Source organism: Hemiscyllium ocellatum (genome assembly GCF_020745735.1).
Source record: "Hemiscyllium ocellatum isolate sHemOce1 chromosome 27 unlocalized genomic scaffold, sHemOce1.pat.X.cur. SUPER_27_unloc_1, whole genome shotgun sequence".
Lineage (NCBI taxonomy): Eukaryota > Metazoa > Chordata > Chondrichthyes > Orectolobiformes > Hemiscylliidae > Hemiscyllium > Hemiscyllium ocellatum.
The window spans coordinates 2,707,063-2,778,499 of NW_026867476.1; the positions used below are offsets into that span (position 1 = coordinate 2,707,063).

General features: G+C 48.2%; 3 protein-coding genes across 4 annotated transcripts in view; all 3 read right to left on the bottom strand.

Moving 5' to 3' along the window:
• Positions 1-28,933: 28,933 nt before the first annotated feature.
• LOC132807127 (zinc finger protein 239-like) lies at positions 28,934-47,061 on the bottom strand. 2 transcript variants are annotated; one of them, XM_060821437.1, is made up of 2 exons: positions 46,766-47,061; positions 28,934-29,931 (listed from the first exon to the last, which is right to left on the bottom strand). In XM_060821437.1, the coding sequence occupies exons 1-2, from the start codon at positions 47,059-47,061 to the stop codon at positions 29,136-29,138; spliced, it is 1,092 nt and encodes a 363-aa protein (XP_060677420.1). In that variant the 3' UTR covers positions 28,934-29,135. The 2 variants fall into 2 exon arrangements, with proteins under 2 accessions (XP_060677420.1, XP_060677419.1); XM_060821436.1 differs by lacking the exon at positions 46,766-47,061 and adding an exon at positions 39,875-39,973 and having other exon boundaries at positions 28,934-30,315.
• Positions 47,062-52,319: 5,258 nt separating this feature from the next.
• Positions 52,320-53,795, bottom strand: LOC132807064 (oocyte zinc finger protein XlCOF6.1-like). Its single transcript, XM_060821367.1, has 3 exons — positions 53,400-53,795; positions 53,052-53,258; positions 52,320-52,976 (listed from the first exon to the last, which is right to left on the bottom strand). The coding sequence occupies exons 1-3, from the start codon at positions 53,793-53,795 to the stop codon at positions 52,320-52,322; spliced, it is 1,260 nt and encodes a 419-aa protein (XP_060677350.1).
• Positions 53,796-62,958: 9,163 nt separating this feature from the next.
• LOC132807066 (zinc finger protein 850-like) overlaps positions 62,959-71,437 on the bottom strand; it is a 10,496-nt gene continuing 2,017 nt past the window's right edge. The window contains exons 2-3 of the mRNA XM_060821368.1: positions 71,341-71,437; positions 62,959-65,683 (exon numbers count right to left, since the gene is read on the bottom strand). The exon at positions 71,341-71,437 is cut by the window's right edge and continues 465 nt beyond it. Of these exons, the coding sequence (XP_060677351.1) occupies positions 64,183-65,683; positions 71,341-71,437 (1,598 nt within the window). The 3' untranslated portion in view covers positions 62,959-64,182. The remainder of the gene's footprint in view (positions 65,684-71,340) is intronic.

Sequence of the window (71,437 nt, forward strand, 5' to 3'; positions counted from 1 at the left end):
TCTCCCTCTCCTTCTCTCTCTCTGTCTGTCTCTGTCTGTCCCTATCCCTGTCTGTCTCTCTCTCTGTCCCTCTCCCTCCCTCTCTCTGTCTCTCCCTGTCTGTCTCCCTCTCCCTCTCCTCTCTCCCTCTCCTCTCTCTCCCTCTCTCTGTGTGTGTCTGTCTCTCTCTCTCTCTCTCCCTGTCCCTGCCCCCCTCTCCCTCTCCCTCTCCCTCTCCCTGCCCCCCCTCTCCCTCTCCCTGTCCCCCTCTCTCTCTCCCTGTCCCCCTCTCTCTCTCCCTCTCCCTGTCCCTGTCTCTGTCTCTGTCTGTGTCTGTCTCTCTCTCCCTGTCCCTCTCCCCCTGTCTGTCTCTCTCTCCCTGTCCCTCTCCCCCTGTCTGTCTCTCTCTCCCTGTCTCTCTCCCCCTGTCTGTCTCTCTCTCCCTGTCCCTCTCCCCCTGTCTGTCTGTCTCTCTCTCCCCCTGTCTGTCTCTCTCTCCCTGTCCCTCTCCCCCTGTCTGTCTCTCTCTCCCTGTCCCTCTCCCCTGTCTGTCTGTCTCTCTCTCCCTGTCTCCCCCTGTCTGTCTGTCTGTCTCTCTCTCCCTGTCTGTCTCCCCCTGTCTGTCTCTCTCTCCCTGTCCCTCTCCCCCTGTCTGTCTGTCTCCCTCTCCCTCTCCCTCTCTCAGGAATCCCCTGGAACGGGGCATTTTCACGATGTTCTCCCGCGGCCGGCAGCTCCCGCCAATCAGCTGCGAGCTGTCAGAGACCCAGCCGCTGATTGGACAGACAGACAATGGGAATCGGGGGGAAGGGCCAAAGCACGAGTGGCCAATTAGGACGCGGCGCTCGGCAGCGCGGGCCAATCGAGGGGCGGCCACGCCCTCCGCGCAGGCGGTTACATCAGGCAGCCAATAGGGAGCGGGCTCCCGCACAATCACCGGGCCCGGCAACTGCGGGCTCCACCAATCAGGCTTCGAGGCTCCACTCGGAAACACAGCTGGAGAGGAGCTTCCCGCCAAAACAGTCAGGGTCAGGGTCAGTGTCAGTGCCAGGGGGATAAATCTCCAGACAAACAGGGTCAGGGTGTTAACTGACCAGAGAAACAGGGTCAGTGTCAGTGCCAGGGGGATAAATCTCCAGACAAACAGGGTCAGGGGGTTAACTGACCAGAGAAACAGGGTCAGTGTCAGTGCCTGGGGGATAAATCTCCAGACAAACAGGGTCAGGGGGTTAACTGACCAGAGAAACAGGGTCAGTGTCAGTGCCAGGGGGATAAATCTCCAGACAAACAGGGTCAGGGGGTTAACTGACCAGAGAAACAGGGTCAGTGTCAGTGCCTGGGGGATAAATCTCCAGACAAACAGGGTCAGGGGGTTAACTGACCAGAGAAACAGGGTCAGTGTCAGTGCCAGGGGGATAAATCTCCAGACAAACAGGGTCAGGGGGTTAACTGACCAGAGAAACAGGGTCAGTGTCAGTGCCTGGGGGATAAATCTCCAGACAAACAGGGTCAGGGGGTTAACTGACCAGAGAAACAGGGTCAGTGTCAGTGCCAGGGGGATAAATCTCCAGACAAACAGGGTCAGGGGGTTAACTGACCAGAGAAACAGGGTCAGTGTCAGTGCCTGGGGGATAAATCTCCAGACAAACAGGGTCAGGGGGTTAACTGACCAGAGAAACAGGGTCAGTGTCAGTGCCTGGGGGATAAATCTCCAGACAAACAGGGTCAGTGTCAGTGCTTGAGGGATAAATCTCCAGAGAAACAGGGTCAGGGGGTTAACTGACCAAAGAAACAGGGTCAGTGTCAGTGCTGGGGGATAAATCTCCAGAGAAACAGGGTCAGGGGGTTAACTGACCAGAGAAACAGGGTCAGTGTCAGTGCTGGGGGATAAATCTCCAGAGAAACAGGGTCAGGGGGTTAACTGACCAGAGAAATAGGGGTCAGTGTCAGTGCCTGAGGGATAAATCTCCAGAGAAACAGGGTCAGGGGGTTAACTGACCAGAGAAATAGGGTCAGTGTCAGTGCTGGGGGATAAATCTCCAGAGAAACAGGGTCAGTGTCAGTGCTTGAGGGATAAATCTCCAGAGAAACAGGGTCAGGGGGTTAACTGACCAAAGAAACAGGGTCAGTGTCAGTGCTGGGGGATAAATCTCCAGAGAAACAGGGTCAGGGGGTTAACTGACCAGAGAAACAGGGTCAGTGTCAGTGCTGGGGGATAAATCTCCAGAGAAACAGGGTCAGGGGGTTAACTGACCAGAGAAATAGGGGTCAGTGTCAGTGCCTGAGGGATAAATCTCCAGAGAAACAGGGTCAGGGGGTTAACTGACCAGAGAAATAGGGTCAGTGTCAGTGCTGGGGGATAAATCTCCAGAGAAACAGGGTCAGGGGGTTAACTGACCAGAGAAATAGGGTCAGTGTCAGTGCTGGGGGATAAATCTCCAGAGAAACATGGTCAGTGTCAGTGCTGGGGGATAAATCTCCAGAGAAACAGGGTCAGGGGGTTAACTGACCAGAGAAACAGGGTCAGTGTCAGTGCTGGGGGATAAATCTCCAGAGAAACAGGGTCAGGGGGTTAACTGACCAAAGAAACAGGGTCAGTGTCAGTGCTGGAGGATAAATCTCCAGAGAAACAGGGTCAGTGTCAGTGCTGGGGGATAAATCTCCAGAGAAACAGGGTCAGGGTGTTAACTGACCAGAGAAATAGGGTCAGTGTCAGTGCCTGAGGGATAAATCTCCAGAGAAAAAGGGTCAGGGTGTTAACTGACCAGAGAAACAGGGTCAGTGTCAGTGCTTGAGGGATAAATCTCCAGAGAAACAGGGTCAGGGGGTTAACTGACCAAAGAAACAGGGTCAGTGTCAGTGCTGGGGATAAATCTCCAGAGAAACAGGGTCAGTGTCAGTGCTGGGGGATAAATCTCCAGAGAAACAGGGTCAGTGTCAGTGCTGGGGGATAAATCTCTAGAGAAACAGGGTCAGGGGGTTAACTGACCAGAGAAATAGGGTCAGTGTCAGTGCCTGAGGGATAAATCTCCAGAGAAAAAGGGTCAGGGTGTTAACTGACTAGAGAAATAGGGTCAGTGTCAGTGCTTGAGGGATATATCTCCAGAGAAAAAGGGTCAGGGTGTTAACTGACCAGAGAAATAGGGTCAGTGTCAGTGCTTGAGGGATAAATCTCCAGAGAAACAGGGTCAGTGTCAGTGCCTGAGCGATAAATCTCCAGAGGAACAGGGTCAGGGGGTTAACTGACCAGAGAAACAAGGTCAGTGTCAGTGCTGGGGGATAAATCTCCAGAGAAACAGGGTCAGTGTCAGTGCTGGGGGATAAATCTCCAGAGAAACAGGGTCAGGGGGTTAACTGACCAGAGAAATAGGGTCAGTGTCAGTGCCTGAGGGATAAATCTCCAGAGAAACAGGGTCAGTGTCAGTGCCTGAGGGATACATCTTCAGAGAAACAGGGTCAGGGCGATGAATATCTGGTGACCAGGTTTCAATCCTGCCAGGGCAGATGGCAGAATCTGAATTCAAAAAGGACCTGGAATTAAAAATCTAACCATGGCCAGTAAACCGTTGTGGATTTATGGAAAAAAGGACATCCATTTTGGTCACGTCCTATAGGCAAGGAAACTGCAGTCATTCCCTGGTCTGGGGTACATGTGACTCCAGACCCATGGGAACATGGTTGAGTTTTAACTCTTGGGAATGGGCAATAAATACCGGCCCCAGGCAGCAAGGCCTCAGTCCTATGAATAAAACAGCTGACTGATGGAATTAAGACTGCCAGCTTTTTTAACGGTGCTCTTTTTAAACTCACTGCAGACCCCAATCGAACCCTGAAACGGAAATTAGGAAGGGGACACCAGCTGATTTTCTACCCTGAACCGAATTTCCAATCGCATATTCGCTCGGTCTCAGCTCACTGTGTGAAAGCATCGAGCACACGTCACAGAAAATCTGGTGGTTGTGGGTACAAATAGGAGCAGCAAGTGACTTGCGTTGGTGAGTGATTTTTTTATTTTTTAAAAATGATTAGATTCCCCACAGTGTGGGAACAGGCCCTTCGGCCCAACAAGTCCACACCGACCCTTTTTGAAGAGCAACCCACCCGGACCCATTCCCCTGCATTTACCTCTGACTAATGCACCTAACACCATGGGCCGTTCACCTGACCTGCACATCTTTGGGTTGTGGGAGGAAACCGGAGCACCTGGAGGAAACCCACGCAGACCCCAGGGGGGAGAATGTGCAAACTCCGCACAAACACTCGCCCCAGGCTGGAATCAAACCCAGGTCCTTGGCGGTGTGAGGCAGCAGTGCTAACCACCGAGCCGCCCATTCTTTATCCATTAAGTTTGCAATCCAGTTTGTGTTGGATACTCATAGAATCCCTACAGCGTGGAAGCAGGCTGTTCAGACTGTATCGACACTCCCACCCAGACCCACCCCATCGCCCATTCCCTGTAGCCCTGCATTTCCCCCACGGCTAACTCACTTTGCCTGCACATCCCTGGACACTATAGGCATCAGGTGCTCCTGACGTGGTCTTCTCTACATTGGGGAGACTGAACGTAAACCTGGGGAAACGGTTCGCCGAGCTTATCAGCTGGAGACAACCAGTAATCCCCCATTTTAATTTCCCATCCCACTCTCTTTCCGACATGACCATCCTTGGCTTCCTCCACTGCCACAAACCACATCACAAGTTGGGGGAACAACACCTCATCTTCTGCCTGGGGCAGCCTGGAGGACTCAGCGTTGAGTTCTCCAATTTCAAATAGTCTCCCTTGCCAGCCCCAGCCCCCTCCCTTCCACCAACTGGATTCATTCCTCCCGTTGACCAACCAGATTGTACCCTCTACCTGTCTTCACCTATCCCCACCCTGCCCTGCCCCTGTCACCCCATTTTTTTCTGCAGCTCTCTCTCTACACCCACCCCCAGTGCTGAAGAAGGGTTACACCCAAAACATCGACTTCTCCACCTCCTGATGCTGCCTGGTTTGTTGTGATTTGGAGATGCCGGTGTTGCACTGGGGTGTACAAAGTTAAAAATCACACACAGGGTTATAGTCCAACAGGTTTGATTGGAAGCACTAGCTTTCAGAGCGTCGCTCCTTCATCAGGTGATTGTGGAGAATAAAACTGTAAGACACAGAATTTATAGCAGAAGTTTACAGTGTGGATATAACTGGAATTATATATTGAAAAAGACCTGGATTGCTTGTTAAGTCTCTCATCTTTTAGAATATTAAAAATCACACAACACCAGGTTATAGTCCTTTAGATTTTTTTTAAGATTCCCTACAATGTGGAAACAGGCCCTTCAGCTCAACTAGTCCACACCAACCCTCCGAAGTGTAACCCACCCAGATCCATTTCCCTCTGACTAATGTACCTAACACTACGGGCAATTTAGCATGGCCAATTCACCCTAACCTGCACATCTTTGGACTGCACATCCAGAGCACCCGGAGGATGCCCATGCAGACACAGGGAGAATGTGCAAACTCCACACAGACAGTTACCCAAGGCTGGAATCAAACCTGGGACCCTGGTGCTGTGAGGCAGCAATGCTAACCACTGAGCCACCATGCTGCCCCTTATTTGGAAGCACTACCTTTCGGAGCGCCGCTCCTTCATCAGGTGGTTAGCAGCAGCGTCCCGAAAGCTAGTGTGCTTCCAAATAAACCTGTTGGACTATAACCTGGTGTTGTGTGATTTTTAACTTTGTACACCCCAGTCCAACACCGGCGTCCCCAAATCTTTTAGAATGACCTACTGGTTTCACTTCTTTCATATGTAAATCGCAAAATGTTTTTTATAAGTTACATTCTCAAGTGAACTTTAACAATTGGTGTCATGTCGGTCCAGATAAGGTATCGAAGGTGTGAGACTGTCTGTGCCACAATGGTCAGACTGATTCTAATTTAAAAAAACGGATTTACATGGATTTATGCAGTTTTTGAGCCAAGTAAAATGTAATTCTGCAAGTACAAATTCAGCCCACAAACTTATATGTGTATGTGTGCACGTGTTGTGTTCTTCCAGCCTCCTGCTTCTGTACTTTGGATTCCAGCATCTGCAGTTTTTTTTGGCCACTGTAGGCAATTTAGCACTTAACCCACACAACTTTGGACTGCGGGAGGAAACCCACGCAGAGACAGGGGGAGAACATGCAAACGCCACACAGACAGTCGCCTGAGGGTGGAATCGAACCTGGGTCCCTGGCACTGTGAGGCAGCAGTGCTAACCACTGAGCCACCGCGCCACCCACGAATTGAATCTGACTTCAAAAATACGTTCGTGCAAACATGGGACAAAAGTTCAGCCATTCAGCCCCTCAAGCCTGTGACTGTTACAGTCGTGATCGTACCCAATGGTGAGGCAGGCTCCAGGGGCTAAATGGCCTCTTCCTGCCCCGAGTTCTTAAACAGGCAACCCCTTAATTTGAAACTAATGTTCCCGATTCAACAGGAAACATCCTCTCCACATCCACCCGGTCAAGTCTCCTCAGGATCCTATTTGCTTCAATTCAGTCACCTCTGATTCTTTTAAACTCCAGGCCTAGCCCTGTCCAGCCTTTCCTCTCAAAGGCTAACCCGCTCAGTCCGGGCATTAGTGCAGTAAAACCTCACTCTCTCTGAGCTACCTTCAACCCATTAATGTTCTTCCTCGAGTCCAGTGACTAATATTGCAGCAGTCCAGCTGATGTCTCACCCAATGCCCCGTGTGAAGCACAGCCTCTTGCACTCACTTCCCCTGAGGACAAGCCATGACATTCTCTCAGCTGCACTGAACGGACGGAGAGAGAGCAAGTAAATGTGAAACCCAAGACCAAAATCGATGGCGGTGTCTGACAGGAGGTGCAGCGAGATTGTTGACATTGGAATCAAAAGGATTGGTGCCTTGGCCTTTGGTTGGGGGGAGGGGGTCAACCTCCTCCCTCAGTTACAATTTCCGAAGTTTCATCACTGTAGTAAGAAGGAGCCAATACAGCTCGGCAATCTTCCTCAAGCATCCCCTTCCACAGAGACGCGGAGCCATCCAGCCCTTTGAGTTTGCCCTGCCCTTCGATACGTTCGCGCTGGTCGTCCAACCAAAAGCACTCAAATATTTCGACCTCCACTGATTTCAGTGGCAGGAGGTTGCACTGGCTCCCTGGGCGAGCTCCTGACCCCAATCCAAGATGGCCTGCCGTGTACCTTTTTAGACAGTGAACCCTTGTTTCTGGATCATAAGATGCGGAATCCACAAGGGCGGAGGCAAGAAGCGAAGAGGGAGGAGCACACGGGTGGGAATGGTGGATAGATCCTCTCTACAAGTAGCTACACATTGAAAGAGGGAACAGAACAGGAGACAATGAGGGCATGTAACAAAGGCACTACGTTAATCAGAACTGACTTAGTCTTCACATAGATTGGAAACAACAGATAGATGTAGCTGGAAGGAAGAACTTGGACGGTCTTTGGGATGGTTTGCAGTTGTGGATCCAAATACGCTATTTTGAATCTCATCATGTGTAATAGAGATGTACAGCACGGAAACAGACCCTTTGGTCCAACCCGTCCATGCCGACCAGATATTCCAACCCAATCTAGTCCCACCTGGCAGCACCCAGTCCATATCCCTCCAAACCCTTCCTATTCATATACCCATCCAAATGCCTTTTAAATTTGCAATTGTACCAGCCTCCACCACTTCCTCTGGCAGCTCATTTCATACACGTACCATCCTCTGCATGAAACAGTTGCCCTTAGGTCACTTTTATTATGTTTCCCCTCTCACCCTCTAGTTCTGGACTTCCTCCCACCCCAGGGAAAAGACTTTGTCTATTTATCCTATCCATGCCCCTCATAATTTTGTAAACCTCTATAAGGTCACCCCTCAGCCTCCGACGCTCCAGGGAAAACAGCCCCACCCTGTTCAGCCTCTCCCTACAGCTCAAACCCTCCAACCCTGGCAACATCCTTGTAAATCTTTTCTGAGCCCTTTCAAGTTTCACAACATCTTTCTGATAGGAAGAAGACCAGAATTGCATGCAATATTCCAACAGTGGCCCTAACCAATGTCCTGTACAGCCGCAACATGACCTCCCAACTCCTGTACTCAATAGTCTGGCTGATAAAGGAAAATATACCAAACGCCTTCTTCACTATCCTATCTACCTGCGACTTCACTTTCAAGGAGTTATGAACCTGCACTCCAAGGTATCTATGTTCAGCAACACTCCCTAGGACTTTTCCATTAAATGTATAAGTTCTGCTAAGATTTGCTTTCCCAAAATGCAGCACCTCGCATTTATCTGAATTAAACTCCATCTGCCACTTCTCAACCCATTGGCCCATCTGATCAAGATCCTGTTGTAATGTGAGGTAACCTTCTTCGTTGTCCACTACACCTCCAATTTTGGTGTCATCTGCAAACTTACTAACTGTACCTCTTATGCTCACATTCAAATCATTTATACAAATGACGAAAAGTACTGGACCCAGCACCGATCCTTGTGGCACTCCACTGGTCACAGGCCTCCAGTCTGGAAAACAACCCTCCAACACCACCCTTTGTCTTCTACCTTTGAGCCAGTTCTGTATCCAAATGGCTAGTTCTCCCTGTATTCTGTGAGATCTAACCTTACTAATCAGTCTCCCATGGGGAACCTTGCCAAATGCCTTACTGAAGTCCATATAGATCATATCTACCACTCTTCCCATATCAATTCGGTTTGTTACTTCTTCAAAAAACTCAATCCAGTTTGTGAGACATGATTTCCCACATGTTGACTATCCCTACCCAAACACATGTACATCCTGACCCTCAGGATTCCCTCCAACCACTTGCCGACCACCGAGGTCAGGCTCACTAGTCTGTAGTACCCTGGTTTGTCCTTACCACCCTTCTTAAACAGTGGCACTACGTTTGCCGACCTCCAGTCTTCCGGCACCTCACCTGTGACTATCAATGATACAAATATCTCAGCAAGAGGCCCAGCAATCACTTCCCTAGCTTTCCACAGAGATCAGGTTCTGGGGATTTATCCACTTTTATGCGTTTCAAGACATCCAGCACTTCCTCATCTGTAATATGGACATTTTTCAAGATGTCACCATCTATTTCCCAACATTCTATATCTTCCATGTCCTTTTCCACAGTAAATACTGATCCAAAATACTCCTTTAATGTCTCTCCCATTTTCTGCGGCTCCACACAAAGGCCACCTTGCTGATCTTTGTGGGGCCCTATTCTTTCCATAGTTACCCTTTTGTGCTTAATATATTTGTAAAAAACCTTTGGATTCTCCTTAATTCTATTTGCCAAAGCTATCTCATGTCCCCTTTTTGCCCTCCTGATTTCCCTCTTAAGTATACTCCTACTTCCTTTATACTCTTCTCAGGATTCACTCAATCTATCCTGTCCCTGCATGCCCTGACTCGCTTCTGTCCTCAATTGTACCAGTCCCAGATTGACCTCTTTCCTCACTATCTCCCTGGGTCCCACACCCCCCACCTTACTAGTTTAAATCCTCCCGAACAGCTCCAGCAAATCTCCCTGCCAGTATATTAGTCCCCTTCCAATTTAGGTGCAACCTGTCCTTCTTGTACAGGTCACCTCTACCCCAAAAGAGATTCCAATGATCCAAAATTGAGGAAGTTTTAATAAATAATGTCAGAGCAAACAATAAAAGGAATACCATAGTCTCTGAATACCATAAGGCTGCTCTCTCGCAGAGACAGACTAAAATCATGAGGGGAGATGATGGCCGAGTGGTATTTTCGCTCGACTGTTAATCCAAACACCCAGAATACTGTTCTGGGGACCTGGATTCAAATCCCGCCTTGGCACGTGGTGGAATTTGAGTTCAACAAAAAAGCGTGAATTAAGAGTCGACTGCTGACCATGAGACCATTGTCAATTGTCGGAAAAAACCCATCTGGTTCCATCATGCCCTATAGGGATGGAAATCGGCCAACCTGACCTGGTCTGACTTACATGTGACTCCAGAGCCACAGCAATGTGGTTGACTCTGAACTGCCCTCTGACATGGCCTGGCAAACCACCCAGATCGTATCAATCACTAGAAAGTCACAACCAAGAAAAGAAACCGGACGAACTCCCACCCGACTTCGAGCTCAGACCTGGAAAAGACAACGGCAGAAGCTCAAACAGCCCTGTCGACCGTGCACAGTCCTCCTTACCAACGAGTTGTGAGTTCATGGAATGCCCTGCCAGTAGCAGTGGTGGACTTTCCCTCTTTATGGGCATTTAAACGGGCATTAGATAGACATATGGAGGATAGTGGGCTTGGATCGGCGCAACATCGAGGGCTGAAGGGCCTGTACTGCGCTGTATTTTTCTATGTTCTATCTGGGGCCGAGTGCCAAAATTGGGAGAGCTGTCTCACAGACTAAAGCAATAGCCTGAGATAGTCATTCCTATGGAATCATACCTTACAGACCCCACCACTACCACCCCCATCTCTGGATATGTCCTGTCCCACCGGCACGGTGGTATACAATCAGGAGGGAGTTGCCCTGGAAGTCCTTGACATCGACTCCAGTCCCCATGAAGTCTCGTGGTTTCGGGTTCAACGGGGGCAAGGTAACGTCTCACTGGTTACCATGTACCATCCTCCTTCACCTGTTGAGCAACACGTGGAGGAAGCACTGAGGTGGCAAGGGTGCAAAATGTACCCTGGCTGGCGGATTCCAATGCCAGCAGCATTACTGATCGAGCTGGTCGCATCCTAAAGGATTTAAGGCTATCATGCAGTACCTGCTCAGTGACGCCCAGATTGAGTTTCGCCAGGGACACCCAGCTCCTGATCTCATTAGAGCCTTGGTTCAAACATGGACAAAAGAGCTGAATTCCAGGGGAGAGTGACAGCCCTTGACATCAAGGCTGCATTTGACCGAGTATGGCACCAAGGAGCCCTGGCAAAACTGGAGTCAACGGGTATCGGGGGGAAACACTCCCGGAAACGGAAAGAACATCCATCAACAGACACATCGACCTGGACCCCACATACAAATCACTGCAGCTGAAACTGACACCCGGAAGCGGCAAGAACAAACCAATACAAATACCGGAAGAAACATCAAAGCAGCGCTGCACACGAGGCTCCAACAGCACTGATGATGTTCCCTAGCCAGGGAACGAAACGTTTGCAGCAAAAACTTCCAGCTCGGCGAGCAGAACCACAACAACGGATACCCGAGCTACAAATCTTCAATCAGATTTTAAACAACGGGAAACACTCCGCTGGTTAGAGTCATACCTGGGTCTGTGGCAGGCGGTGAAGGAACCAATAAGAGGGGAAAAAAAACCACATGACCTCATCCTTACTAACCTGCCGGCTGCAGTAGCATCTGCCCACAACAGCATTGGTAAAAGAGCCCACCACATTTGTACTTGTGGGGACGAAGTCCCACCTTCACATTGAGAATAGCGACTGTCATGTTGTGTGGCACTATCACCGTGCTAAATGGGACAGACTTCGAACTGATCTCGCAGCTCATGACTGGGCATCCTTGTGGCCATCAACAGCAGCAGAACTGTACTCCCGCCCAATCTGCAACCTCATGGCCTGGCATATCCCCCACTCAGCCATTACCAGCAAGCCAGGGGATCAACCCTGGTTCAATGGAGAGTGTAGGAGGACATGCCAGGATCAGCATCAGGCATACCTAAAAATGGGGTGCCAACTAGTGAAGCTACCAGACAGGACTACTTGCTGCCAATTGGCATAAACTGCAAGTGATAGACAGAGCTAAGCAATCCCACAACCAACAAATCAGATCTAAACTCTGCAGTCCTTCCATGTCCAGTCGTGAATGGTGGTGGTGAATTAAACAACTCACTGGAGGAGGAGATTCCACAGATATCCCCACCCTCAATGATGGAGGAGCACAACACATCAGTGCAAAAGATCAGGCTGATGCATTCGCAACAATCTTCGGTCAGAAGTGCCGAGTTGATGATCCATCTTGGGCTCCTCCAGTGGTCCCCAGCATCACAGATACCAGTCTCCAGCAAATTCGATTCACTCCACGTGATATCAAGAAACGGCTGGAGGCACTGGATACAGCAAAGGCACTGGACCCTGATAACAGTCCAACAATAGTACTGACGATGTGTGCTCCAGAACTGGCTGCTCCGAGCCAAGCTCTTCCAGTACAGGTACAACACTGGCATCTACTCAACAATGTGGAAAATTGCCCAAGTATGTCCTGTACACAAAAATCAGGACAAATCCAACCCAGCCAATTACCGCCTAATCTGTCTGCTCTCCACCATCAGTAAAGTGATGGAAGGAGTCACCAACACTGCTATCAAGCAGCACCTACTCAGCAACAACTTGCTCGGTGATGCCCAGTTTAGGTTTCTCCAGGGTCATTCAGCTCCTGACCTCATTACAGCATTGGTTCAAATGTGGACAAAACAGCCAAATTCCAGGGGAGAGTGACATCAAGGCTGCATTTGACCATGTATGGCATCAAGGAGCCCTGGCAAAACTGGCATCAATGGGTATCGGGGGAAAACACTCCGCTGGTTAGAGTTATACCTGGCGCAATGGAAGATGGTTTGTGGTTGTGGAGGGTCAGTCATCTCAGCTCTAGGACATTTCAGCAGGAGTCCCTCAGGGAAGTGTGCTCGACCCATCAATCTTCAGCTGCTCCATCAATGACCTTCCCTCTGTCATAAGGTCAGAAGTGGGGATGTTTGCCGATGATTGCAGTGTTCAGCACCTCAGATACTGAAGCAGTCCATGCTCAAGTGCAACAAGATCTGGACAATATCCAGGCTTGGGCAGACAAATGGCCAGTAACATTCGCGCCACACAAATGCCAGACAATGACAGTCACCAATAAGAGACATTCTAACCACCATTCCTTGACATTCAATGGTATTACCATCACTGAATCCCCCACTGTCAACATCCTTGGGGTTACCATTGACCTGAAACTCAACTGGACTCACCACATAAACACAGTGGCTACAACAGCAGGTCAGAGACTAGGGATACTGCGGTGAGTAACTCACATCCTGACACCCCAAAGTCTATCCACCATCTACAAGGCACAAGTCAGGAGTGTGATGGAATGCTCCCCACTTGCCTGGATGGGTGCAGCTCCAACACTCAAGAAGCTTGACACCATCCAGGACAAAGTAACCCACTTGATTGGCACCACATCTACAAACATTCAATCCCTCCACCACTGGCGCTCAGGAGCAGCAGTGTGTACTATCTACAAGATGCACTGCAGAAATCCACCAAAGATCCTTAGATAGCATCTTCCAAACCCATGACCACTTCCATCTGGAAGGACAAGGGCAGCAGGTAATTTTGGAACACCGCCACCTGCAAGTTCCCCTCCAAGCCACTCACCACCCTGACTTGGAAATATACTATGGTTCCTTCACAGTCATTGGATCAAAATCCTAGAATTCCCTCCCTATCTGCATTGTCGGATTACCCACGGCAAGTGGACTGGTGTGGTTCAAGAAAGCAGCTCACCCCCACCTTCTCTGGGGCAAATAGGGATGGGCTACCAATGCTGGCCAGCCAGCCATGCCCAAGTCCCACAAATTAATTAAAAAAGGGGGAATAGATAGTTGAATAACTAGTGGGCGAGAGTAGTCAGTCCAGCAGAAAGGAACCCTCCGCCCTGTCCTACGGCCAGAAGAAACAGGATTCAGTCCTGGATGTGACTCTCATGCTGACCGGACAAACATTTCTCTGTCTGGATTCAAAACTCCAATGATCATCAGATCCCCACGAGCGAAGCAACCTCAAGAGATCTGGGCCTTATTCTCGATTTGAGATTCCTGTCTGGAAATCCACCTCTTCGAACGGTCTGCAAAATAGGTTAGCGACAACGTTCATCACCGAGAATGCAAGTTAGGAACTCAGAATAGATAATCAGAATAGGAACATTCTTTCCTCGCTCATTCCCCAAACGCTGTGAATCTCCATCATGCACACTCTTGCTCCATTCTCACCATGCTGCACATCCAAACATACAAACAAGAACAACATCCTCCTGGCACATCTTCGGATCGTGGGAAGAAACCAGAGTGCCCGGAGGAAATCCACGCGGAGACAGGGAGAACGTGCAAACTCCAAATACACAGTCGCCCAAGGGTGGAATTGAACCCCAAGGATTAGTGGGCGGCACGGTGGCACAGTGGTTAGCACTGCTGCCTCACAGCGCCTGTAGACCCGGGTTCAATTCCCGACTCAGGCGACTGACTGTGTGGAGTTTGCACGTTCTCCCCGTGTCTGCGTGGGTTTCCTCCGGGTGCTCCGGTTTCCTCCCACAGTCCAAAGATGTGCGGGTCAGGTGAATTGGCCAAGCTAAATTGCCCGTAGTGTTAGGTAAGGGATAAATGTAAAGGTATGGGTGGGTTGCGCTTCGGCGGGTCGGTGTGGACTTGTTGGGCCGAAGGGCCTGTTTCCACACTGTAAGTCTAATCTAAAAAAAAAACTCAACCCTCACAGCCTGCACTGCCATTTGGTAAAATCATGGCTCATCTGATTTTAACTTCAACTCTACATTCCTGCCTCCCTCTGATTACCGCTCACCCTTGCGCCCATCGACACCTACCTAAAATAATACTCTGCTTCCGTCACCTTTTATGGGAGATCAGTCTGAGGACTCTTGATCCTCAGAAATTCTCCTCATGCCTGTCTTAAATGGACCCCTTATTTTTAAACAGCGATCCTTCATTCTAGATTTGCGCAAACACCTTCCGGACAGGATACCTCAGGATCTTGAATGCGTCAGTCAAGTCACCCCTCAATCTTCTAAACCCCAGTGAATACTGTCTAACCTCCCCTCATAATACAACACACCCTTTCCAGCTATTAGTCTGATAATCTCTCTGAACTTTTTCCAATGCATTTACATCATTCTTACATAACGAGACCTACATGGCAGTAACTCAGCGGTTTAGCACCGCTGCCTCACAGCACAAGGGACCCGGGTTCAATTCCACCCTTGGGCGACTGTGTATTTGGAGTTTGCACGTTCTCCCTGTCTCCGCGTGGATTTCCTCCGGGCACTCTGGTTTCTTCCCACGATCCGAAGATGTGCCAGGAGGATGTTGTGAAACTTGAAAGTGTTCAGAAAAGATTTACAAGGACGTAGCCAGGGTTGGAGGGTTTGAGCAGCAGGGAGAGGCCGAACAGGCTGGGCTGTTTTCCCTGGAGCATCGGAGGCTGAGGGGTGACCTAAAAGAGGTTTATAAATGGATTCAATAAGGTTTTCGACTGGTTAGCAAGGTTAGATTACATGGAATAGAGAGAGAACTAACCATTTGGATACAGAACTGGCTTGAAGGTAGAAGACAGAAAGTGGTGGTGGAGGGTTGTTTTTCAGACTGGAGGCCTGTGACCAATGGTGTACCACAAGGATTGGTGCTGGGTCCAGAGCTAGAGGGCGTAGGTTTGAGGTAGGGGAAAGGATTAAAAATGACCAAGAGGCGACTTTTTCATGCAGAAGGTGGTGTGAGAATGGAATGAGCTGCCAGAGGACATGGTAGAGTCTGCTACAATTACAACATTTAAAAGGCATCAGGATGGATACATGAATAGGAAGGGTTTTCTGGAATATGAGCCAACTAATGCCAACTGGAACTAGATTATTTTAAGATATCTGGTCGGCATGGACAAATTGGACCAAAGGGCCTGTTTCTATTCTGTATATCTCTATGACTGTAAGCCAATTTTTGTATCCAATTGGCTAGCTGTCCCTGAATCCTGTGTGATTGAATCTTCCTGACACATCTACCATGTGGGTACCTTGTCAAAGCCTTCCTAAAATCCAAGTAGACAATGTCTACCACAGAGACGTCATCTATTTTCTTGATCACCTCTTCAAAAAACTATCAAATTTGTGAAATATGATTCCCATTGCACATAGCCAATCAGTCCTTGTCTTTCCAAATGCACGCAAATCCTGTCTCTCCACTCCCTTCCAACAACTTATCTACCACTGATGTTAGGCTCATCAGTCTGTGGGTCACTAGCCTTTCTTAAATAATGGTACAACATTAGCCATCCTCCAGTTTTCTGGCACCCCACCCACACTTAGAGTCATAGAGATGCACAACACAGAAACAGACCCTTCAATCCAACTCATCCATACTGACCAGAAATCCTAAATTAATCTAGTCCAGGACTTGGTCCATATCCCTCTAAACCCTTCCCATTTATATTTTCATCCAGATGCCTATTAAATGTAGTAATTGTATCAGCCTCCACCATTTCCTCTGGCAGCTCATTGAATACACGCATTACCCTCTACATGAGCAAGTTGCCTTTTCGTCTCTTTTAAATCTAAACCTCTCACCCTAAACCAATGCTCTCTAGTTCTGGATTCCCTCACCCCAGGGAAAACACATTGTCTGTTTACCCTATCCATGCCCCTCATGATTTTAAAAACCTCTATATGGTCACCGCTCAGCCTCCATCCCTCCAGGAAAAATTGATTTGCTAAATTGACTCCTCTGGTGCAGTAAGGACTGAAAATATATAGCATAGCTACAGTACTATAATACAATATTAGAAATAATAAATGTACAAGAGAGAACCACAAATAATAAATAAGTAAAGTACCATTATGACAAATCTTGACATATCTTTGTCCTATGTTAAATTTAAGTTCCCTTAAATGCAGGATATTTCCTGAAGATCCCACTCCTTCATTGTGAACATTGTAGATAGGCACATGAGGGAAATAAATTTGCAAGACTTCAGGGATATAGCGGGGTTCGGGACTAACGAGTTTATTGCACGGAGAAGGGCTTATTCCTGAAGAAGGGCTAATGCCCGAAACGTTGATTTTCCTGCTCCTTGAATGCTGCCTGACTTGCTGCGTCTTTCCAGCAACACATTTTTCAGCTCTGATCTCCAGCATCTGCAGAACTCACTTTCTCCTAACGGGTTTATTGGACGGTGAGTCAGCATGCAGTCCAGTTAGCAACTCTATTGTTGGAAATACATAAAACTAGCTATAGCACAATATTACGTGGCTAGCAATAATAACAATCCACTTTTCTCAAGGAAATAAAGATAATGTAAGTCTTATGTACCACAGAACAGCACAAGATTCTCTCTTATATTCATTTGTTATCCCCCTAAATGTCGGCCATTTCCTGGAAAGGCCAACCCTTTAATCGAAAATCTTTGGAGAGAGGCCATCCTTTGAGCCAGGTAGATAAATCTGTCCAGCTTGGAGGAGAGACACCTGGATCAACCTTTCCAGAATCTGCCCCTCCCCGAAGCTTCACTTCCCCTGCCTTCTGTTTCTGCAAGTCCACACTTTAACCCCAGAATAAAAAAAGAGAGAGTGCTGTGCTCACAAATGTCTGGACAGAGGAAGGAAGTTGCAATCTGGGGTGAAGTTCAATCTTCATTCAAAGAGAGAGAAACAGCAACTTCAGGTGCTAATGGTCCAACTTCCACATTCAGCCAACAGAGGGGCTTTGATTGGTAGGAGGACCAGGCTCCTTCCGGTCCTCCAGGGTCTATCATTGGTCAGTCACCGGTGAGGAGAACAATGTGGGGAGAGTTTGACCAATGGGAATGACACTTGGTCCGTGCACGAGCGCAGACCGCTCACCTAGAAGGTCAATAGAGCGGTGTACCCACCGCGGGGTCTTTTGGGAAGTCAAGCTGCCATGAAAAGTGATTGTAGCAAGGGGAGGGGGCGTGGCGACCAAACTGAGCAACAAAACATGTGGGCACTCATCGCATTTGGTTGGGACAGCCCTTTATCAACCTGAGCATTGCCTTCTGACCTTAGAACCATTTTGAAATTAAAGCAGGAATGTTAGAGAGTCTCAGATGTTCTGGCATCGTTCGTGGAGGAAGCGACAATTAACATTTCGCGTCCAACGTGAACCTACTTTAGCCAAGGACTTAGACGTTTGGGTGACACATTTGGGAAGGACCGCTGTGAAACCTGAACCCAACAGCCAACATCTTCAGGGGCGCAGAATTAAGGGAAAAGCAGGCGGTGGGTAAATTAGGTTGCAATCAATAGGGAGGACGTAGGAGGCAGGGAATTGTAGTTTGGGGAGGAGGAGAACAAGTTGAACTCTGGATTTCTGGCCTTGACCTTTTAGGGGATTAGAAGGGGAGGATTTGCAGACAGGAAACGCAAACTGAACATTCTAAGAAGAACTGAGAATGTAAGATAGGAGGGGCTCAACAGTAAGCAGTTATCCAAAATAGGGAGTTGAGAATTCATCAATGATTTTAAGATCCTGCATTAAGTTTATGAAGAAGCTACAGTTTACTTTTTAGCTAAATAGGCGGAGAAATCACCTGACCCATAACAGGTGAGCGCAGCTCACTGTCCAGAATCACTATTGCCCTGGGGGAGGGGGGAGGGCTTGGGTGGTTTAATGGTAATGGCCTACCTATGACCCATGGGACTCACATTTCAAGTTCCATTTGCTCCAGAAGTGTGTGATGATATCTCTGAACAGATTGGTTAGGAACATATCAAGGAGAAAGTGAGGACTGCAGATGCTGGAAATCAGAGTCGAGAGTGTGGTGCCGGAAAAGCGCAGCAAGTCAGGCAGCATCCGAGGAGCAGGAAGATTGACGTGTCGGGCATAAGCCCCTCATCAGGAAGGAGCCTCACTCACGGGAAACATTAAGAAAACAACTCATACTAACATAAAAACTGGAAAATTATCAGGCCCTGATGGGCTTTGATATGCTTTTCGTGTTTCAGTGCCAGCATTCTGTGGTCTGAGTAATTCTCTGCGTGTTAAATGATATGCCGCAAAGATTGGATTTTTATTGTGATTACTGTCTTGAAGTTTATTAACTACTGTTACAAGACCTGCTATTTTCACAAAGTCTGTGTTTTGCGTTTATTGATTTTGCAGCTACACGACGTGACGGTAACAGGAGACTTGACTGAATCCGTAACAGGGTCCGAAGATCTTCCCTCATTCTATGACAGTGACGAATAAAGGTCACATTGACAGGAAATGGAAGGAACTGTGAGGAGTCAACCCATTCGGAAATCGTACCCTCTATATATATATATATATAAAATGGGTGTTGTTCCTTCCTTTCCCGCTCAAGAACCACGGAATCACTGCAGAGCCACGCTGTCTTGCCCCTGTTGTCAGACGTTCCCACTGGAATAAGACTTGGTATCCTGTAACAAGACACACACACACACACGTGTCTGCATCCAAGGTGGCAAGTTTGGAACCTTCAAAGTATTGAAGGACATCGATACACTTGCTGGATGATGAACTATGTGCTGGTACCCGTGGTGTGTCCACGGAGAGCAGATCCTGAAGAGGAGACGCCTTTGATCACAAAATTTAGAACACGTGGGCATTTAAAAAGTGGAGAAACCGAGACTGCTTTGTAATTCATCTTTGTCACTTGGAGGAGGCATCTTCTGTACGTTTGTTTTTGAGTCAGATCAGGTCGAAAACCAAACAGACTAACCAAAGAACTGCTCTATTCCTGATGAAGGGCTTTTGCCCGAACCGTCGATTTTCCTGCTCCTCGGATGCTGCCTGACCTGCTGTGCTTTTCCAGCACCACTCTGATCCAGACTCTGGTTTCCAGCATCTGCAGTCCTTGTTTTTACCTCGTTGATTTTAACCCAACTGCGAATCCTCTTGCAAGGATATCTGCCTTGAAGAATGTTTCCTCCTCTCTCTACAAGAATCTCAGTGAGTCTCTCTCTCTCTCTCTACAACCCCCAGGTCATCTCCTCCGCCCCCCTCTATTCCTGATGAAGGACTTTTGCCCGAAACTTCGATTTTCCTGCTCCTCGGATGCTGCCTGACCTGCTGTGCTTTTCCAGCACCACTCTGATCCAGACTTTAATCAAAGAAACGGGTCTAGTTTGAGTTTGAGCACAAGACAGTGTTCCCTCTCCACTGCCGTGGGCTGACCAGAAGTAAGTGTCATTCTCATGTCCGGCCCCTCCAAAGATTACCCTTGACGGCGAGACAAGCTGGTGGGACCCGTCCACAACATCGTTGGATTGCACCCCGGCTTTAATGGTTGAGCCGGACGTGGTCCTTCGGAGACATGACCGACGGAAAGGCGATCCAAAACGGGCCGGCTCCTTGTCGGTTCTGGGGAAGAGCAGACCACGTTGCAGCGTGGTGTGGAAGCCAGTTCCAGGAGCAGCCTGACCTGAAGGTGAATGCCACGTTAACGAGAAGCATCAACACCCGGAAGGCCACCGGTTTTCAGCCTTTGATGTTGCCATCAAACCTGCCTGGGCCAAGGTCAGTCAACTCATCATGAACAAATTCTGGGATCTTTGATGTTCCAATCGGCGTGTTTGCCACCTCGCGGATCATAATAATATGTAGATCGCTGCCTGCTAGTATGTGTACAAGGTTTGGGGAAAGGGGGGGGGGGAGGTGTACTTCTGTGATTTACTGGTAGTGTTCATTCCTCTGGACCAGTGGGCCCGGGTTCAAGTCTCATCTACTCCAGAGGTGTGTTGTGACATCTCTGAACAGGTTGTCACCTGATTCAGGAAAGGTCCTGGTGGTCCAGTCCAGCTGTTTCAGCAAGGTGAAAGGATTCAGGCCAAGAGCCCATACTGAGATTGGCGATGGTGGCTCAGTGGTCTGCACCGCTGCCTCACGCTGCCAGGGACCCGGGTTTGATTCCACCCTCTCAGGTGACTGTCTACCTGGAGTTTGCACATTCTCCCTGTATCTGCATGGGTTTTCTCCGGGTGCGCAGTTTCCTCCCACAGTCCAAAGGTGTGCAGGTTAGGGTGGATTGGCCGTGCTAAATTACCCATAGTGTCCAGTGATGTGCAGATTAGGGTGGATTGGCCGTGCTAAATTACCCATAGTGCCCAGTGATGTGCAGATTAGGGTGGATTGGCCATGCTAAATTACCCATAGTGTCCAGTGATGTGCAGATTAGGGTGGATTGGTCATACTAAATAACCCATAGTGCCCAGGGATGTGCAGGGTAGGGTGGATTGGCCATGGGAAATGTGATGCAACAGGAATAGGACGGGGGAGTGGGTCTGGGTGGGATATTCTTTGGAGGGACTGCATGGCCTCAATAGGCCAAATGGCCTCTCTCTGCACTGTAGGGATTCTATAGATAGTACCAAGGCCTGTTTTAAGCAGCCTGGTTACCTATTGTGTGGAGATTACACCACATTCTGCCAGTTTCCTTACTACTTGACGTGTACTATGCATGAAAGGATGAAATCTGCAGATGCACCACTGTCAGCTTTGGAATACGTTGCACGTTGGCCATTCCATTTGGGTACATGACATGGATGGAGGAAAAGGATTCAGCTTTTCTGACGGTACGCGAGTGTGGTGTATTAAAACAATTCCGCCGTCAATTCTGCTTTCAAAACCTCTCAGGGTCAAGAGAGATTTGCATTTACCTAGCACCATGCACAACCTCAGGGCACCCCAAACTGCATTTTAGCCACGAAATTACTTCTTGGAAGCGTGGTCAGTCAGGATTTTTAACCTATTCACTCGCGGGGTGATTTGGCATCACCGGCTTGGCCCAGCATTTGCTGAACATTGCGGGGTGGGGGGAGTAAGCTATGAGGAGAGATTACAGATTGTTCTGCAATAACTAGACAGCTACGTTCCTCTGCGACCACGCACAATAGAAAATATTGCTGTGGAAGATCGCTATAGAAAAATCACTTCACCCATTCAGTAAAAGTTGGTGTTATCCAAACATTTCGTCAACCAGGCGATCGCCAATTCGTGTTGGCGAAAGGCACGTTATACCAGAGTGACCTGTACACAAATTCTCTCTTGGAATTTACGAGGGTAAGGAGTGATCTGATCAAAGTCTTCAAGGTTTCGGAATATCGCATGCAATTCTGGTCACCTTCCTATCGGAAGGATGCCGTGAAACTTGAAAAGGTCCAGAAAAGATTTACAAGGACATTGCCAGGATTGGAGGATTTGAATGCGGAGAGGCTGAATAGGCTGGGACAGTTTTCCCTGGAGCGGAGGCAGAGGAGTGACCTTACAGAGGTTTATAAAATCATGAGGGGCATGGATAGGATAAATAGACAAGGTCTTGTCCCTGGGGTGGGGGAGTCCAGAACTAGAGGGACATAGATTTAGGGTGAGACCGGAAAGATATAAAAGAGACCTCAGGGGCAACTTTTTCACAGAGAGGGTGATATGTGTATGGAATGAGCTGCCAGAGGAAGTGGTGGTGACTGGTACAATTGCAACATTTAAAAGGCATCTGGATGGGTATATGAATAGAAAGGTTTTAGAGGGATATGGGCCTCGTGCTGGCAAATGGGACTAGATTGGGTTGGGATATCTGGTTGGCATGGACAGGTTGGACCAAAGTGTCTGGTTCCCTGCTGTATATTTCTATGACTCTGTAACTCTATGTCAACAGGAAAAGACAGGCTAGATAAAGATCAACTATTTATGCAGTTAGAGATTGTAGAATTAGGGGCATAGTCTGAGAATTCAGGAGAGTATAGCACTTCTATACTCGAAGGGTGGTGGAGGTGTGGAACTCTCTTCCACAAATGACAGTGGATACTGGATCAGTTGTTAGTTTTCAATCTGAGAGAGAGATAGATTTTTGCTAAGTAAAGGTGTAAAGGCCACAGGTCCGCCACGATCTCATTGAGTGACAGAACAGGTTCGAGGGGCTAAATGGCTTACTCCTGTTCCTGTTGCCCCGTCCCTAGTTATGGTGCTGGCGAGCTGCCTGGGTGTGTAAAATTGTGCGCTCTTTGGTCTTGTTGAGATGCTTGCAAGCCTCCACAGTGTGGTTTCTTGGGTCAAACCTCACAGAGCGTATGACGGTCCCTCTGTATTAGCTCTTGTCACACATATATGCGAAATTTCCTCTTGGCGAGAACAGACGTATTGAGGTTTAGTCACACAAGCTGTTTATACAGTTTTAACACCTCAGACTTGCACATAGTCTGGGTTCCACGCTTACTGATAGTACAGGGAAAGTACATGTCTGTAACATGACAAGCAGCTGCACTGACCCTCCATTGCACTGACAGTACTGGACGCGAGGTAAAAGTCTTTGTAGTGGAATGTGATGAGATCTATCTTGGACCTACGCGATAATCCAACATATTCATCCGAGTGTCTGCATGAGTTTTCACTTTCCAAACATGTCTGGGCTTGGCAACAGACCCATCAGATTGCAGAACAGTGAACGTGACTCCTCTGTTCAAAGAAGTTAAAAATCACACAACACCAGGTTATGGTCCAACAAGTTTATTTGGAGGCACTGACTTTGGGAGCGCTGCTCCTTCATCGGGTGGTTGTGGAGCAGAATCATAAGACACAGACTTTATAGCAACAGGATTGCAGTGTCATTAACGTCACACCTTCAATGCACTTTCTGAGCTGAGATGGCATCTCTTGTTAAAAGCTATCTTGAGAATGTAACTTTAAAAAAGTTCTGGGATTAACATATGAAGGAACCAAAACTAACATGATCATTCTAAAAGGTGAAAGACGTAAGCTAAATTTGTTTAATATTACAGTCCATGACACTGCAACCCTGCTGCTGTAATTCTGTGTCTTATGATCCTGCTCCACAACTACCCGCTGAAGGAGCAGCGCTCCGAAAGCTAGTGCTTCCGAATAAACCTGTCGCAACTATAAACTGGTGATGTGGCACCTCCACATCATGACTGTTCAAGGAATTGCAGAGACAGGAAGCTAGCAATCTACAAACTGGCTATCTTCACATCTATTGTAGTGAAAATGCACGTGCTCATTTATCAAGGGAGATCTATTTGGATATTTAGAAAACTTTAATGCAAACAGGTAGAGTCAGCATGGTTTTGTTTAACCAACTTACTAGAGATTTTTTAAACAATAAAGTAAGCAGTGTGGTTCAAGGGGCACCCAAAAATGTACTGTACTGAGATTCCAAAATAATGGGTGGCACGGCGGCGCAGTGGTTAGCACTGCTGCCTCACAGCGCCAGAGACCCGGGTTCAATTCCTGCCTCAGGCAACAGACTGTTCGGTATTAGGTGAAGGGGTAAATGTAGGGGAATGGGTCGGGTGGGTTACGCTTTGGCGGGTCGGTGTGGACTTGTTGGGCCGAAGGGCCTGTTTCCACACTGCAAGTAATGTAATGTAATAATGACCTTGGATGTGCACAATGCAAAAAAAAACACAGCTCAAACTCATATAACATAGAAACCGACCCTTCGGTCCGACCAGTCCATGCCAACCATAATCCCAAACTAAACTAGTCCCACCTGCCTGCTCCTGACCCCTTTCCCTCCAAATCTTTCCTGTTCACGCATTTATCCAAGTATCTCTTAAATGTTGTAACTGTACCCACATCCACTGGAAGTTCATTCCACATGTGAACCACTCTGTATGTAAAACAAAACTGCCTTTTTTAAACGCTTTCTCCTCTCACCTTACAAATATGCCCCCTTGTCTCGAAATCCCCCACCCTAAGGCAAAGACACCCGCCGTTCACATTATCTATACTCACTATTTTATAAACCTTAGCGAGTTCTGAGATTTGTAGCTCAGGTTGAGGTTCGGGGTGTAGGTTTGCTCGCTGAGCTGGGAGTTCATTTACAGACGTTTCATCACCCTACTAGGTAACATTCTCAGTGGGCCTCAGGCAAAGCACTGTACATGATTCCTGCTTTCTATTTATATATTTGGGTTGGTGATGCCATTTCCTGTGGTGATGTAATTTCATGTTCTTCTCAGGGTTGGTAGATGGGGTCTAACTCGATGTGTTAGGAAATGATAGTGTGACAGTGCCACACCTGGAGCATGGCGTATGCTATTTTTGTTCCTCATTTAGGAAGGGAAATAACTGCATTAGAAAGATTCACAAGGTACACGGCCCCTGCTTACGGTCCGACAGGTTTGTTTGAAACACAAGCTCCCGGAACGACGCTGCTTCGTCAGGTGAAGTGGGACAGAGAAGGAGCAGTGCTCCCAGAGCTCGTGGTTTCAAATGAACCTGTCCGACTGTAACCCGGTGTCATGTGACTTCTGACTTCGTCCACCTCAGCCCGACACTGGCACCTCCACCTCGGGACAAGGATTAGATTCCCTAAAGTTTGGAAACAGGCCATTTGGCCCAACAAGTCCACACTGACCCTCCAAAGAGTAACCCACCCAGATCCCATTTCCCGCTGTCTAATCTACCTAACACTATGGGGTAATTTAGCAGCCAATCCACCTCAACCTGCACATCTTTGGATTGTGGGAGGAAACCAGAGCACCTGGAGTAAACCCACCCAGACATGGTGGTGGGGTGGTGGTGAATGTGCAAACTCCACACAGACAGTCACCCGAGGGTGGAATCGAACCCAATTCCCAGCCGTTGTGAGGGCAGCGGTGCTAACCACTGAGCCAGCGTGCATTAGGAAGTGTCAACAGAAGGGCCACTCAACTGGGATTAGGGGAGGTTTTCCTTTTCGTTCACTTACCAAGTCATAGTCACACAGCATGGTAACAGACCCTTCGGTCCAACCAGTCCATGCCGAACATAACCCCCAAACTAAACTAGTCCCAACTGCCTGCTCCTGGCTGCAAATGTGTTGCTGGTCAAAGCACAGCAGGTTAGGCAGCATCTCAGGAATAGAGAATTCGACGTTTCGAGCATAAGCCCTTCATCAGGAATAAGAGAGAGAGAGCCAAGCCGGCTAAGATAAAAGGTAGGGAGGAGGGACTAGGGGGAGGGGCGATGGAGGTGGGATAGGTGGAAGGAGGTCAAGGTGAGGGTGATAGGCCGGAGTGGGGTGGGGGCGGAGAGGTCAGGAAGAGGATTGCAGGTTAGGAGGGCGGTGCTGAGTTGAGGGAACCGACTGAGACAAGGTGGGGGGAGGGGAAATGAGGAAGCTGGAGAAATCTGAATTCATACCTTGTGGTTGGAGGGTTCCCAGGCGGAAGATGAGGCGCTCCTCCTCCAGCCGTCGTGTAGTTGTGTTCTGCCGGTGGAGGAGTCCAAGGACCTGCATGTCCTCGGTGGAGTGGGAGGGGGAGTTAAAGTGTTGAGCCACGGGGTGATTGGGTTGGTTGGTTCGGGCGGCCCAGAGGTGTTCTCTGAAGCGTTCCGCAAGTAAGCGGCCTGTCTCACCAATATAGAGGAGGCCACATCGGGTGCAGCGGATGCAATAGATGATGTGTGTGGAGGTACAGGTGAACTTGTGGCGGATATGGAAGGATCCCTTGGGGCCTTGGAGGGAAGTGAGTGTGGAGGTGTGGGCGCAAGTTTTACATTTCCTGCGGTTGCAGGGGAAGGTGCCGGGGGTGGAGGTTGGGTTGGTGGGGGGTGTGGATCTGACAAGGGAGTCACGAAGGGAGTGGTCCTTGCGGAACGCTGATAGGGGAGGGGAGGGAAATATATCCTTGGTGGTGGGGTCCGTTTGGAGGTGGCGGAAATGGCGGCGGATAATACGTTGTATGCGCAGGTTGGTGGGGTGGTAGGTGAGAACCAGTGGGGTTCTGTCTTGGTGGCGGTTGGAGGAGCGGGGCTCAAGGGCGGAGGAGCGGGAAGTGGAGGAGATGCGGTGGAGGGCATCGTCGATCACGTCTGGGGGGAATCTGCGGTCCTTGAAGAAGGAGGCCATCTGGGTTGTGCGGTGTTGGAATTGGTCCTCCTGGGAGCAGATGCGGCGGAGACGAAGGAATTGGGAATATGGCCCCCATCTCTCCAAACCTTTACTATTCATGTATCCACCCAAATGTCTTTCAAACATTGTAATTTTATTCAGAAGTTGAATAATAACAAATAGGTTACCAAGAGGCTTCTGTTTCGGTCCTGGACTTCTGCTACTGGGAATATTCTCATGGAGTCCTGCATGAGTCTCTCGCTCAAGCAGGGTTCAGATTTGGGCCCTGCACAAACGCAGCGGCTGTGGTACTAGATCACCGACTGAAGAATGTGATTCACTTGCGGGATCTTACGAGGAAAGGTCGGTCAGGCTGGGCCGGTATCCACTGGAGACTAGGCGTGTAAAAGGTGATCTCCTTGAGGCATACAAGGGTCGGATGAGGCAGCACGGTGGCTCAGTGGTTAGCGCCACTGCCTCACGGCACCAGGGACATGGGTTCGATTCCAGACTCAGGGTGAATGTCTGTGTGGGGTTTACACATTCTCCCCGCCCCCCCAACATCTGCGTGGGTGTCCTCCCACAGTCCAAAGATGTGCAAGTTAGGGTGGATTGGCGGTGTTAAATTACCCATAGTGCCCAGGGATGTGCAGGTTAGGTGCATTGGTCAGGGGTGAATGTGGAGTAGTGGGCTGGGATGCTCTTCAGGAAGGTGAGTGTGCACCTGTTGGGCCGAAGGGCCAGTTTCCACACTGTAGGCGTTCTTTTTATTTTCAAATCAGAATGGAACTCAATAGTGAAAGAACGTTTCCTTTTCTGAGAACAAGGAGACAGGGGTGAGGCGACCTCTTATCCCTCAGAGGACCATGTGACCTTGAGAAGTGCAGACGTCGGGTATTTTTAAGGCCGATGAGGATGGATTCTCGACGAACGCGGGCATCAAACCTGTGTTAGCAGCAGTGGGCGAGGGTGTGGACACGTGCACAATCAGAGCTCTCATCGGATGGCAGAATGGGCTCATGGGACTGATTGTCACACTCCTCCAACTCAGAGTCACAGAGACGTACAGCACGGAAACAGACCCTTTGGTCCAACCCGTCCATGCCGACCCAGATATCACTAACCTAATCTAGTCCCATTTGCCAGCACGTGGCCCATATCCCTCTAAATCCTTCCTATCCCTGTCCCCATCCAGATGCCTTTTAAATGCTGTCACTGCACCAGCCTCCACCACCTCCTCTGGCAGCTCATTCCATACACGTACCACCCTCTGTGTGAAAAAGTTGCCCCATAGGTCTCTTTTATATTTTCCCCCTCTCACCCTAAACATATGCTCCTCTAGTTCTGGACTCCCTGACCCCAGGGAAAAGACCTGGTCTATTTACCTTATCCAAGCCCCTCATGATTTTGTAAACCTCTATCAGGTCACCCCTCAGCCTCCGACGCTCCAGGGAAAACAGCCCCAGCCTGTTCAGCCTCTCCCCACAGCTTAAATCTTCCAACACTGTAAATCTTTTCTGAACCCTTTCTAGTTTCACAACATCTTTCTGATAGGAAGGAGACCAGAATTGCACGCGATATTCCAAAAAAGTGGCCTTACCAACGTCCTGTCCAGCCGCAACACAGCCTCCCAATTCATTATTTATCCTGACCAATAAAGGAAAGCATACCAAACACCTTCTTCACTATCCTATCTACCTTGACTCCACTTTCAAGGAGCTATGAACCTGCACGCCAAGGTCTCTTTGTTCAGCAACACTCCCCAGGACCTTACCATTAAGTGTATAAGCCCTGCTCTGATTTGCTTTCCCAAAATGCAGCACCTCGTGGACTCGCTCCCACAGCGGGTGGTTGAGGGGAACTGTGGGGGTACATTTCAGGGGAAGCCGGACACAGATACGAGGGAGAAAGGGAATGGAAGGACATGCAGTTGGGGAGGGGAGGGGGTGTGGGGGGCGGTAAGATGAAGAGGGGTGGGAGGAGGGTCAGGTGGAGCGTAAATACTGACAAGAGACCGATTGTGAAACTTGAAAGAGTTCAGGAAAGATTTACAAAGGATGTTGCCAGGGTTGGAGGGTTTGAGCTACAGGGAGAGGCTGAACAGGCTGGGGCTGTTTTCCCTGGAGCGTCGGAGGCTGAGGGGTGACCTTATAGAGGTTTATAAAATCATGAGGGACATGGATAGGGTGAACAGACAAGGTCTTTTCCCTGGGGTGGGGGAGTCCAGAACTAGAGGACATGGGTTTAGGGTGAGAGGGGAAAGATCTGAGAGACCCAAGGGGCAACTTTTTCACGCAGAGGGTGGTACGTGTATGGAATGAGCTGCCAGAGGAAGTGGTGGAGGCTGGTACAATTACAACATTTAAAGAGCATCTGGATGGGGACATGAATAGGAAGGGTTTAGACGAATATGGGCCATCTGCGAGCAAACGGGACTAGATTGGGTTCGGATATCTGATCAGCATGCATGATTTGGACTGAAGGGTCTGTTTCCATGCTGTACATCTCTATGACCCACTGTCAGGATGTACACAGTCCAGGTCCTGGATGTAACTCCTGCAGAACCGAGCTCCGGTTCACTTGTGAAGACGCTGGTGCCTCAGTAGGTTGGATATCTGAGTGAATCCCTTCCCACACTCAAGGCAGTTGAACGGCTTCTCCCTGGTGTGCACTCGCTGGTGCGTGCGCAGGCTGGACGAGTGGGTGAAACGCTTCCCGCACTCGGAGCAGGTGAACGGCCTCTCCCCGGTGTGGACCCGCTGGTGTCTCAGCAGGTTGGACGAGTCACCGAACCCCTTCCCGCACACCGAGCAAGTGAACTGCCTCTCCCCGGTGTGGACCCGCTGGTGGGTCAGCAGGTTGGACGACTGAGTGAACCCCTTCCCGCACACGGAGCAGGTGAATGGCCTCTCCCCGGTGTGGACCCGCTTGTGGGTCAGCAGAGCCGACGAGTCGCTGAAGCCCTTCCCGCACACCGGGCAGCTGAAGGGCCTCTCCCCGGTGTGGACCCGCTGGTGGGTCAGCAGGGCGGACGAATGAGTGAACCCCTTGCCGCACTCGGAGCAGACGAACGGCCTCTCCCTGGTGTGGACCCGCCGGTGCATCTGCAGGTTGGAGGACTGACTGAAGCCCTTGCCGCACACGGAGCAGGTGAACGGCCTCTCGCCGGTGTGAATGCGCTGGTGCGTCAGCAGGGCGGAGGAATCAGTGAATCCCTTCCCACAATCCCGGCAGGCGTACGGCTTCTCCCTGGTGTGGACCCGCTGGTGGGTCAGCAGGGCGGACGAGTGAGCGAAGCCCTTGCCGCACACGGAGCAGGTGAACGGCCTCTCGCCGGTGTGAATGCGCCGATGGGTTTCGAGGGCAGACGGGGAACAGAATCCTTTCCCGCATTCCCCGCATTTCCACCGTTTCTCCATGGTGCGGATATCCTCGTCTCTTCCCCCCCCTGGTCTGACGGTCAGATGAAGCCTAATTCACAGACAGGACACACATGCAGTATCTCAGCACCGCAAACAGCGGGAGACATCCCCAGTCTGTCTAACCAGTTAAAGCTATCTCCACAGTCAGTTCAATGGAACACACTCTCACCCGAGGCGTACGTGTGTGTGTCTGAGCGCACTCCCAGTCACATCGGAGTTTGAAAGCTTCTGAAGCAGACAGAACAAGATTAAAATGTTGATAGTTAGGTCACAGTGAATCGAGACTTTGACGTGATGCTTGATTTGAGATTTTGAATCCTCCCCGTCTAACGCACTGGAAAAGAAGATTACAAACGTCAGCATTATCGGCACAGGATAGTCATTCAGAAAATACAATTTTAGTTTGTGTACAAGTAGGGAGCTTTTGCTAAAACTGTACAGGACCCTAGTCGGACCCACAGCTGGATTAGGGTAAACGATTTCGGGTCCCTTATCCAAGGAAAGTGGAGGCAGGCCGGAGAAGGTTTATCGGCTAATCCGAAGGCCGGAGGGACTGCCTTACGAGGACAGGTTGAGTAGGTCAGGCCTGTACTCATCGGGGTTGAGAAGAAGGAGAGGCGACTTAGTTCAAACAGACAGGATTCTTGGGGAGGACTTGACAAGGGGGGAGATGTGGAGAGGTTGTTCCCCCAACTTGTGTGGGAGATCTAAGACGAGAGGGGGACGGGACGTCATCTCAGAGCGAGGGGGTCACCCACTGAAGACAGAGACGGGGAGGAATTTCTTCTCTCTCCGAGGTGGGGTGAGTGAGTGAATCTGTGGAATACTTTACTGCAGAGGGCTGTTGAGGCCGGGTGATTGAGTATATTCAAGGTAGAGAGAGAGTTTGAATCAGTAAAGGAATCAAGGATAATGGGGAAAAGGCAGGAGATTGGGAGTCGAGGACAATCAGATCTCATTGAACAGTGGAGCAGATTCAACGGGCTGAATGGCCTATTTCAGCTCATGTGTCTTCTGGTCTCTGTGGAACATGCTTTCTGTCCATGTTTCCAAAGGCTGTAAATCTCCACCCCACACATTCTCCCTCCATTCTCACTCTGCACAATGACCGCGATAGAAAGGTTTAGCCTGTGAAGTTTCCAAACCGGGAGCATTTACTTTGACATCCGTTGCTCATTAAAAGCCGAGAACGCTGAAGCTTTCAGTTTTCAGAGCGCTCATGTGAACAGACCTCACAGGAAGACTGGGGAGGTCTACTTGAGTTGAACCTGAAGCTGTGGAGGGACAACTTCTCCAGATTCGACCGAGATTTTAGTTTTGATCTCAGAAGTGTAAAGGATCTTTTTACTGTAACTGGGAATGGATGTTGGATGCTGCCATATAGCTGATATAACAGAGTCGAGAGTGTGGTGCGGGAAAAGCACAGCAGGTCAGGCAGCATCCGGGGAGCAGGAGAATCGACGTTTCAGGCATAAGCCCTTCATCAGATGCCACAAAACGTCGATTCTCCTGCTCCTCGGATGCTGCCTGACCTGCTGTGCTTTTCCAGCACCACAGTCTCAACTCTGATCTCCAGCATCTGCAGTCCTCACTTTCTCCTCCTGCGATATAAAGGGCAGTTTTGCAAATTGGAAAAAGAAGGTGCTTTTTTTAAAAAATTAAAGCTGGGTAAAACCACATTGTTTTGGAGCAGGAAGAGTTTGTTTCTTTATTCACTTGTAGGGTGTGAGCAATGTTGGCTGAGTCCAACTTTTATTGCCCGTCCCTAATTGCCCTTGAGTGGCTGCCATCTTGATCCGCTGTAATCCATGAACTATGACATGTAGTGGTAGTAGGTGAAGTGACAAGATTTTATGACACTGTCCCACTAAATGTTGCCTGTTACAGTCAGAATGTCAGTACACCATCATTGTATTGCAGCTTGTGACCTGAGGGTACAGTGTAAAGGTCACGTACGCCATCTTGCCCTGGAATTACTTGAAGCAAGAGATGCTACGGGTAATGTCGTCGCCAGGGATGAATTTCTTCTCTTCCCACATTGGAGCCAATTCTTCGGATAGGTTACACATCCCTTATATTATCACAAACAGCCAAAGACATTTTATCCTGGCCTATTCACAATTGCTTTACAAACTGTAACAGCCTTTGTAAGTCACTCTGATAGTTCTCTGTACGATAAGATATCACGCGAGCTTACCTTCTACACCCGTACACATTATCCAATCTGAGTTCTGTAACTTGCGGGCTTAATGCTAGTCAGATATTATGCAAGGTAAGATATAGGAGCAGAATTAAGCCATTCACACAGTCATAGAGATGTACGGCATGGAAACAGACCCTTCGGTCCAACCTGTCCATGCCGACCAATCTAGTCCCACCTGCCAGCACCCAGCCCATATCCCTTCAAACCCTTCCTATTCACATACCTATCCAGATGCCTTTTAAATGCTGCAATTGTACCAGCCTCCACCACTTCCACTGGCAGCTCATGACATACACGTACCACCCTCTGTATGAAAATGTTGCCTCTTAAGTCTCTTTTATATCTTTCCCCTCTCACCCTAAATCTATGCCCTCTAGTTCTGGACTCCCCAACCCCAGGGAAAAGACTTTGTCTATTTACCCTATCCATGCCCCTCATAATTTTGTAAACCTCTGTAATGTCACCCCTCAGCCTCCAACGCTCCAGGGAAAACAGCCCCAGCATGTTCACCCTCGCCCTACAGCTCAAATTCTCCAACCCTGGCAACAGCCTTGTAAATCTTTTAGAACATAGAACATAGAAAAATACAGCGCAGTACAGGCCCTTCGGCCCTTGATGTTGCGCCGATCCAAGCCCACCTAACCTACACTCGCCCACTATCCTCCATATGTCTATCCAATGCCCGTTTAAATGCCCATAAAGAGGGAGAGTCCACCACTGCTACTGGCAGGGCATTCCATTTTCTGAACCCTTTCAAGTTTCACAACATCTTTCCGATAGGAAGGAGACCAGAACTGCACACAATATTCCAACAGTGGCCTAACTAACGTCCTGTACAGGCGCAACATGACCTCCCAACTCCTGTACTCAATACTCTGACCAATAAAGGAAAGCATACCAAACGCCTACCATTAACCCATTCGACCCACTAATTCTGCTCCACTGTTTGTTTACGGCTGATGTATTTCTCAACGCCATGGTCCTTCCTTCTCCCTGTGACCCTTGATCCCCTCACTAATCAAGAACCTGTCTATCCCAGTCTTAAATACACGCAATGACTTGGCTTCCACAGCCCTCTGCGGCAATACGTTCCACTGATTCACCACCTTCTGGCTGATGAAAGTCCCCCTCGTCTCAGATCCAAAGGGTCCTTTACTCCGAGGGTCGTACCCCTGCCTCCTAGTCTCTGCTACTGGTGGAAACATCTTCTCCGCAATCCACTGTACCAAGGTTTCTCAGTATTCAATCAGGTCCCCGCCTGTCCATCCACATTCCAAGCACACACCCAGAGACCTCAACTCCTCAAATGAAAAGCCCTTCAACCCCGGATTGTTCTTGTAAACCACCTCTGGACCCCCTCCAATGCCAGGGCATCATTCCTGAGATACAGGGCCTGAAGCTTCTCGCAGTATTCTAAATACGGCCTGACCAGGGCCACATACAGCCTCAGCTGTACATCTCTGCTCTTGTATTTTCACCCTATTGTAATGAAGGCTAACGCTGCATTTGCCATCCTGACTGCCAACTGAACCTGCATGTTAACTTTAAGCGAAACCTGAACTAAGACTCCCAAGTCCCTTTGTGCTTCAGATTTCCAAAGCCTTTCCCAGTTTAGGGAATAGTCCACGCCTCTTTTTCCCGGACCAAAATACTGTAACCTCACATTTTGCACACATGTATTCAATCAGCCACTTCCTTCCTCTCTCCCAGCCTGCCCAAGTCCTTCTGCAACCTCCCCACTTCCTCAACTTTACCCGTCCCTCCAGCTATCTTTGTGTCATCTGCAAAACTTAGCAACAAGGCTGTCATTGATGTATAAAGTGATTAGTTGTGGTCCCAACACTGACCCCTGCAGAACTCCACTAGCCACCGGTTGCTATCCTGAAAAAGACCCCTTTATCTCTACACTCTGCCATCTACCAGTCAGCCAATCCTCCATCCATGCTAGAACCTTGCCCCCAAACACCTTGGGCTCTTGTCTTATTTTGCAGCCTATTGTGTGGCACCCTATCAAAGGCTTTCTGGAAATCCAAATAGATCATGTCCACTGGCTCTCCTTTATCTAACTTGCTCATTATTTTGTCAAAAAAAGATATATCAGGCATGACCTCCTCTTGACAAAGCCATGCTGACCCAGCCCCATTTTACCACGTTCTTTGCAATCTCATCCCTAATAATGGACTCTGAAATCTTACTAGTGAACAAGGATATGGTCCTGTAGTTTCCTGTCTTCTGCCTCCCTCCCTCCCTCCCTCCATTCTTAAACAGGGGTGTTACACAAGTCACTTTTCAGTCCTCTGGGACCCTCCTGACTTCATTGATTCCTGAAAGACCACCGCCAATGCGTCTACAATCTCATCTATCTTCTTCAGAACTTTGGGGTGTAGTCGTAGAATAACACAGCACGGAAACAAATCCTTCGGTCCAACCAGTCCATGCCAACCATCTTCCCAAACTGAACTAGTCCCACTTGCCAGCACCTGGTCCATGCCCCTCCACATCTTTCCTATTCATGAACTTATCCAAATGTCTTTCAAACATTGTAACTGCACCCACCATTTTCCCTGGCAGTTGATTCCACACACAAATCACTCTCTCTATATAAAAAGAAAGGTCCAGGACATTGGTTAGGCCACTGTTGGAATATTGCATGCAATTCTGGTCTCCTTCCTATTTGAAAGACGTTGTAAAACTTGAAAGGGTTCAGAAAAGATTTACAAGGATGTTGCCAGGGTTGGAGGATTTGAGCTACAGGGAGAGGCTGAACAGGCTGGGGCTGTTTTCCCTGGAGCTTCGGAGGCTGAGGGGTGACCTTATCAAGGTTTATAAAATCATGAGGGGGCATGGACAGCGTAAATAGCTAAAGTCTTGTCCCTGGGGTGGTGGAGTAGAGGGCATAGGTTTAGGGTGAGAGGGGATAGATATAAAAGGGACCTAAGGGGCAACTTTTTCACGCTGAGGGTGGTACATGTATGGAATGAGCTGCCAGAGGATGTGGTGAAGGCTGGTACAATTGCAACATTTAAGAGGCATCTGGATGGGTATATGAATAGGAAGGGTTTGGAGGGATATGGGTCGGGTGGTGGCAGGTGGGACTAGATTGGGTTGGGGTATCTGGTCAGCACGGACTGGTTGGACCGAAGGGTCTGTTTCCATGCTGTACATCTCTATGACTGTATATCCTTTTCAGATTTCTCTCCTCTCACCTTAAAAATATGCCCCCTAGTCTTGAAATCCTCCATCCTAGCCGAAAAGATACCTGCTGTTCACCTTATCACTGCCCCTCATGATTTTATAAACCTCTGTAAGGTCATCACCCCTTGTCTCCCGTGCTCATGTGGTCCCAGCCTTTCCGGTCTATTTTTACATCTCAAACCCTCCATTCCCGGCAACATCCTGGTTAATCTTTTCTGAACTCCTTCCAGTTTAATAATATCCTTCTTGTAACAAGGCGACCAGAGCTGGAGCTGACAGTGCTCCATAACAGGCTTCACCAATGTCCTAGACAACCTCAACATCACATCCCAACTCCTACACTCAAAAGACTGAGCAATGAAGGCAAGCGTGCTAAACACCTTCTTAACCTCCCTGTGACACAAATTTCAAAGAATTATGTACCTGATCCCAGAGGTCTCTCTGTTCTACAACACCACCCAGGGCCCTATTATTAATCGTATGGGTCCTGCCTTTGTTAGTTTTTCCAAAATACAATACCCAACATTGATCCAAATTAAACTCGATCTGCCACTGCTCAGCCCATTCATTAAGGTCACAGATAAACGTCTTCACTGTCTACTACATCACCAATTTTAGCGTCATCTGCAAATTCACTAAACGTGTCTCACATACTCCCATCCTAGTCATTTATATAAATGATAAACAAAAGATTAGATTAGGTTCGATCCCCTACAGTACGGAAACAGGCCCTTCCGGCCCAACAAGTCCACACCGACCCTCCAAACAGCGACCCACCCAGAGCCATTTCCCCTACCCTATATTTAACACTGGCAAATGCACCAAACACTATGGGAAATTTAGTATGGCCAATTGAACCGACCTGCACATCTTTGGACTGTGGGAGGAAACCGGAGCACCTGGAGGAAACCCACGCAGGCACCAGGGGGGAGAATGTGCAAACTCCACACAGACAGTCATCCGAGGCTGGAATTGAACCCGGGTCCCTGGTGCTGTGAGGCAGCAGTGCTAAGCACTCAGCCACCATGCCGCACCAGAAGTGGACCCACTTTCTATTCCTTGTGGAACACCACCGGTCACACAGGCCTCCAGTCACCCTCTGTGTCCAACCATGAAGCCAATATTGTATCCAGTTGGCTAGCTCACCCTGAATCCTATATGACCTAACTTTACTAATTAGTCCACCATTTTGAACCTTGTCAAAGGCTTTACCATACAGACAATGCCTACTGCTCTGCCCTTGTCAATCTTCTTGTGTACTTTATTAAAAAAGTACTTTATTTCCTTACAAACATCCATGACTATCCTTGATTGATCCTTGCCTCTCCAAACGCATGTAAATCCTATCTTTCGGAATCACCTCCAACAACTTATCGACCACCGATGTCAGACTCACAAGTCTACACTTTCCAGGCTTCTCCTTACAGCATTTCTTAAACAATGACACAACAGTAGCCATCCTCCAGTCATCCTGTACTGCACCCGTGCCAGAGGCATAGAGATGTACAGCATGGAAACAGACCCTTCGGTCCAACCAGTCCATGCTGACCAGATACCCCAACCCAATCTAGTCCCACCTGCCACCACCCGACCCATATACCTCCAAACCCTTCCTATTCATATATCCATCCAAATGCCTCTTAAATGTTGCAATTGTACCAGCCTCTACCACATCCTCTGGCAGCTCATTCCATACACGTACCACCCTCTGCGTGAAAACGTTGCCCCTTAAGTCTCTTTTATATCTTTCCCCTCTCACCCTAAACCTATGCCCTCTAGTTCTAGACTCCCTGACTCCAGGGAAAAGACTTTGTCTATTTATCCTATCCATGCCCCTCATAATTTTGTAAACCTCTATAAGGTCACCCTTCAGCCTCCGAAGCTTCAAGGAAAACAGCCCCAGCCTGTTAAGCCTCTCCCAATAGCTCAAATCCTCCAACCCTGGCAACATCCTTGTAAATCTTTTCTGAACCTTTTCAAGTTTCACAACATCTTTCCGATAGGAGAGAGACCAGAATTTTACGCAATATTCCAACAGTGGCCTAACAAATGTCCTGTACAGCTGCAACATGACCTCCCAACTCCTGTACTCAATACTCTGACCAATAAAGGAAAGCATACCAAACGCCTCTTTCACTATCCTATCTACCTGCGACTCCACTTTCAAGGAGCAATGAACCTGCACTCCAAGGTCTCTTTGTTCAGCAACACTCCCTAGGACCTTACCATTAAGTGTATAAGTCCCGCTAAGATTTGCTTTCCCAAAATGCAGCACCTCGCTTTTATCTGAATTAAACTCCATCTGCCACTTCTCAGCCCATTGGCCCATCTGGTCCAGATCCTGTTGTAATCTGAGGTAACCCTTTTCGCTGTCCACCACACCTCCAATTTTGGTGTAATCTGCAAACTTACTAACTATACCTCTTATGCTCGCATCGAAATCATTTATATAAATGACAAAAAGTAGAGTACCCAGCACCAATCCTTGTGGCACTCCACTGGTCACAGGTCTCCAGTCTGATAAACAACCCACCACACCACCCCCTGTCTTCTATCTTTGAGCCAGTTCTGTATCCAGATGGCTAGTTCTCCCCATATTCCATGAGATCTAACCTTGCTAATCAAGATCCCATGAGGAACCTTGTCGAACGCCTTACTGAAGTTCATATAGATCATATCCACCGCTCTGCCCTCATCAATCCTCTTTGTTACTTCTTCAAAAATCTCAATCAAGTTTGTGAGACATGATTTCCCACGCACAAAGCCATGTTGACTATCCCTAAGTCTTTAGATGATACAAATATTTCTTCAAGGGGCCCTGTAATTTCCTCCCTAACTTCCCACAATGTCATGGGATTGATTAGGACATAAAGATTTATCTACCTTTATGTTTTATAAGACCTCCAGTACTTCCTCATCTGTAATGTGAACTGTTTTCAAAACATCAATATTTATTTCTGAGTTCTCTAGCCTCCATTTCTTTCTCAACAGTAAAAACTGACACAAAATATTCAATTAATAACTCTCCCTTCTCTTGGGGTTCAACGCAAAGATGACCTCGTCAATCTTTAAGTGGTCCTACTCTCTCTCTCTCTAGTTGCTCCCTTTCTATCAATGTATTTGTGGAATCTCTTTGGATTACTGTTAACCTTACTTCACACAGAGGGTGGTGGGCATTTAGAACGCAGAGGTGGTAGAGACAGGCACGGTGGATTCATTTAAAGGTGCATCTGGACAGATACATAAGTAGATGGGGAGCAGAGGGATGCAGATGCTTAAGAATTGACCGACAGGTTTAGACAGTACATTTGGATCGGCTCAGGCTTGGAGGGGCTGAAGGGCCTGTTCCTGGGCTGTAAATTTTCTTTGTTCTTTGTTCTCTTTGTTGTTCTTATCTGCCAAGGCTACCTCATATCCCTTCTTTGCCTTCTCAGATAACTACAACTACTCTTAGATAACCTTCTGCACTGTCCACTCTACCAACAATTTTAGTGTCATCCACAAACCTACTAACCATGCTTCCTATCTCCAGGGTAGTAAGTCAAACCACGTTTTCACAATGAGCGCACGGGCAGACGCACACATCTTGCCTATATGGCTTTGCGTTCTGTAAAACAAGATTAGAGTGGTGCTGGAAAAGCACAGCAGGCCAGGCAGCATCCGAGGAGCTGGAAAATCGACGTTTCGGGCAAAAGCCCTTCATCATCCATTCCTGATGAAAGGACTTTTGCCGGAAACGTCAATTTTCCTGCTCCTTGGATGCTGCCTGAACTGCTGTGCTTTTCCAGCACCACTCTAACCTCGACTCTGATCTCCAGCATCTGCAGCCCTCACTTTCGCCACTCTGTAAAACAAACCTTTTTCCATTCTGAACACTTCATCATCCGAGTCTCCTCATCTACCACTACTAACACTCCCTTTGCGTTTTACTCTGGTCAACCTCGCCATCTGTTCCACTTGCTCCTCCATCCACCCCTGTCTCTTCCACGTTATTAAACTCAACGCTTTTCTAGTCCCCTTCAGTTCAGACTCAGAATTATATTGGACGTGAAGTCTGTTAAGTCTCCGCAGGCAAAAGTGCATCTTGGAGGCAAAATATTTCAGAGCTGAAAATGTGTTGCTGAAAAAGCGCAGCAGGTCAGGCAGCATCCAAGGAACAGGAGATTCAACGTTTCGGGCATAAGCCCTTCATCAGGAATGAATCTCCTGCTCCTTGGATGCTGCGCTTTTCCAGCAACACATTTTCAGCTCTGATCTCCAGCATCTGCAGTCCTCACTTTCTCCCTGGCAAAATATTTCAGCATCAGCCATCCCTTGAGGAAACCACCCCATGAATTACGAACATTATGTAAGAGGTCATCCATTTAGAGATAGAGAGAGATGGACCACACTTTCCAGAGTATGTCCCCTCCCTGAAGGTTCACTTCCTTTCCTTTCAGTTCCTGCAAGTCAACAATTTAACACCACAGTGGGAGGTGAAATGTGTTGTACTCACCGATGTTTGGACAGAGGAAGGAAGTTGCTGTCTGGGGTGAAGCTCAAATCTTCATTCAGAGACAGAGAGAGGAGGAACAGCAGCTTCAGGAACTCACAGTCCAACTTCCGCATTCAGACAATAGGGGGGCTCTGATTGGCGGGAGGATCAGGCTCCTTCCGGTCCTCCAAGCCTTCCTATTGGCTATTCTCTGCATGTCACACCGCGCAGTAAGACGGTCAAGAGGGAGCACGCCTGCCCATTGTCGGGGGTTATTTTCCTCAAGTCACTCATTTTGAGATCAAGCAAAGCACAGGGTTTAATTTTAGCTTCACACTCCCTGAAACTTCCTCCTGTGTCCAACATCTCTTAGCCAAACACCCTCCTCGCTGGGAATTAGAGTAGAGAGCTGGAATTAGTGCCAAGTCCACTGTGTGAAGAGCAGCAGTGAAGAGATGCTGGTCATTTTGTGGAAACTGTTTGCAATTCATGAACTATTTCAAGAGCAATCAGTCCTGCCTGTTCAAATTCTATATTCATCAATGCAGTATTTCTGTTGAAATTAGTCCATTGTTACAGTCAAAAGATTTGGGATTTGATTCGCCTACAAATTCAGAGAGGAATGTGGCCATTTGGCCCCTCGTTATTTGGAATCATAGAGTTATAATGGCATGGAAACAGATCCTTCAGTGCAACTCGTCCATGCGGATCAGATATCCCAACCCAATCTAGTCCCATCTGCCAGCACCTGGCCCATATCCCACCAAACCCTTCCTATTCATATACCCATCCAGATGCCTCTTAAATGTTGCAATTATACCAGCCTCCACCTCTTCCTCTGGCAGTTCATTCCATACCTTCTGTGTGAAAAGGTTGCCCCTTAGGTCTCTTTTATATCTTTCCCCTCTCACCCTAAACCTATGCCCTCTAGTTCTGGACTCCCAGACCCCAGGGAAAAGGCCTTGTCTACTTATCCTACCCATGCCCCTCATGATTTTATAAACCTCTATAAGGTCACCCTTCACCCTCCGACACTCCTGGGAAAACAGCCCCAGCCTGTTCAGCCTCTCCCTGTAATTCAGATCCTCCAACCCCGGCAACATCCTTGTAAATCTTTTCAAGTTTCACAACATCTTTCCGATAGGAAGGAGACCAGAATTGCATGCAATATTCCAACAGTGGCCTAACCAATGTCCTGTACAGGTGCACCATGACCTCCGAACTCCTCTACTCAATGCTCTGACCAATAAAGGAAAGCATACCAAACGCCTTCTTCACTATCCTACCGTAAGGGTAAAAAAATGAGGTCTGCAGATGCTGGAGATCACAGCTGAAAATGTGTTGCTGGTCAAAGCACAGCAGGCCAGGCAGCATCTCAGGAATAGGGAATTCGACGTTTCGAGCATAAGCCCTTCATCAGGAATGAAAGAGAGTAGCCAAGCAGGCTAAGATAAAAGGTAGGGAGGAGGGGCAATGGAGGTGGGATAGGTGGAAGGAGGTCAAGGTGAGGGTGATAGGCTGGAGTGGGGTGGGGGCGGAGAGGTCAGGAAGGAGATTGCAGGTTAGGAGGGTGGTGCTGAGTTGAGGGAACCAACTGAGACAAGGTGGGGGGAAGGGAAATGAGGAAACTGGAGAAATCTGAATTCATACCTTGTGGTTGGAGGGTTCCCAGGCGGAAGATGAGGCGCTCCTCCTCCAGCCGTCGTGTTGTTATGTTCTGCCGGTGGAGGAGTCCAAGGACCTGCATGTCCTCGGTGGAGTGGGAGGGAGAGTTAAAGTGTTGAGCCACGGGGTGGTTGGATTGGTTGGTCCGGGCGGCCCAGAGGTGTTCTCTGAAGCGTTCCGCAAGTAGGCGGCCTGTCTCCCCAATATAGAGGAGGCCACATCGGGTGCAGCGGATGCAATAGATGATGTGTGTGGAGGTACAGGTGAACTTGTGGCGGATATGGAAGGATCCCTTGGGGCCTTGGAGGGAAGTGAGTGTGGAGGTGTGGGCGCAAGTTTTACATTTCCTGCGGTTGCAGGGGAAAGTGCCGGGGGTGGAGGTTGGGTTGGTGGGGGTTGTGGATCTGACGAGGGAGTCACGAAGGGAGTGGTCCTTGCGGAATGCTGATAGGGGAGGGGAGGGAAATATATCCTTGGTGGTGGGGTCCGTTTGGAGGTGGCGGAAATGACGGCGGATGATACGTTGTATGCGGAGGTTGGTGGGGTGGTAGGTGAGAACCAGTGGGGTTCTGTCTTGGTGGCGGTTGGAGGAGCGGGGCTCAAGGGCGGAGGAGCGGGAAGTGGAGGAGATGCGGTGGAGGGCATCGTCGATCACGTCTGGGGGGAATCTGCGGTCCTTGAAGAAGGAGGCCATCTGGGCTGTGCGGTTTTGGAACTGGTCCTCCTGGGAGCAGATGCGGCGGAGACGAAGGAATTGGGAATATGGGATGGAGTTTTTGCAGGGGGCAGGGTGGGAGGAGGTGTAGTCCAGGTAGCTGTGGGAGTCAGTTGGTTATAGTAGATGTGTGTGTTGAGTCGGTCGCCCGAGATAGAGATGGAAAGGTCTAGGAAGGGGAGGGAGGAGTCTGAGACAGTCCAGGTGAATTTCAGGTTGGGATGGAAGGTGTTAGTAAAGTTGATGAACTGTTCAACTTCCTCGTGGGAGCACGAGGCAGCGCCGATACAGTCATCGATGCAGCGGAGGAAAAGGTGGGGGTTCTGTCTTGGTGGCGGTTGGAGGAGCGGGGCTCAAGGGCGGAGGAGCGGGAAGTGGAGGGGATGCGGTGGAGGGCATCGTCGATCACGTTTGGGGGGAATCTGCGGTCCTTGAAGAAGGAGGCCATCTGGGCTGTGCGGTGTTGGAACTGGTCCTCCTGGGAGCAGATGCGGCGGAGACGAAGGAATTGGGAATATGGGATCTGTCCTACCTACCTGCGACTCTACTTTCAAGGAGCTATGAACCTGCACTCCAAGGTCTCTTTGTTCAGCATCAATCCCTAGGACCTTACCATTAAGTGTATAAGTCCTGCCCTGATTTGTTTTTCCTAACTGCAGCACCTCGCATTTATATCTTCATTTAATAAGATTGTAGCGGGTTGTAACATAAGGCTGAAATGCCTTAACTGTTCTTTAAGATCAAAATGAATACAAGACAACATGTGCGCTTCAATATGATACAAATTTGTTAACATAAATTACTTGCACATTGGAACTAATTATTTCCTTTCACCACTTTAGATAAATTTAAGCAAAGTCATTAGCTTCAACTACTTGGATATATTCAAACAAGTGAATGTCTTGTCCTTTTGTTCTCAGTGGGTACCCCTCAGCGACGGCTGGCAATCGAAGCTCAGTCCAATGGTGAAGTCCAATATCTGGGAAAAGTCCCCAAAGTGAATAGTATATTGGATTTGCTGTTCCGTGCCGAATTACCTCGAGCACTTTTCCCAAGCCACCCTCTGCGCTTGGTGGTCAGAAAGAAGTCCAGGCGTCACTGCAAAACAACCCGTTCCCAGGCCAAGTCCAGCTTCTTACAAAGCAGCCTGTACTCGTGTCTTTTTCCCACTCTCCATCAACTGATTATTGCCATGTCCAGTTGGCCAGTAATGATCTGGTTTGGAGATATCAGTTTTTTTAAAATTCTGTTCCTGATATCTTCAAAACAGGCAATCAAAATGTTACATAAACACATACCTGTTGTTCAATAGTTGCAAGCTGATTATACGTGTCAAAGTTGACAAGTCATTATACAGGCGAATAAAAACAAGCAACAGACAATTAGCAAAATTACTCTAACTGGGTACCATAAGAGCTAGAGAACTACTCCAGCACTGGGTGACCACCCATTAAATATAAGCAAAAAGGTGAGGACTGCAGATGCTGGAGATTAGAGTCTAGATTCGAGTGGTGCTGGAAAAGCACAGCAGGTCAGGCAGCATTGAAGGAGCAGGAATGAGCTTGTGGGCCAGGGGATGAGAGCTAAATGGGAGGGAGTCGGTGGGTGGGCGTGTGTGTGTGTGCATGCGTATGCAGCCGGGGGGGGGAGGTAGCTGAGACAGCGATTGGTGGATGAAAGTGAGGTAGAAGGTGATAGGTCAGTGGGGGGATTGATGGGCAGGTCCGGAGGGCAGTGAAGGTTCAGAAGACTGAATAAACACATCAGACAGTTTCAATACAGTTTCTACTGGACTCACAAACTCTTAACATTCACCTGTACCTGTGTTTTGTTTTTGCTGCTGTTTACCTATTATTTACTTATCGATGCGACTTAACTCTGTGATCTGCCTGTATTGCTCACAAGACTTTTCACGGTGTCCCGGTACATGGGACAATAAATTCAATTCATTCACTTCTGTTCAGAAGATTAGTGTGCAGTGGGTAATAAAAAAGGCAAAGGGAAGTTTGGCATTTATTGCTAAAGGAATAAAATATAAAACTAGGGAAGTGTTGTTGCAGACATACAAGGTCATAGAGCTGGACACAGATCCTTTGGTCCAACCCGTCCATGCCGACCAGATATCCCAACCCAATCTAGTCCCACCTGCCAGCACCCGGCCCATATCCCTCCAAACCCTTCCTATTCATATACCCATCCAAATGCCTCTTAAATGTTGCAATTGTACCAGCCTCCACCACTTCCTCTGGCAGCTCATTCCATACCCTCTGTGTGAAAAAGTTGCCCCTTAGGTCTCTTTTATGTCTTTCCCCTCTCACCCTAAACCTACACCCTCTAGTTCTGGACTCCCCCATCCCAGGGAAAAGACTTTGTATATTTATCTTATCCATGCCCCTCATAATTTTGTAAACCTCTATAAGGTCACCCCTCTGCCTCCGATGCTCCAAGGAAAACAGCCCCAGCCTGTTCAGCCTCTCCCTGTAGCTCAAATCCTCCAACCCTGGAAACATCCTTAAATCTTTTCTAAACCCTTTCAAGTTTCACAACATCTTTCCGATCGGAAGGAGACCAGAATTGCACACAATATTCCAACAGTGGCCTAACCAATGTCCTGTACAGCCACAACATGACCTCCCAATGCCTGTACTCAATACTCTGACCAATAAAGGAAAGCATACAATTGCCTTCTTCACTGTCCTATCTAACTGCGACTCCACTTTCAAGGAGCAATGAACCTGTACTCCAAGGTCTCTTTGTTCAGCAACACTCCCTAGGACCTTAACATTAAGTGTATAAGTCCTGCTAAGATTTGCTTTCCCAAAATGCAGCACCTCGCATTTATCTGAATTAAACTCCATCTGCCACTTCTCAGCTGATTGGCCCATCGGGTCCAGATCCTGGTGTAATCTGAGGTAACCCTCTTCACCGTCCACACCTCCAATTTTGGTGTCATCTGCAAACATACTATCTGTACCTCTGAATCTCGGATCCAAATCATTTATGTAAATGACAAAAAGCAGTGGACCCAGCACCGATCCTTGTGGCACTCCACTGGTCACAGGCCTCCAGTCTGAAAAACAACCCTCCACGACCACCACCCTCTGTCTACTACCTTTGAGTGTTAGTGAGACTGCATCTGGAGTACTACACACAGTGTTGGTCCCCGAACTGGAGGAGGGACATTACCACATTGGAGGCTGTCCAGAGAAGCATTATTAGATTGATTCCAGATTTGAGGGGTTTGTCTTTTGAAGAGAGATTGAGTAGTTTTGGGTTATACTCTCTGGAATTTAGAATGGAGAGATCTAACGGAAGTGTATCAGGTGATAAAGTGGATGACAGAGTAGATGTAGAAAGCAATTATCTTCCCTTGTGGGACACTCCAGAAGGAGCGGTCATAGTTTAAACTGAGATGAGAAGTTACTTCCCTCAAAGAGTCATTAATCTGTTAAATTCACTCCCCCAGAGTGCTGTGAATGCCAGGACATGGAGTACATTTAAGGAGGAGATAGACAGATGTTTAATCAGTAACGGGGTGAAGGGTTATGGTGAGGAGGCAGGAAAGGGGAGTTGAAGCCGAGATGTGATCAGCCTCAATGGTATTAAATGGTGGGGCAGGCTCGATGGGCTGAATGGCGTACTCCTGCTCCTCGATGTCATGGTCTAACTGGGTCGACTTTAGATCTACCTGCAGTGGGAGGCAAACCATTTACCAGGTTAAAATAAGTGTTGTTCATCAGCTACTGTGGATCATTTCAGAGGAAATGTGCACTCCCAGGCTGACAGAGCATCAGTCCCACGGGATATAAAAGCCTTCTGACCCTCCCACTTTGTTAGGTTCTTTTTCCTGAGGTCCTTATACATTTGATGCAACTGCAACACACCAATGTCTGTGAACAAGCAACCAAATGTATTAAGCACAGTATAATACAAGCTTCAAAGAAACCCTGAACACTCCGTGCCATGCTTGCGAGCCGTGTCCACGGGTCTCTCTCTCTCGGTCTCTGGAGGAACCTTTAACACGCATCTCGCAGGGTTTATGAGATCATGGCAAAAACTCTCTCTGAACAAAGAAAACAGTCCTTCCTTTATATAAAATCTTTACATTACAGTCAGCAATGCCCACAAGACCACCCCCAGCCACTCCCTCACAGTCACAGGCCACTCAAGATACATAGCAGTGACCAGCTCACCTTCAGAAACAATCTAATGCAAATCATCCCTTCATGGCCAGATCTGGTGTGAAACATGTTGACTTTAGATATACCTGCAGTGGCAGACAATCTCTGTTTGCCATTCAGAATACACATACTTCACGAGCTGCTATGAAACGTTTCAGTGGCCGTGTGGGGTCCCAGAATCAAATATCATTTGCCCCACTGGAATCAAAGTGGGTGGGTCCAACAGGAAAAAAAAGCCCTCCCAGTTCCCCCACTGTCTGAATTAACGCAGTTCAGTCCTGGATGTGACTCACGACAGCAGGATCCATCCGCCGCTGATGAACCCGCTGGTGTAGCCGCAGCTTGGAAGCCTGAATAAATCCCTTCCCGCACACCGAGTAGATGTATGGCCTCTCCCCAGTGTGGACCCGCCAGTGTCTCAGCAAGTGTGAGGAACAAGAGAACCCCTTCTCGCACTCGGAGCAGGTGAACGGCCTCTCCCCGGTGTGAAGTTGCTGGTGGGTCAGCAGGCTGGTCGAATGGATGAACGCCTTCCCACACACGGAGCAGGCGAACGGCTTCTCGCCGGTGTGGACCTGCCGGTGCCTCAGCAGTTTGGACAAATGGCGGAATCCCTGTCCATACATGGAGCAGGTAAACTGTGTCATCCCTGTGTGTCAGCAGGTGGGAGGAGTGAGTGAAAATCCCTTCCCACCCTCGGAGCAGGTGAATGGTCTCTCCCCGGTGTGAACCTGCTGGTGTGGCAGCAGCAGCTTGGACGATGCACCGAATCCCTTCCTGCACTCAGAGCGAGTGAAGGGCCATTTCCCGGTGTGAATTCGCTCATGTTTTAGGAGGCAGAATGATCGATTGAACCGTTTCCCGCATTCGGAGCAAGTGAACAGCCTCTCCCCGGAGTGAACCCGCTTGTGAGCCACCAGCGAGACAGAGTGAATCCCTTCAAAGTTTGTAAGAAGATTTGTAGCTCGGGTGCTTGTTGTTAGGGTTCTGTTCACCGAGCTGGGAATTTGTGTTGCAGATGTTTCGTCCCCCTGTCTATGTGACATCCTCAGTGCTTGGGAGCCCCCTGTGAAGCACTTCTGTGATCTTTCCTCCAGCATTTGTAGTGATTTGAATCTGTCATTTCCGATTGTCAGTTCCAGCTGTCCGCTGCAGTGGCCGGTATATTGGGTCCAGGTCGATGTGCTTATTGATTGAATGACAAGCAACATGAATTTGACTGGGACAACACTACTATTATAGGACAAGCCAAACAGAGAACAGCCAGGGAATTCCTAGAGGCATGGCACTCATCCACAGATTCAATCAATAAGCACATCGACCTGGACCCAATATACCGGCCACTGCAGCGGACAGCTGGAACCGACGACTGGAAGCGGCAGAGACAAACAACTACATCACAGAAACGCTTCACAGGAGGCTCCCAAGCACTGAGGATGTCACCTAGACAGGGGACGAAACGTCTGCAACACAAATTCCGAGCTTGGCGAACAGGACCACAACAGAGTGAATCCCTTCCCGCAATTTGGGCAAGTGAATGGCCTCTCACTGGTGTGAACCCATCAGTGTCTCAGCGGGTGGGAGGAGTGAGTGAATCCCTTCCCACAGTCTGTGCAGGTGAACGGCCTCTCCCCAGTGTGACCTCGTCGATGGATCTCCAGCTCAGACGGAAATCAGAATCCCTTCCCACTGTCCCCACACTGCCACGGCTTCTCCACAGCATCGCTGTCCTTGCTTTCCTCCAGTTTGAAGGGTGAACTAAAGGCTGATGTGCACACACGCGCAGGTATCTGCTGGAGAAAGGTTACTGGCAGTCCATGTAACTGGTTAAAGCTCTTTCCACAGTCAGTTCACTGAAGCATTCTCAATTCGGTCTGTGTAACTGGAATTAGGAATTACCAATCAAAATTAGGTGTCATACAAATGCGCAAAAAAAGGGTCAAATCATAAATTGAAAACCTGCCACAGAACAACAATAAGCTTATCTCTGTCCTCTATCGCCTTACTATATCCTCGAGCTGTGGGCCATTCTGGAAGACCACCCTCTTTAATTGTGGTCACGAGGAAAGGGGCCATCCTTTGAGCCAGGAGAAAGTGAGGTCTGCAGATGCTGGAGATCAGGGCTGAAAATGTGTTGCTGGAAAAGCGCAGCAGGTCAGGCAGCATCCAAGGAACAGGAGAATCGACGTTTCGGGCCTAAGCCCTTCATCAGGAAAGGATTCCTGATGAAGGGCTTATGCCCGAAACGTCGAATTCCCTGCTCCTTCGATGCTGCCTGACCTGCTGCGCTTTTCCAGCAACATATTTTCATCCTTTGAGCCAGGCAAGTAAATGCATCAAACCGAGGGAGCAAAGGATGTCAAACCTATTTAAAGAGAGAGAGACAGAGACAGAGACGTACACCAACCTGTTCCACAGTCTGCCCCTTCCCCTGGATTGACGTCCTTTCCCTTCAGCTCCTGCAAACCAACAGTTTAAATTCCAGGATGAGAAAATGGGGTGTTGTACTCACTAATGTTGGGGTAAAAAATGAGGTCTGCAGATGCTGGAGATCACAGCTGAAAGTGTGTTGCTGGTTAAAGCATAGCAAGCTAATGTTGGCCAGAGGAAGGAAGTTACAATCTGGGGCGAAGCTCAATGTTCATTCAGAAACAGAGGAGCAGCAGCTTGTTGGGATAGGAATGAGCTGCGACAGGAGCTCACTGTCCAACCTCCGCATTCAGACAATGGGGAGCTCCGAATGGCTGGAGGACCAATAGTGCTTCCGGTCCTCCAGGGCATCCCATTGGTCACCCTGAACACGACGATTGGTGGAGGAGCCAGCCAATAGGGAACGGCGGCTGTTGGGGCTGGCATCCAGCACACAGTGGGGGAGAAGGAGGATACTTTGCAAAATTCTTTCCCTTTACTTTGCTCCGAGTCATGCAATTCAAACAAACAAAGCACAGCGTGTAATTTTAGCTTCACACTCACTGAAACTTCCTGCTGTGGCCAACATCTCTCAGCAAAAACACCCTCCTCACTGGGAATGAGAAGAGAGAGAGAGAGCATCTAGAGCTGTAACTCGTGCTATGTCTGCTGGAGGAGGGGGGGGATGGTCTTTTTGTGGAAGGTTGTTTTTGCATTTTATGAATTTTTCAAGCGACATTGATCCTGTCTTGATTTGGAGGTGCCGGTGTCGGACTGGGGTGTGCAAAGTTAAAAATCACACGACACCTGGTTATCGATCAATAGGTTTATTTGGAAGCACTGGCTTTCGAAGCACTGTTCCTTCACCAGGTGCTTGTGAAGCAAGATCATAGCAGTAACTTTAAAAAAGGATCTGCGATTTACATATGAAAGAACTGAAACCAATATGGTCATTCTAAAAAGATGAGAGACTTAACAATCCAGATCTTTTTTAGTATATAATTTCAGTTGCATCACACTGTAAACTTTTGCTATAAATTCTTGTGTCTTAAGATCTTATACTTCACAACCACCAGTCTTGACAAGATGTCGAAATGATGTTTATACTTGCAACCTCTGCAAGGTTGAGGTCAGAACGTCAGATGATGTTACGACATGACAGTAAACCCTGCTGCTAATTAAACCAAACACCCAGAAAAGCTCTCCTGGCTTCATAATCTGTTAAAGTACGAGTGACAGGGAACTCCCAAATTCCACTATCTAAAGAGAAAAAAATAACAGTTTATTCTTTAATTCCAAAAGAGACCACTAAAAATAACTATTTACAACTCTAAGCTTCCTTCCTCTTATAAATTTGTTATCTACCTCTCACTTTATAATAATAACAACAACATACTGATCCGATAAAGCCCCTATTAAATTTACAGCAAAATCAGTTTTCACAACCAGACAGCAGCGTCGATCCTCCTCTGTAAATCTCCCTGGGTCTGGTGCTGCAAAGATGTTTAAAGTGAAAAATGTACCTTTCAGAGAAAAGGGTTTGCAGGCAGTCGTTCAAATGGCAGATGGTGCTCTTTCCCTGGCTCACTGACCCAAAAACATCAGACCATCTCATTGGTTTGATGTTGTCAAAAGAGTAAAATTCAAATTCGATTGGGTTTTATTATCTTGGGGCATAATTTTAAACAGATGGGCTAAATTCAAACTGCTGTTAGTTGATAGCGAGGTCACAGCGGAATGTTACAACTTCAAACTGTCCAGTGCACTTTGTCCCTGCTCGTCAGTCACACAGTTCCTTGCACTCACTCCCTCTTAAAGATACAGTACTCGCCTTCAACTTCATAAGAAAGACAGCACCACCCTTGTCGGGGGGCTTGATAACCAAGTCGGGGGACAAAGCCGAGGGAACGGAGCGCAACCACACCGATCCCTGGAATGGGTGGAATGTCTCTCCAGAAAGGCTTGCACGGGGCTATTCGCACTGTGAGGGTGAAAGTACCGAATGGGTTCCTTGAGGTCTAACCAAAATGAACACAAAGAAATGCCCGTTCCAATACGAAGCAAATTTATTAACTTAATCCACTTTAGGTACAATGCAAACTAATGAGACACTCATGGCTTAACGGACTTGCGATACAGACGACAAGTGAACCTCACCACCTTGTCTTCACCTTGTCAGGGTGATAGCTACCAGTTAGAGCTCTATTTACTCACATTGGAAGGATATTTGCCCATGTGGGGTAATTTAGAGTGAGAGGTCATAGGTTAAGGGCTGGCAGATTTCAAACAGAAATGCGGAGTCATAAAGATGTACAGCATGGAACTAGACCCTTTGGTCCAACCCATCCATGCCGACCAGATATCCCAACCCAGTCCAGTCCCACCTGCCAGCACCTGGCCCATATCCCTCCAAACCCTTCCTATTCATATACCAAACCAGATGCCTCTTAAATGTTACAATTGTACCAGCCTCCACCACTTCCTCTGGCAGCTCATTCCATTCATGTACCAGCCTCTGCATGAAAAAGTTGCCCCTTAGGTCTCTTTTATATCTTTCCCCACTCACCCTAAACCTATGCCCTCTAGTTCTGGACTCCCCCACCCCAGAGAAAAGACTTTGCCCATTTACCCTAACCATGCCCCTCATGACTTCATAAACCTCTATAAGGTCATCCCTCAGCCTCAGACGCTCCAGGGAAAACAGCCCCAGCCTGTTCAGCCTCTCCCTGTAGCTCAAACCCTCCAACCCCGGCAACATCCTTGTAAATCTTTTCTGAACCCTTTCAAGTTTCACAACATCTTTCTGATAGGAAGGAGACCAGAATTGCACGCAATATTCCAACACTGGCCTAACCAATGTCCTGTACAGCCGTAACATGACCTCCCAACTCCTGTACACCGTGCACTGACCAAAAGGAAAGCTTACCAAACGCCGCCTTCACTATCTGATCTACCTGTGACTCCACTTTCAAGGAACTACAAACCTGCACTCCAAGGTTTCTTTGTTCAGCAACACTCCCTAGAAATTACTTCCCTTAATGGGTCAATAATCTGTAAAATTCCTTCCCCCCCACATCGCTGCAGATGACAGGATATGGAGCAAATTTAAGGAGGAGATAGACAGATTTTTAATTAGTAATGGGTTGAAGGGTTACGGAGAGTCGACAGGAAAGTGAAGTTGAAGCCAAGATGAGATCAGCCCTGATTATATTAAATGGTGGAACATGCTCAAGGGGCTGAATGGCCTCATACTACTCCGAGATGTCATGTCTTAAATGTATTGACTTTAGATCTGCTCACAGTGGTAGACACACTACTTCTTAACCAGGATGAAATAAGTGTTGTTCATCAGCTTCCGTGATCATTTCAGCGAGGTGTGCACTCCGAGGATCAAACAGCATCAGCCTCAATGGGAGCAAAGTGGTGACAGCGGTCAACGCGGCAGAAATAAGCCCTCTGACCCTCCCATGTCACCCACTGTTAGACTGAACATGATTCAGTCCTGGATAGGATTCTCAACAGCAAGGACAGCAGAATCCAACTGTGGCTGATGAATTCTCTGGTGTCGCCGCAGCTTGCATGACTGGATAAATCCCCTACCACACACAGAGCAGGTGAATGGTTTCTCTCCGGTATGAATTCGCTGGTGTTTCAGTACAGCAGATGAATCCCTAAAAGTTTTCCCACACACGGTACAGGGGAACGGTCTCTCCCCAGTGTGAATGCGCTGGTGGATTAACAGTCTGGTCGATTCAGTGAATCCCTTCCCACATTCAATGCAGGTGAACTGCCTCTCCCCGGTGTGAAGTTGCTGATGTTTCCGGAGGCTACAGGAGTGAGCAAATCCCTTCCCACACTCAGAGCAGGTGAACGGCCTCTCCCGGGTATGCACCCGCCGGTGTCTCCGCATGCTGGATGGATCGCTGAACCGTTCTCCACACTCGGAGCAGGTGAACGGCCTCTCCCCAGTGTGAACCCGCTGGTGTGCCAGAAGCCTGGATAACGAACTGCATCCCTTCCCACACTCCGCGCAGGTGAACGGCCATTGCCCAGTGTGAACCCGCTCGTGTTTGTGAAGGTTGCATTGCTGACTGAATCGCTTCCCACATGTGAAGCAGCTGAATGGCTTCTCGCCAGAGTGAACTCGCTGGTGCTTTAGCAGGTAGAAAGACTGAGTGAATCCCTTCCCACACTCGGAGCAAGCGAACGGCCTCTCCCCGGTGTGAACCCGCTGGTGCGCCAGCAGCCTGGACGAAGCACTGAATCCCTTCCCGCACTCGGAGCAGGTGAAAGGCCATTGCCTGGTGTGAATTCGCTCGTGTTTTAGGAGGCTGGATAACCGACTGAATCGCTTCTCACACTTGAAGCAGGTGAACGGCCTCTCCCCGGTGTGAATCCGCTTGTGCGCCACCAGTGAAGAAGACTGAGTGAATCCCTTCCCACAATCCAAGCAAGTGAACGGCCTCTCCCCGGTGTGAACACGCCGATGTGTCAGTAGGGAAGAGCAGTCAATGAATCCCTTCCCACACTCTGTGCAGATGAACGGCCTCTCCCCGGTGTGACCTCGTCGGTGAACCTCTAGCTCAGACGGAAACCTGAATCGTTTCCCGCAGTCCCCACACTGCCATGGCTTCTCCACGGTGCTGTTGTCCTTGTGTCCCTCCAGGTTGGATGATGAACTGAAGCCTGAAGTGCCCACACACACAGAACCCCCTGATGGTGTCTCCTGGAGGAATGTTACTGCAGCAGCAGCAATGACTTCCGCATTCAGACAATAAGGGTGCTCTGATTGGCTGGAGGACCAGTGTGCTTCCGGTCCTCCAGCGCTGTCTATTGGACAGTCCGAATGCGGAGCTGTCCGCAGCCAGCCAATAGGAGCCGCGTCTGTTCCAGACAAAGGGCCACGCGCTGCCCTCGTGCTGAGGGAGCTGGAGGAGGGGAGGGCACTTTGCAACAAATCCCTTCCCTTCATTTTCCTCCAAGGCGTGTGTTCACACAAAGCCCAGGGTTTCATTGTAACCTCACACTCACTGAAACTCCCTCATCTGGCCACCATAGAGTCATAGAGATGTACAACATTGAAACAGACCCTTCAGACCAACTGGTCCATTCTGACCACATATCCTCAATTAATCTAGATTTGGAGGAGCCAGTGTTGGAATGGGATGTACAAAGTTAAAAATCACACAACACCAGGTTATAGTCCAACAGGTTTATTTGGAAGCACTAGCTTTCAGAGCGCTGCTCCTTCATCAGGTGGTTGTGGAGGACACAACTGTAAGACGCAGAATTTATAGCAAAAGTTTACAGTGTGATGTAACTGAAATTATACAGTGAAAAATACCTTGATTGTTTGTCGAGTCTTTCATCTGTTAGAATACCATGATAGGTTAACTGTAACAATTGGTTAAAACAAGGACTGCAGATACTGGAAACCAGAGCCTAGATTTGAGTGGTGCTGGAAAAGCACAGCAGGTCAGTCAGCATCCGAGGAGCAGGAAAATCAACATTTCGGGCAAAAGCCCTTCATCAGGAATAAAGGCAGGGTGCCTGCAGAGTGGAGAGAGAAGTGAGAGGGCAGTGGAGGTTGGGAGAAAGTAGCATAGAGTAAAATAGGTGAATGGGGGTGGGGATGAAGATGATAGGTCAGAGAGGAGGGTGGAGTGGATAGGTGGAAAGGAAGATAGGCAGGTAGGACAGGTCATGAGGGTGGTGCTGAGCTGGAAGGTTGGAGCAGGGGTGAGACCGCATCGGGAGCAACGGATACAATAAATGATATTGGTGGATGTGCAGGTAAAACGTTGATGGATGTGGAAGGCTCCTTTGGGGCCTTGGATGGAGGTGAGAAGAGAGGTGTAGGCGCAGGTTTTGCAATTCCTGCGGTGGCAGGGGAAGGTGCCAGGACGGGAGGGTGGATTGTTGTGGGGCATGGACCTGACCAGGTAGTCACGGAGGTAACGGTCTTTGCAGAAAGCAGAAATGGGTGGGGTCTGTTTGGAGGTGGCGGATATGTCTTCGGATGATGTATTTTATGCAAAGGTTGGTAGGGTGGAAGGTAAGTACCAGGGAGGTTCTGTCCTTGTTACGGTTGGAGGGGTGGGGTTTGAGGGCGGCGGTGCAGGATGTGCACAAGATGAGTTGGAGGGCAGCTTTAACCACGTGGGAAGGGAAATTGTGGTCTCTAAAGAAGGATGCCATCTGGTGTATTCTGTGGTGGAACTGCTCCTCCTGGGAGCAGATACGGCGGTGTCAGGCTAGATAATATGTTGAAGATGTTAGCCCCCTGTGTTTTGTGATTTACATATGAAAGAAGTGAAACTATCATAGTATTTTAACAGATGAAAGACTCAACAAACAATCAAGGTATTTTCAATGTATAATTTCAGTTACATCACACTGCAATCTCTTGCAATAAATTCTGTGCCTTACAATTGTGTCCTCCACTATCACCTGGTGAAGGAGCAGCGCTCCGAAAGCTAGTGTGCTTCCAATTAAACCTGTTGGAATATAACCTGGTGTTGTATGATTTTTAACTCAATTAATCTAATCCCATTTGCCAGTGTTTGACCCATATCCCTCTAAACCCTTTCTATTCATATTCCCGTATGGATGCATCTTAAATGTTGTAATTGTACCCACCTCTATGACTTCCTCTAGCAGCTCATTTCATACAAGCACCACCCTCTGCATGAAAGTGTTCCCTCTGAGATCCCTTTAAAATTTTTCCTCACTCATCTTAAACCTCTGCCCTTTGTTTTTGACTCCTCAGCTCAGGGAAAAGACCTCGTCTATATATCCTATCAATGCCTCTCATGGATTTTATAAACTTCTCTAAGGTCACCCCTCAGCCTCTGACGCTCCAAGGAAAACAGCCCCAACCTATCCAAGCCTCTCCCTGTAGGTCAAACCCTCCAACCCTGGCAACATCCTTGTAAATCTTATCTGATCCTTTTCAAGTTTCACTACATGCTTCCAAGAGCAGGGAGGCCAGAATTGAACACTGTATTCCAAAAGTGGCCAAACCAATATTGTGTAAAGCTGCAACATGACTTCCCAAATCCTGTACTCAATACTCTGACCAATAAAGGGCAAGCATACCAAATGCCTCCTTCACTATCCTATTTAGCTGCGACTCTACTTTCAAGGAGCTATGAACCTGCACTCCAAGGTCTCCCTGATCAGCAACACTCCCCAGGACCTTACCATTAAGTGTATAAGTCCTGGCCTGATTTGTCTTTCCAAAATTCAGCACCTCGCATTTATCTAACTTAAAACTCCACCTGCCACTCCTCAGCCCATCTGATCAAGATCCTGTTGTATTCTGAAGTAATCTTCTTCGATTGTCATCAGACCTCAAATTTTGGTGTCATCTGCAAACTTATTAACCACACCTCCTATATATACATTCTATCATTTATATAAGTTGCAAAAAACAGTGTTTAAAGTCTGGTTGAAGATTTGTAGCTCGGGTGTCCGTTGTTGTGGTTCTGTTCGCCGAGCTGGAAGTTTTTGCTGCAAACGTTTCGTTCCCTGGCTAGGGAACATCATCAGTGCTATTGGAGCCTCCTGTGAAGCGCTGCTTTGATGTTTCTTCCGGTATTTATAGTGGTTTGTTCTTGCCGCTTCTGGGTGTCAGTTTCAGCTGTAGTAGTTTGTATGTGGGGTCCAGGTCGATGTGTCTGTTGATGGATGTTCTTGCCGTTTCCGGGTGTCAGTTTCAGCTGTAGTGGTTTGTATATGGGGTCCAGGTCTATGTGTCTGTTAATGGAGTTTGTGGATGAATGCCATGCCTCTAGGAATTCCCTGGCTGTTCTCTGTCTGGCTTGTCCTATGATGGTAGTGTTTTCCCAGTCAAATTCATGTTCCTGGTTGGCCAGCACGAGCCAAACTAACGTAGTTTACAAAATACCATGCAAGGACTGCACAAAACACTAGGACAAACAGGAAGACAGCTAACAATCCGCATCCATGAACATCAGCTAGCCACAAAACGACACGACCAGCTATCCCTAGTAGCCATACACTCAGACAACCAGGAACATGAATTTGACTGGGAAAACACTACCATTATAGGACAAGCCAGACAGAGAACAGCCAGGGAATTCCTAGAGGCATGGCATTCATCCACAAACTCCATTAACAGACACATAGACCTGGACCCCATATACAAACCACTACAGCTGAAACTGACACCCGGAAATGGCAAGAACATCCATCAACAGACACATCGACCCGGACCCCACATACAAACTACTACAGCTGAAACTGACACCCGGAAGCGGCAAGAACAAACCACTATAAGTACCGGAAGAAACATCAAAGCAGCGCTTCACAGGAGGCTCCAATAGCACTGATGATGTTCCCTAGCCAGGGAACGAAACGTTTGCAGCAAAAACTTCCAGCTCGGCGAACAGAACCACAACAAAAAACAGTGTACCCAGCTGTTAGGTTTTAGATCATGGAGTCAAAGTATTGTACAGCATGGAAACAGACCCTTCAATCCAACTTGCCCATGCTGACCTGATATCCTAAATTAATTTAATCCCATTTGCCAGCAGCATTTGCCCCATATCCCTTCAAACCCTTCCTATTCATGTATCCATCCAGATGCTTTTTAATTGTAATTGTACCAGCTCCCACCACTTCCCCTGGCAGCTCGTTCCATTCACACACCACCCTCTGCATGAAAAAGATGGCTCTTAGGTCCCTTTTAAATCTTTCCCCTCGCATCCTAAACCTGTGTCCTCTACTTTTGGACTCCTCCACCCTAGGAAAAGGACCTTGACTATTCACCTTATCCATGATTTAGTAAACTTCTATAAACCTCCAGGGAAACAGCTCAAGCCTATTCAGCCTCTCCCTATAGCCCAAACCCTCCCACCCTGGCATCATCCTAGTAAATCTTTTCTGAACCCTTTCAAGTTTCACAACATCTTTCCGATAGGAAGGAGACCAGAATTGAATGCAATATTCCAAAAGTTGCCAAACCAATGTCCTGTACAGCTGCAACATGACCTCCCAGCTCCCATACCCAATACGCTGACCGATGAAGGCAAGTGTACCAGTCTTAGAACGTAGAACATAGAACATTACAGCGCAGTACCGGGTCTGGTTGTTGTGCTGACCTGTGAAATCAATCTGAAGCGCACCTAACCTACACTATTCCATGCATGTCCATATGCTTGTCCAATGACTGGCTCATTACCCAGTACCAAATCTAATGTGGCTTCCCCCTTGTTGGCCTGTCTACATACTGTGTCAGGAAGCCCTCCTGGTCAAAAACTGACCCAACCCATCTATAGTACTCGTACTATAGTGTTCCCAGTCAATATTTGGAAAGTTGAAGTCCCCCATGACAACTACCCTGTCTCTCTCACTCCTATCGAGAATCATCTTTGCTATCTTTTCCTCTACATCTCTGGAACTATTCGGAGGCCTATAGAAAACTCCCAACAAGGTGACCTCTCCTTTCCTGTTTCTAACCTCAGCCCATACTACCTCAGTTGATGAATCCCCACGCATCCTTTTTGCAACTGTAACACTATCCTTGACCAACAATGCCACACCTCCCCCTCTTTTACCATCTTCTCTGTTCTTACTGAAACATCTAAATCCTGGAACCTGCAATAACCATTTGTGTCCCTGCTCTAACCATGTCTCCGAAATGGCCACAACATCGAAGTCCCAGGTACCAATCCATGCTCCAAGTTCACCCACTTTATTCCGGATGCTCCTGGCGTTGAAGTAGACACATGTCAAACCAACATCTTGCTTGCCGGTGCCATCTTGCGTCCCTGAAACTTGATTTCGGACCTCTTTACTCTCAACCTTTTCTATACTCAAACTACAGTTTTGGTTCCCATCCCCCTGCTGGATTAGTTTAAACCCACCCCCATAGCCTTAGCGAATATCCCCCCCCACCCAGGATATTGGTACCCGTCTGGTTCAGATAAAGACCATCCTGCTTGTAGAGGTCCCACCAACCCCAGAAAGAGCCCCAATTATCCAAGAATCCAAAACCCTTCTTCACAATCCTGAGGAAATGCGAGGATGACTTGCCCTAAGAAGACAATGGTACAACTATTGCAGAGATGCCCCAGTGATGCTGCTGTCTTTAATCTCGGAGGTTCTGACCCCGACAATGAATAAGAATACAGTGTAACCAGTTCAAAGGCACTTGGAGTTGATGCATTCCCATCCTGAACTTCATATTACGTGTAAGCTGCTGTTATGGACTAGGCCAGACCACTCAAAACGTTCTTAAGCAGGCAACCCAGACCGTAACTTTGCAATTTGTTTCGGTAAAGTGCACAGTGAAAATTACCCAGAGTAAGTTAACTAGGTTGGCTACCTAGGTTTTAAAACAGGCAAAGGTTTATTCACAGTACAGTACACCTTACACCTTCATAACACGACTGTGTGGAGTTAGCACATTCTCCCTATGTCCGCGGGTGTTTCCTCTGGTTGCTCAGGTTTCCTCACACAGTCCAAAGATGTGTAGGTTAGGGTGGATTGGTCATGCTAAATTGTCCCATGGTGCCCAGGGATGTGTAGTTTAGTGTGGATTGGCTATGCTAAATTACTCATAGTACCCAGGGATGTGCAGATTAGGGTGGATTGACTATGTTAAATTATCTATAGGGCCCAGGCTTGTGTAGGTTAGAGTGGATTGACCATGCTAAATTACCCATAGTGCCCAGGGTAGGGTGGATTGGCTATGCTAAATTACCCATAGTGCCCAGGGATGTGCAGGATAGGGTGGATTAGCTGTGCTAAATTGTCCATAGTGTCTAGGAACGTGCAGGTTAGGGTGAATTGGCCACGCTATGTTACCCATCGTGTTCAGGAATGTGTGGGTTGGGTGTATTAGTCAGCGGAAATGAATCATAATAGGTAGGGGAATAGGTCGGTGTGGACTTGTTGGGCCAAGTGGTCTGATTCCGCACTTGCAGGTGTTCAGGACGATGAGTGGCTTGCAAAGGAACTTTCGGGTGGCAGTGTTCCCAAACGTTGCCCTCATCAGGTATGGATTTGCAAGGCACTTCCAAAGCAGCCTCGGTGGCCCTCCTGTAACAGACATCAGCGGTGGAGAGAATGATTGTTTGGGGTTGGCGGGTGGGCCACTGATCAGAGTGAGCTTCTTTGATCTGGATGGCATTGAACCCTCTTGGACGTTGTTGAAACCGCAGTCATCCAAGTGACTGGAGAGCATTCTCTGACTTGTGCCTTGTCAATGGCAGACAAGGCCTGGGAAGTCAAGAGACGAGCTACGTGTGGTATTCGCAACCTCAGACTCCACCTGAAGGAACTCCTGCAGCAATGTCCCAAAACTGGGATGATTGCATCCCCAACCACCGCCGCCATCTTCCTCTGTGCTGGCTGTGACTCCAGCCAGCGGGCAGTTTTCTAACAAATCCCATTGGCTTCAACTTCACTCGGGTTCTTTGATACTGCGCCAAGTTTAATGCTCATCGACGTCAAAGGCAGTTTCGCTGAACTCACCTCAAAGTCAAAAGAAAACGTTTCCAGTTCTGGCTCAACCTGAAACCGAGGATTGGAGAACGGAGTAACAAACAAATCCAGTCTGGAATTCGAGAGAAACTCCTTCACTCGGAATGGTTAGTATGCGGAACTCCCAAGCATCACGTAATTGAGTCAAGTAACATGGATGCATTAAATAGGAAGCTAGGCGCAGACATGAGAGACAAAGGCAGGAGGATTACGGGCTGCAGAATTTAATGAAGCAGGGAGACTTGTTTGGAATACAAACTCTAATGAAGCTCTGTTGGCCCAGTAGTCTAGTTCTCTGCCAAAATCTTGATTTTGTTTTAACTTCAATCACCATCACATTCTAATTGCTGCATTGCTGTATGTCCTCAGGTCAATAATTTGCCTTATCCCTACTCCCATATAAGTTCTTCACTGTTGATATGGTGCAGCAGAACCTTAGGGGACACTCAAGACCAACAAAGGAGGCTTAGCATTCCTTAAGATACTTTTTCACGTCCTTTGAACGTTCTAGTTTGCTACAATTGGCTTCAGCTTTTATTGGTCATTGCTTGACATAGTCTCAGACCATGACTGAGAAGTGAAACTACGACACTGATAGGCGTACATAACATATTGATTGTTTAACCATGTATTGATTGTTTAAGCAGTGCTGTGGTGTAAAGTGATAGCCCGGGTGTCTCTGGAGGAGGAGCACGCGGTGTGTCCACCAACACCCTCGAGCTGTTCAGGGAGAGGTGGGCACCGCGGGGAGTGGAGTGCATTATTTCCCCCTCCAACTCCCCCTGGGCAGCACAGTGGTTAGCACTGCTGGCTCACAGCGCCAGGAACCCGGGTTCAATTCCCGCCTCAGGTGACTGTCTGTGTGTAGTTTCACATTCTCCCTGTGTCTGTGTGGGTTTCCTCTGGGTGCTCTGGTTTCCTCCCACAGTCCAAAGATGTGTAGGTTGGGTGGATTGGCCATGGGAAATTGCCAGTCGTGATAGATGGATTCGTCAGGGGTAAATATAGGGGGGTGGGTTTCTCTTTGGAGGGTCGGCATGCACTTGTTGGGCCAAAGGGCCTGTTTCCACGCTGTAGGTAATCTAAAAAAAAAACTCTGTTTTGATTTAATCCCTGCCCTCCCCTTCACTGTTTGTTCACACAGCATTGCCCTTTGATGTAAAGGGCACTGCTTGTCACTGGCCACTCGGGTGTTTCTTTTCTTCCTGGAGGTGGGAATTGAATAAAGATTTGTGCACCTTGTGTCTTTCACTGTGTCTCACACCTGCAAACACACAAGGGTGCGGGGAGAAAAATAAGCACTACGGCAGTTAGGAGATAGTGTGGGGGTAAAAAAAATTTTAAAAAATAAACAGGAGTGTCAGAGGTTCTGTTCACTCTTAAAAAAGAAAGTGATAGAGATGGAAAAATTGGGAGAATGCAACTAGGTCTCTACAGGAAGCAGGGAGTGAGGATGCACAGTCCAAGTAACCGCCAGACTCAATGGATACGTAGCAGATTTCGATGGCCAGCCCATCATCAGAAATGGAAGCTGAGATGTCGAGAAAGGGAATTGATAAGTCAGTGATGGACCAGGTGAAGGTTACAACAAGACAGAAATTGAAAACTGTCTTAACTTTTCAAATTCTAAGGGACAGCAGGAAGCAGGGCTTTTGCCCAAAACGTCGATTTTCCTGCTCCTTGGATGCTGCCTGACTTGCTGTGCTTTTCCAGCACCACTCTAACCTCGACTCTGATCACTAGAGTGAGTGAGATGTCTTCCCAAGAAAGACTGCATGAGCCACTAGCAGTGTTAGACTGAAAGGACTGAATGGGTACTTGAAGGCCTGATCAAAACGATTACAAACAGAAATGTGTGCTCCAAAACAAAGCAACTTTATTCACTGAATCTACTTTAGGTACATGCAAACTAATGAGTGACTGTATCAGCTTAAAAGACTTTTGATACAGTCAAAAAGTGAGTCTCACCGCCTTGTCGTCACATCGGTGTCTCCTGGGTGATGGCTGTCACTTTCAGCTCTATCTCCGTTCCCACGATCTGGTCTCTCAAACCCCAGTCTGATAGTGAAGGTCTCTTAAGCTGGGAAAAGTCCCCAGTGTTAATACTGTTCTGATTCGGATATGATGTACTGTATTGCAGTCCCTGAGTACCTTTCCCACTCATTCCACAAACAGGTGGGTGCGTCTCTGTGCCTTTGCACAACAGCCTGTTCCCAAGACCAGCCAAGGTCATTGCAGTTACCTTACAATCAGAACGGCCTGTGTTTACCCAAAACCTGTTTCTCACATATTCCCCCTTCAATTGCTTATTGCCATGCACAATTAATCCTTCACAATCTGGGCTGGAGACATTTTCCTCACTCATTGACACAAGGCTCGATCACATGGAATCCAGGGAGAGCTAGCCAATGGGACGCAAAATTAGCCCGACGGTAGGAGACCGAGGATGGTGGTGGACGACTGGTACTCAGGCTGAGTGCTGAGAGAACCTGAGGACTGCAGATGCTGGAGATCAGAGTCGAAAAGTGTGGCGCTGGAAAAGCACAACAGGTCTGGCAGCATCCGAGGAGCAGGAGAGTCGAAGTTTCAGGCATAGGCCCTTCATCAGGAATGTGACGAAGTTCTTATGCCCGAAACGTCTGCTCTCCTGCTCCTCAGAGGCTGCCGGACCTGCTGTGCTTTTCCAGCGCCGCACTTTTCGACTCAGATTAAAGGCCTGTGACCAGCGGTGTGCCGCATGGTTCGGTTCTAGATCCACTGTATTTCAACATGCATATAAATTATTTGGATGGGACTAGTTGGTTATAAAGTTTGCAGATGACACCAAATTTGCTGGTATAGTTTAAGAGGAAGGAGGTTATCTGAGAGTAACCTTGAAAAGCTCAAGCATTTGTACACTCCAGTGAAAAAAGTTCCAGCCTGTCCAGCCACCCTTTGTAACTCATAAATTCAAAATCAAACAACATCCTGGTAAATCTCTTCTGAACCCATCTCCAGCTTGACAAAATCCTTCCAAACACCAGGCGACCAGAACTGGACACAGTACTCCAGACGAAGCCTCACCAATGCCCTGTACAACCTCAACATAACTTCTCAACTCCTGTATTCAAAGGACGGACCAATGAAGACAGTGGTAGAGATGGATACAATTAGACCATTTAAAAGACATCAGGACAGATATGTAGATTGGAAAGGTTTAGAGGAATATGGGTCAAATGCTGGCAAATAAGAATACATCCGTTGACTCATCATCTTTAGCCGTTTACTCAGCATGGGAAGGATATTTAACCTTGTGGGGAAATTTGGAATGACAGGTCATTGGATAAGGAGTAGCAGATTTCAAACAGATGTGGAGAAATTACTTCCCTCAATAGGTCATTATTTCTTGACTTTCACTCCCCAGACTGGTCTGGATGATAGAACATGGTGTACATTTAAGGAGGAGATAGACTGATGTTTAATCAGTATAGGGTTGAAGGGTTATGGAAAGGGGAGTTGAAGCTGGGATGCGATCAGCCTCGATGGTATTTAATGGTGGAATTGGCTCAATGGGCTGATTGGTGTACCCCTGCTCCCAGATGTCATGGTCTAACTGGGTTGACTTCTGATCTACCTGCAGTGGGAGGCACACTCTGTTTCCTAACCAGGATAAAGTAAATGTTGCTCATCAGCTTCTGGGGATCATTTTAGAGGAAACGTGCACTCCCAGGCTGAGAGAGCATCAGCCCCAGTGAAATTTTTTTTAAAAATCACACTGACCCTCCCACTTCACCCACTGTCCAAATGAACACGGTTCAGTCCTGGATGTGATTCTCAGCAGCAAGAATAGCAGAGTCCAATTGTTGTCTTCACTGATGAACTTTCTGGTGTCTCCGCAGCTTGCATGACTGGATAAATCCCCTCCCACACACAGAGCAGGTGAAAGGCTTCTCCCCGGTGTGAATTCGCTGGTGTTTCAGCACAGCAGATGAATCCCGGAAAGCTTTCCCACATACGGTACAGGGGAATGGTCGCTCCCCGGTGTGGATGCGCTGGTGGATTAACAGTCTGACCGACTGAGTGAATCCCTTCCCACACTCAGAGCAAGTGAACTGCCTCTCCCCGGTGTGAAGTTGCTGGTGTTTCCTGAGGCTACAGGAGTGAGCAAATCCCTTCCCACACTCAGAGCAGGTGAACGGCCTCTCCCGGGTGTGCACCCGCCGGTGTCTCCGCATGCTGCAGGGATCACTGAAGGTTTCTCCACACTCGGAGCAAGAGAAGGGCCTCTCCCCGGTATGAACCCGTTGGTGTGTCAGCAGCCTGGATAACGTACTGCATCCCTTCCCGCAATCCGAGCAGGTGAACGGCCATTGCCCAGTGTGGGTTTGCTCGTGTTGCTGAAGGCTGCATAACCGACTGAATCGCTTCCCACACGCAGAGCAGGTGAATGGCCGCTCCCCGGTGTGAACTCTCTGATGTGACAGTAGCGAAGCAGAGTGAGCAAATCCCTTCCCGCATTCAGAGCAGGTGAATGGCCTCTCCCCGGTGTGAATTCGCTCATGTTTTCGAAGGCAGGATAACCGACTGAATCGCTTATCACACCCAAAGCAGGTGAATGGCTTCTCCCCGGTGTGTACTAGCTTGTGTGCCAGTAGGGAAGAGGAGTGCACGAATCCCTTCCCACAGTCTGAGCAGGTGAACGGCCTCTCCCCGGTGTGCACTCGCTGATGTGACAGCAGGTGGAATGACTCAGTGAATCCCTTCCCACACTCGGAGCAGGTGAACGGCCTCTCCCCGGTGTGAACGTGCTGGTGCGCCAGCAGCCTGGACGAAGCACTGAATCCCTTCCCGCACTCGGAACAGGTGAAAGGCCATTCCCCGGTGTGAATTCGCTCATGGTTTAGGAGGCTGGATGACCGACTGAACCCCTTCCCACACTTGAAGCAGATGAAGGGCCTCTCCCCGGTGTGAACCCGCTTGTGCGCCACCAGCAAAGAAGACTGAGTGAATCCCTTCCCACAATCGGAGCAAGTGAACGGCCTCTCCCCGGTGTGAACTCTCCGGTGTCTCTGCAGGTCGGAGAAATGAGTGAAACGCTTCCCACAGTCTGTGCAGGTGAAAGGCCTCTCCCCAGTGTGAGTGCGTCGATGAATTTCCAGGTCAGATGGATACCTGTACCGTTTCCCACAGTCCCCACACTGCCATGGCTTCTCCACGGTGCTGTTGTCCTTGTGTCCCTCCAGGTTGGATGATGAACTGAAGCCTGAAGTGCCCACACACACAGAACCCCCTGATGGTGTCTCCTGGAGGAAGCTTATTGCAGCAGCAGCAATAACTTCCGTATTTTTACAATAGGGGTTCTCTGATTGGCTGGAGGACCAAGCGCTTCCGGTCCTCCAGCGCTATCTATTGGACAGTCCGCATGCCGAGCTGCCGCGAGCCAGCCAATAGGAGCCGCGCCTGTTCCGGACAATGGGCCACGCGCTGCCCTCGTGCTGAGGGAGCTGGAGGAGGGGAGGGAAGTTTACAACAAATCCCTTCCCTTCATTTTCCTCCAAGGCGTGTGTTCACACAAAGCCCAGGGTTTCATTGTAACCTCACACTCACTGAAACTCCCTCATCTGGCCACCATAGAGTCATAGAGATGTACAACATTGAAACAGACCCTTCAGACCAACTGGTCCATTCTGACCACATATCCTCAATTAATCTAGATTTGGAGGAGCCAGTGTTGGAATGGGATGTACAAAGTTAAAAATCACACAACACCAGGTTATAGTCCAACAGGTTTATTTGGAAGCACTAGCTTTCGGAGCGCTGCTCCTTCATCAGGTGGTTGTGGAGGACACAACTGTAAGACGCAGAATTTATAGCAAAAGTTTACAGTGTGATGTAACTGAAATTATACAGTGAAAAGTACCTCGATTGTTTGTCGAGTCTTTCATTTGTTAGAATACCATGATAGGTTAACTGTAACAATTGGTTAAAACAAGGACTGCAGATACTGGAAACCAGAGTCTAGATTTGAGTGGTGCTGGAAAAGCACAGCAGGTCAGTCAGCATCCGAGGAGCAGGAAAATCAACATTTCGGGCAAAAGCCCTTCATCAGGAATAAAGGCAGGGTGCCTGCAGAGTGGAGAGAGAAGTGAGAGGGCAGTGGAGGTCGGGAGAAAGTAGCATAGAGTAAAATAGGTGAATGGGGGTGGGGATGAAGATGATAGGTCAGAGAGGAGGGTGGAGTGGATAGGTGGAAAGGAAGATAGGCAGGTAGGACAGGTCATGAGGGTGGTGCTGAGCTGGAAGGTTGGAGCAGGGGTGAGACCGCATCGGGAGCAACGGATACAATAAATGATATTGGTGGATGTGCAGGTAAAACGTTGATGGATGTGGAAGGCTCCTTTGGGGCCTTGGATGGAGGTGAAGGAGGAGGTGTGGGCGCAGGTTTTGCAATTCCTGCGGTGGCAGGGGAAGGTGCCAGGACGGGAGGGTGGGTTGTAGGGGGGCGTGGACCTGACTGGGTAGTCACGGAGGGAACGGTCTTTGCAGAAAGCGGAAATGGATGGGGAGGGAAATATATCCCTGGTGGTGGGGTCTGTTTGGAGGTAGCGGATATGTCTTTGGATGATGTGATTTATGCAAAGGTTGGTAGGGTGGAAGGTAAGCACCAGGGAGGTTCTGTCCTTGTTACGGTTGGAGGGGTGGGGTTTGAGGGCGGCAGTGCGGGATGTGGACAAGATGAGTTGGAGGGCATCTTTAACCACGTGGGAAGGGAAATTGTGGTCTCTAAAGAAGGAGGCCATCTGGTGTATTCTGTGGTGGAACTGCTCCTCCTGGGAGCAGACATGGCGGTATCAGGCTAGTTAATATGTTGAAGGTGTTAGCCCCCTGTGTTCCCTGTCTGTGCCATAATGTTTAGACTGATTCTAATCTAAAAAGTGAATTAACAAAGTCTTACATGGATTCATGCAATTTTTGAGCAAAGTACAACGTAACTCTGCAAGTACAAATTCACCCCACAAAATGTATGTATATGTGTGCATGTGGATTTTTGTGCGTCTGTCTGGGTTGGGGGGGTTGTGAGTGTGAGAGAGTGTATATGTGTGTGTGAGTGTCGAGTGTCTTAAGTCTGGAAGGTGGTGCATGTGTGAATGTGGGAGTGTGTGCGCGTGTCTGTTTATGTGTGTATGTGAGTTGTAGGATGGTGTGTGTGTATAGTGCAATGGTGATCACCTATAGTATGACATGAACCCAAGGTCCTGGTTGAGGCCCTCCCTGTGGGTACGGAACTCAGCTATCAGCCTCTGCTCGGCCACTTTTCGCTGCTGCCTGTCCTCTAAGGCGGACTTCAGGACCCATATCCCTCTAAACCCTTCCTATTCATATTCCCGAACGGATGCATTTTAAATGTTGTAATTGTACCCACCTCTATGACTTCCTCTGGCAGCTCATTTCATGCAAGCACCACCCTCTGCATGAAAATGTTCCCTCTGAGATTCCTTTAAAATTTTTCCCCACTCATTTTAAACCTCTGCCCTCTGTTTTTTGACTCCTCCAGCTCAGGGAAAAGACCTTGTCTATTTACCCTATCAATGCCCCTCATGGATTTTATAAACTTCTCTAAGGTCACCCCTCAGCCTCTGACGCTCCAGGGAAAACAGCCCCAACCTATCCAAGCCTCTCCCTGTAGGTCAAACCCTCCAACCCTGGCAACATCCTTGTAAATCTTATCTGATCCTTTTCAAGTTTCACTACATGCTTCCAAGAGCAGGGAGGCCAGAATTGAACACCGTATTCCAAAAGTGGCCAAACCAATATTGTGTAAAGCTGCAACATGACTTCCCAAATCCTGTACTCAATACTCTGACCAATAAAGGAAAGCATACCAAATGCCTTCTTCACTATCCTATCTACCTGCAACTCTACTTTCAAGGAGCAATGAACCTGCACTCCAAGGTCTCCCTGTTCAGCAACACTCCCCAGACCTTACCATAAACTGTATAAGTCCTGGCCTGATTTGCCTTTCCAAAATTCAGCACCTCGCATTTATCTAAATTAAAACTCCACCTGCCACTCCTCAGCCCATTGGCCCATCTGATCAACATTCTGTTGTATTCTGAAGTAATCTTCTTCGCTTGTCAACAGACCTCAAATTTTGGTGTCATCTACAAACTTATTAACCACACCTCCTATATATACATTCTATCATTTATATAAATTACAAAAAACAGTGTACCCAGCAGTTATCCAGGTTTTAGATCATGGAGTCAAAGTATTGTACAACATGGAAACAGACCCTTCAATCCAACTTGCCCATGCTGACCTGATATCCTAAATTAATTTAATCCCATTTGCCAGCTCATCTACACTACCAAGAATCTTACCATTTGCTCAGTACTTTGCATTCCAGTTACTCCGACCAAAGTGAATCACCTCACACTTGCCCACATTAAACTCCATTTGCCACCTCTCAGCCCAGTTCTGCAGCTTACCTATGTCTCTCTGTAACCTACAACATCCTTTGCCACTATCCTCAACTCCACCGACCTTAGTGTCATCTGCAAATTTACCAACCCATCCTTCTACACCCTCGTACAGGTCGTTTGTAAAAATGACCCAACACCGACCCTTGCGCTACACCACTAGTAACTGGACTCCAGGATGAACATTTCCCATCAACCACAACTCTCTGTCTTCTTTCAGAAAGCCAATTATTGATCCAAACTGCTATATCTCCCACAATCCCATTTCTCAGCATTTTGTATGATAGCCTACTGTGGGGAACCTTATCGAATGCCTTGCTGAAATCCATATACACCACATCAACCAGTTTACTCTCATCTACCTGTTTGATCACCTTCTCAAAGAACTCAATACGGTTTGTGAGGCATGACCTACCCTTCACAAAACTGTGCTGACTATCCCTAATCAAATTATTCTTTTCTAGATGATTATAAATCCTAGCTCTTATAACCTTTTCCAACACTTCACCAACAATCAAAGTAAGGCCACTGGTCTATAATTACCAGGGTTGTCTCTACTCCCCTTCTTGAACAGGAGAACCACATTTGCTATCCTTCAGTCTTCTGGAACTATTCCTGTAGACAATGATGATTTAAAGATCAATGCCAAAGGCTCGGCAATCTCCTCCCTGGCTTTCCAGAGGTTCCTAGGATAAATCTCATCCGGCCCAGGGGACCTATCTATTTTCACACTCTGCAGGATTTCTAATAACTCTTCCTTGTGAACCTCAATCCCACCTAGTCTAGTAGCCTGTATTTCAGTATTCTCCTTAACAACATTGTCGTTTTCTATAGTGAATACTGTCAAAAAATATTCATTTAGTGCTTCCCCTATCTCCTCTAACTCCACACACAACTTCCCACTACTATCCTTGATTGGCCCTAATCTTACTCTCATCATTCTTTTATTCCTTAAATACCGATAGAAAGCCTTAGGGTTTACCCTGATCCTATCCTGAAAATGTGTTGCTGGTTAAAGCGCAGCAGGTCAGGCAGCATCCAAGGAACAGGAGATTCGACGTTTCAGGCATAAGCCCTTCATCAGGAACCTGATCCTATCCGCCAACAACTTCTCATATCTCCTCCTGGCTCTTCTGAGCTCTCTCTTTAGTACTTTCCTGGCTACCTTGTAACCCTCAAGCACCCTAACTGAGCCTTCACATCTCATCCTAACATAAGCCTTCTTCTTCCTCTTGACCAGAGATTCCACTTCCTTCGTAAACCACGGCTCCCGCGCTCTACAGCTTCCTCCCTGCCTGACAGGTGCATACTTATTTAGGACAAACAGGAGCTTTTCCTTGAATAAGCTCCACATTTCTAATGTGCCCATCCCCTGCAGTTTCCTTCCCCATCCTATGCTTCCTAAATCTTGCCTAATTGCATCATAATTGCCTTTCCCCCAGCTGTAACTCTTAGTTAGTGGTATACACCTATCCCTTTCTATCACTAAAGTAAATGTAACAGAATTGTGATCACTATCACCAAAGTGCTCACCTACTTCCAAGTCTAATGAGTCTAATGAGTCCAAGGCTGGGCTCATTACCCAGTACCAAATCTAATGTGGCTTCGCCCCTTGTTGGCCTGTCTACATACTGTGTCAGGAAGCCCTCCTGCATACACTGGTCAAAAACTGACCCAACCCATCTCCAGCTTGACAAAATCCTTCCAAACACCAGGCGACCAGAACTGGACACAGTACTCCAGACGAAGCCTCACCAATGCCCTGTACAACCTCAACATAACTTCTCAACTCCTGTACTCAAAGGACGGACCAATGAAGGCAGTGATAGAGATGGATACAATTACAATTACATTTAAAAGACATCAGGACAGATATGTAGATTGGAAAGGTTTAGAGGGATATGGGTCAAATGCTGGCAAATAAGAATACATCCGTTGACTCATCATCTTTAGCCGTTTACTCAGCATGGGAAGGATATTTAACCTTGTGGAGAAATTTGGAATGACAGGTCATTGGATAAGGAGTAGCAGATTTCAAACAGATGTGGAGAAATTACTTCTCTCAATAGGTCATTATTTCTTGACATTCACTCCCCAGACTGGTCTGGATGATAGAACATGGTGTACATTTAAGGAGGAGATAGACTGATGTTTAATCAGTATAGGGTTGAAGGGTTATGGAAAGGGGAGTTGAAGCTGGGATGCGATCAGCCTCGATGGTATTTAATGGTGGAATTGGCTCAATGGGCTGAATGGTGTACCCCTGCTCCCAGATGTCATGGTCTAACTGGGTTGACTTCTGATCTACCTGCAGTGGGAGGCACACTCTGTTTCCTAACCAGGATAAAGTAAATGTTGCTCATCAGCTTCTGGGGATCATTTCAGAGGAAATGTGCACTCCCAGGCTGAGAGAGCATCAGCCCAAGTGAAATTTTTTTGAAAAATCACACTGATCCTCCCACTTCACCCACTGTCCAAATGAACACGGTTCAGTCCTGGATGTGATTCTCAGCAGCAAGAATAGCAGAGTCCAATTGTTGCCTTCACTGATGAACTCTCTGGTGTCGCCGCAGCTTGTATGACTGGATAAATCCCCTCCCACACACAGAGCAGGTGAATGGCTTCTCCCCGGTGTGAATTCGCT

Coding starts and splice junctions, on each gene's coding strand:
- LOC132807127 (XM_060821437.1), bottom strand. CDS start 47,061: ATGACACAGTTTACCTGCTCCATGTATGGACAGGGATTCCGCCATTTG. Junction 29,932..46,765: donor TGCGGGAAGGGATTTATTCA/GGCTTCCAAGCT, acceptor AGGATTCTGTTC/CCCGTCTGCCCTCGAAACCC.
- LOC132807064 (XM_060821367.1), bottom strand. CDS start 53,795: ATGAAGGGAAGGGATTTGTTGCAAAGTGCCCTCCCCTCCTCCAGCTCC. Junction 53,259..53,399: donor GGTTTCCGTCTGAGCTAGAG/GTTCACCGACGA, acceptor GATTGTGGGAAG/GGATTCACTCAGTCTTCTTC. Junction 52,977..53,051: donor GGCTGCTGGCGCACCAGCGG/GTTCACACCGGG, acceptor TACCTGCTAAAG/CACCAGCGAGTTCACTCTGG.